Source organism: Cebidichthys violaceus, unplaced genomic scaffold (assembly GCF_023349555.1).
Source record: "Cebidichthys violaceus isolate CVI_PGR_0920_01 unplaced genomic scaffold, fCebVio1.0.p SCAF_8, whole genome shotgun sequence".
In the NCBI taxonomy this organism is placed as follows: Eukaryota; Metazoa; Chordata; class Actinopteri; order Perciformes; family Stichaeidae; genus Cebidichthys; species Cebidichthys violaceus.
The window spans coordinates 490,402-562,490 of record NW_027176964.1 but is presented as its reverse complement, the minus strand read 5'-3'; the positions used below and the strand labels follow the sequence as shown (position 1 = coordinate 562,490).

The 72,089-nt window shown below is 40.5% G+C and overlaps 3 protein-coding genes across 8 annotated transcripts in view; 2 read left to right on the top strand and 1 right to left on the bottom strand.

The window, feature by feature from the left end:
* agap3 (ArfGAP with GTPase domain, ankyrin repeat and PH domain 3) overlaps window positions 1-4,245 on the bottom strand; it is a 113,676-nt gene extending 109,431 nt beyond the window's left edge. The window contains exon 1 of one of the 2 annotated variants that reach the window (XM_068737745.1): window positions 3,343-4,245. In XM_068737745.1, coding sequence (XP_068593846.1) covers window positions 3,343-3,712 — 370 coding nt within the window. In that variant the 5' untranslated portion in view covers window positions 3,713-4,245. The remainder of the gene's footprint in view (window positions 1-3,342) is intronic. The other variant, XM_068737748.1, reaches the window with a different exon arrangement.
* Window positions 4,246-11,417: 7,172 nt separating this feature from the next.
* Window positions 11,418-23,699, top strand: rb1cc1 (RB1-inducible coiled-coil 1). Its single transcript, XM_068737804.1, has 23 exons — window positions 11,418-11,747; window positions 12,626-12,743; window positions 12,837-12,963; window positions 13,062-13,232; window positions 13,396-13,598; window positions 13,821-14,259; window positions 14,363-14,533; window positions 14,613-14,797; window positions 14,963-15,149; window positions 15,280-15,361; window positions 15,474-15,538; window positions 15,638-15,741; window positions 16,202-16,328; window positions 16,495-18,422; window positions 18,612-18,786; window positions 19,578-19,686; window positions 19,967-20,252; window positions 21,218-21,269; window positions 21,365-21,412; window positions 21,841-21,899; window positions 22,063-22,190; window positions 22,468-22,538; window positions 22,790-23,699. Exons 2-23 carry the CDS (start codon window positions 12,673-12,675, stop codon window positions 22,865-22,867), a joined length of 4,866 nt encoding a protein of 1,621 aa, XP_068593905.1. The 5' UTR covers window positions 11,418-11,747; window positions 12,626-12,672; the 3' UTR covers window positions 22,868-23,699.
* Window positions 23,700-30,936: 7,237 nt separating this feature from the next.
* st18 (ST18 C2H2C-type zinc finger transcription factor) lies at window positions 30,937-71,830 on the top strand. Of its 5 annotated transcripts, none has more exons than XM_068701982.1 (23): window positions 30,937-31,001; window positions 32,001-32,175; window positions 50,292-50,407; window positions 53,080-53,131; window positions 53,985-54,015; window positions 54,205-54,392; window positions 58,136-58,849; window positions 59,585-59,719; window positions 60,593-60,683; window positions 60,781-60,873; window positions 61,443-61,651; window positions 61,953-62,152; window positions 64,134-64,379; window positions 65,445-65,557; window positions 66,120-66,182; window positions 66,473-66,541; window positions 66,802-66,864; window positions 67,156-67,236; window positions 68,598-68,819; window positions 68,957-69,045; window positions 69,160-69,263; window positions 69,381-69,527; window positions 69,661-71,830. In XM_068701982.1, the coding sequence occupies exons 1-23, from the start codon at window positions 30,948-30,950 to the stop codon at window positions 69,799-69,801; spliced, it is 3,396 nt and encodes a 1,131-aa protein (XP_068558083.1). In that variant the 5' UTR covers window positions 30,937-30,947; the 3' UTR covers window positions 69,802-71,830. The 5 variants fall into 5 exon arrangements, with proteins under 5 accessions (XP_068558083.1, XP_068558082.1, XP_068558080.1 ...); XM_068701981.1 differs by having other exon boundaries at window positions 32,001-32,181; window positions 69,384-69,527; XM_068701979.1 differs by having other exon boundaries at window positions 32,001-32,181.
* The last annotated feature ends 259 nt before the right edge of the window (window positions 71,831-72,089 follow it).

Genomic DNA, 72,089 nt, shown 5'->3' with positions numbered 1-72,089 from the left:
GAAAGAATGTGAGGCCAAACAAACGCACACAAGAGTCTGAATGGCTTGTCATCATCATACAAAAGGTCTTATTAATCAACAAAACTACAGGGAAACCTTAGTAATAATGGGAATTCATTTTGTGAGGGCTGTGATTTATATTCACTCTTTCTTCAGCATTTTCAGCTAAATGCGCGAGCCACCGGTTCCTTAGCAACAGACTCTGCAAGATTGAGGAGGAACAGCTCTGCAGCGCCACGGTGCAGGTGAAGACAAGTCGGCCAACGTCTCCTGTTGCCGCTCTTCAAAGCCTCTTGGAGTTACAGTTATTAAGGCAACTGCGCCTCATTTAACAGCATGAAGAAAAATGTACATCAAAGCAGATGTTGTTTTTTTTGTGAGGACACCAAAAATCTGTTGAGGCCGCTGACATTCCGTGTATGCTTAGAAATATTAATTCAGCACCAGTCGTCGTGCACTTCTCGTCAAAGTTTTACTCCAAACAGGTTAGCAGTGTGCTTCACAGATTCTTAGATAAACAGTTACAGGGTGTGTGCTTGGCATCTCTGCTGCTGCTTTGTTGTTCAGCGGCGGATTTTTGCTTTTGGGGTTAAACATTTCCCACTGCAACATTTTGTATAAGCCTGCAGGTGTGTACACGGTGCCACAGCAGCAACAGTTTTTTTTTGTTTTTATTCCCAAGGATACCTGGCCAAATACAGATAATGTGACATCCCATTGAGAGGTTTATTATCTCAAACATCAGGTTGAGCATGCGGCGCTCCAGAATCAGAAAGCACGGGCTCTTTTGTAATCTTTGTTGTTGACGCTCCACAATGACACGAGGGGGAACTGGGGACAGGGACGGACAGGGACCCACAGGGACCCACAGGGACCTGTTTCTGCAGCAACAGAAGCTGCAGTCGACATTAATGCTGTCCATATGTCGTGTTTTGAGAACAATACAAAAAAGGCACAGCAGCCTTCAGACATGACCCTAGCTAACTAGCTACCTAGCTAAATACAAACTATTTTTCCTGAGGTTTGTGGAAGGGCATTCTGGGAAAAGAAAAGTCTGCAGCTGAAGTCGACACAAACGCTAGAAGGAGAATGAATCCAGAATAAAAAAGACGTTATTAACACCACAAAATTAAGCCTAGAATGCTTATTCAATTTATGTCCCCTAAAATATTTGCATTAAAAATGATTTGTGAATAGTGCAAGCAATTAACGTTATGTTTTTATTTGCATCTCAGAGATAACTCATAAAAGGCTCCAATGTTGCCCCATCAAGATACAGAATAAAGACGCGCCTTCATCGAGAAGATTATGCAACAATCCTAAAGGCATCAGAAAACAACTGAGGCAGCCCAGGCCAAAACCAGCTGCTCATTTTCACGAGGATGACTTTCTTTTCCATTGATCTGACCTAAATCTATGGACACCACCAGACACATTTAAATCAAAGTAGATCAATATGCAAAACCAAAAGTACAAAAGATGTCCCAGTCTGCTGTGTCATTGACAGGTAGCATCCTGGAATATCCTAAAGCATCAGTGTTGACTGCATATTCAGATTTTTTTCCCAGGTAAATATTGTAAATATTGTCTCTGACAATCTGTTGATTACCTGGAAATGTTGGTAGGTCACCAATCTACATATAAAAACAACATGTCAATATCGTTAAAGTTGCATTAAAGGGACAGTTCACCCAAAAATTGAAGTTAGCTATTCATCGGTCCACATTGTTTCGGGGTGAGTGGCCGTGTTTTGGAGATATTGGACGTCGAGATGTCGGCCTTCTCTCAAATATTGTTTGCTGAAAGTGCCGAAAATATACTTTGGAAAAACTCAACAGCAATGTGTCTTTCTAGAAATCATGACCCGGTTACTCGAGATAATTCACAGACCGTGTTGTGATAGACAGATAATAGAGTGACATCTAGTCCCATTATATAGGAGAGAAGACTACATGTCTGTGGCCGATACCTCCAACACTAAGCAACTCACACCCAAACAATCTAGATTAATAAATAGCGCTAAAGGTAAGAGGGAAAATATGTATTCCTGAATTTGGGATGAACTGTCCCTTTAAATATTTATCTTTTCTTAACATTCAACAACATTTCCCATGAATCTTTGCCATTGGCACACTGTCAACTCATAAGGGCAACAGTAATTGTTTGTTAATGATAACAAAATTGCTATATTTTTGTAAAAATTACAAAAAAGATGCTAAAGTTGTACTGCCCAGTGCAGAAATACTGAACGATAACGCCGTTAAAAAGATTTCCCCACATTTAAAATCTGTCTATTTCACTGTCAACTCATATATTCTGCACATAAACGCTGGTTTCACCTAAACTCCAGACAATTCCTCAGATTATTAAACAACTGCTGGTGCATTCTGAAGGATTGCTGCTTTCAAGATGAACTGCCACTTGATTCCAGTTCTTTGACCCTTTAAATGAGGGCAACGCTACCAAACACAGCCTTGGAAGCAGTGGTGCAAACATGTACATGCAGACAGTTGCTGTAACACTCCTCTGAACCCCCCCCGCCCCCCCGCTGACTTTGATGGACAGTCCGCTGACTGCTGTGTCACACAGCCACTGACTGGATACATGGGCGGGTGAGAGACAGGGAGGAACACACAAGAAACCGCAAACCATCATTTAAGACGTTCAAATCTGACATGTGGATCACCCGCACTTGGGTTTTGACAAGCTGCGGTCGCTGGTTTACAGCCGCTGTCATCCTCCTCCGGTCAGCTCGTCACATTTGGACTTGATTTCCTGCGGGTGTGAAGAATAAACTCGCCGAGTGGCTTCATAACACACCCAGTGATGTCCATCATGCCGTGTCCTCGTGGCACGCTGTGCATGTGTGCCCCTGCATTGTCCAGAGCCACCATTAGTTTCATGCAACATGTGACTTGTGGCTCTGCTACACCGAGGTTCAGAAGGGAAATAAGGTCACACTGTTGTGCATGAGGAGTGAAAACAAGTGGTCCCTTTAGGAGACGGCATTAAGGCAGCAGAAAGGTGTTGTTAGAGCTCATTACACTCGCAGGGTGCTGCCTCTTGTGAGTGCCCTTTATTAACACTGCAGTGTCTGGGGGGGCAATCCACTCCTGGAGCAGGACTGTGAGCTGGGCTACGCCCCCAACCTTCGACCTCACAGTGTGATTGTTGACACTGCTGTGCGCCCATAACAATGTGTACATAAAAGGAAAGGAAAAGTAGACCCCCCTCTTCAAAACAGACACACACCACCACCCCTCCATCCCCCAACCCTCAATGAATGAGCGGCCACAAATCGCCAGAGAACCCCCCCCCAGCATGATTCCCCGACCTACTCACCTTCGATGGAGATTACATGCTCTCGGATCTGGTTCTGCAGGGCCAGGTCGTCGATGCGCTCGATCAGGTCGTAGATGGCGTAAATGTTCGGGTGGACGGACTCGAACCGGTGGATCTCTGCCCGGATGGCCGCCGAGTTGGACAAAACAAACTGCGAGCCCGCCGAGCCGGGTTGGGCAGCCTGGCCCGAAACAGTCCCCGAACCGAACTGGCCGGCCCCTGAGCTCGCGGACGATCCGGATCCGAACTGGGACGGGATGGACTGGGGCACTGGGACGGGAACCGGCGTCGGGACCGTGCCTGGAGTGGGCATGGCCGGCTGAGACTGCTGCGAGATACCGGACCCTGGGACGCTCGACTGGAAATTCATCTTGGGTTTTTTGGGGGGTTTTTTGGGGAGCGACTAACTCTTTTTTCTTTTTCTTTTCTTTTTTTTACAACGGCAACACAAATATGCAGACTACAATTTGGGATTGAAGCGATGCGAACAAAAGAAGTCCGCGCGAACTGATGGTGTGGAAAACGATCGGCGCAGAAGCATCAATAGTTGATCGCCAAATGCAACGAAACGCGGCTCTTGTTCATATTATTAAAACTTGACTGTGATTCATTTTCCGTTATTTGGCCAGATCTGTCCAGGGCCCTTCTTTTCCCTTTCTCTCTGTGGCTTACAAACCCGCAATGCCTACCACTCGGACACTCCTTTATGGGCTGCCCCGCTGCTGTCGGTCTAACCCGTTTTCCTCCGTCGCTCTGTTTTGAAGGAGACAATGGGCTTCAGCACGGCGCCCTGGTCCGCTGCCTTCAATGCGTTGTTTCTGCGCTGCTGAAATGAAATCGCGTTTAGTCCTCTTTGGTCCAAGTGGTCCCTGCCCAGCGCCCTCCTCCGCATGCTGAAACGTCACCCAACACGTAATTGTACTTGAGATGGGGGAGGGTGTGATTGGATTTGGTGGAGGGGAGGGGAGGGGAGGGAGGGGGGGGGGGGGGGGGGGGGGGGGGGGGATCGCAACGTGCACATCATTATAATAACCTACCTGACAGTTATGCAACCGCAAAAAAAAGAAAGAAAAAAACTGGCTACTGCAAGATACACAAGTAGATACAGCGATGCCATTTGGAATATCACCAGTTGTTGTTGTCTCGAGTTAAAACAAAAGCCACATGCAATTCTATCACAATTGGGCCCTTTCACGTGTGTGTGTGTGCATGCGCGCGCACGTGGACGCCCAGGCACGCACAATATTGTCTTCTGAGGGATTTCTTTGCACCATGTGTCAATAATGACGAATGTAGGTCCTCTTACAACTCCGTGTTTATGTGCAACTGTATATCTCTCATGGGTGGATGTCAGATTTGAAACCACAGCTGGCACAACAATGCTGTTTATATTTTGATAGAGCCTCTGTGGTCGCATCTATTTAAACACTCACACATGTGTATTATTCAATAAATAATAGTCACGATAAGTACCAGTGTCTATCATCAGCAGTGATACCGTCCACATACCTGGATGTCACATTAGAGCTTTCTCCACAACGCGCATCATCAAATATCACTGTATGTTTAAAAAAAAAAAAAAAGGCCTTACATTAATGAATCTCATAAGAAGTGGTGTGATATGGATCATAATAGATATTCCTTCTATATAAAAGGCAGACACAGAGACACCTGCTGGTTTGAATGCGCATTACAACAACAGCTGTTTTCAGGCCAGAAGACTGTCCCGATCAGTCAACGTCGTGCTGTTGGTGCAGCAGTGTGTTGATGCAGGTCAGGACCAAACGCAGCTGGAGACAAAAAAGCGCATCATTGTGTGTCTGTAACATGGCAGACTCTCAGGTAGAGGGTCTCGACTCTTTGATGCAGTAAAGAAATCTGTGCCAAGATGAAAACGTTTTATATAATAAAAGTGTTTGAAATAAAATGAAGGGGAGAAAAAGTATTATAGTTCCCGAACCCTTCAGGCAGCTTGAGGCTCAGTCGCTCTTTTCTCCCACATTAATAATACAGCGTGCAATAACCATGTTTTGTTTTATTCTTCTTCTTCTTCTTCTTCTTCTTCTTCTTCTTCTTCTTCTTCTTCTTCTTCTTCTTCTTCCCAGTATTTGGAAACACAGCTTTAATCTAGAGGTTAATGTTGTAGTTGTGTTGTTTTTTTTTAAAGTGTGATTTCCAAGACACATACTTGTAGATAATTCAAAAATCACTCATCTCAGCAATTTTTGTTCTATATTTCCATACGGCGTTATAAAGTGCCAACGGTTTCTATTGCAGTTTTGAATAGTTGCCATGGTTTTAACTTAATTAAAATGCTTGTGAAAGTCAGTTTCTTTTCCCCTTGTGCATGTTTATCTACCTTCTTTTATCTAATTCATTATGTAACCAAACCTGTTGTGACAGCGGAGATGAGAAAGCACATCTCTGAACAGCTGCAATATGACACCTAACATTTTATTCTTGGGTGCAGCAGCATCGTGTCTGAGAAATTATACATTCAGCAGCAAGAACAACCTGCTGTTTTCAGGATTATGATCATAATTTGTGGTGTTTTTTTTGTTTTTTTTTTACAATTTAATGAATGTTTTATGTGCTTCTGCGTGTGATGAGGGAGATCTACTCAAACCTCCGGAGGTCACCGTTACAAAGCTTGTTATTTATAAAGAAAGTCACTGGTAACAATATGGTCAGCATCTGAAGCCAGCTGACATATACGCCTCTCTTTATGTAACAATGAAGCACTTCAGCAACATACTGCACACCTCGTGCCGTGTGTATTATCTTCAGCCTTCTGCCTCCATCTGTTGACCAAATTTGGAACTCCCCCCCCCCCCCCCCCTCCCTTCCCTTGCAAACACATCACCACGCTCATCCTGTTGAGCTCCATCATGGCCTGTAGGTGATCTCTGCTGATGAATAAAAGGCAGCAGGAAGCCACGAGTTGAAATTGGTGGATCTCAAAATAACTTGCAATAACTCGACATATCGGATTATCTTGCAGCTTGTTGGTCTTTACTCAGAGCTCCATGCTCTGTGCAGCTACATGGATTATGCATTAATTCTCAGTATTTACTGGCACATGAGAACGTTGGCACTGCCGTTACGTATTACGTAATGAGGGATGTGACACAAGATGCGCCTGCAGGGCTCTCCCTTTTTGTCTGGCGAACGGCCGACCTAACATGTTATGACAGTAACTAGACCGTAGAACAACATGTAATCCAAGCCGCTTCTCCCACAGTTACACATGTCAGACAATGTAGGATATCCAACATTCATTCAAAGAGAGTAGAGTTCAATGAGGTTCTCAGACATTCTATTTTAATACACAATGTGTCACAAGTAAAGGTGCAAATGAACACTAACAGAAAGAAAAAGAGAGTGAAGACTGTGTGAAATTACAATAAACACTCCATCTTTTTTTTATCTAAAATTACTTACATTTAGGTTTGAGTCTGTTTCAATGAACTGCAAAATGACCTTAGTTATTTGAACTTTATATCTCCCAACTGACTCGTTAAGTATCTTTCTCCAAATGATCTGCGAGGGCTTGTGAGAGCCGCCCCAGGACTCTGGAGTTCTCCATGAATACCAAAGCAGTCGAGTTTCATTGACACCCAGAGAGACAAAATGAGGGAGAGCCAACATTTATGAAACCTGTCTGAATTATTGATTCTCATTTTAGCTTGCAGAGCACTGAACCTGAATTTCTAGCTGTTTTTTTTTTCCCCCTCATTTTACAAACCCTCGTGGCCCAAAGCCGCATGTGAGTCTTTACAAAGGCCCCACTGTTCAACACGCCCGGTCACACAGCTTTACTGAAGACAAGATGGAGCCAGTGTCATTACTGTAAATGTACCCATCAACCACAGAAGACCCCAGAGAAACATCCTCTGGCAATATGCTCCGCACGCGCTGAAGGAAGTCAGGATAAAGTTGCATAAAATGCAGCGATGGAGTCAAAGGAAGAGCTCTAATGACATTAAAACTCCTCGTCCTCCCAGCTTGAGCTTAGTCATCCTAATAATTCACGTGTTTGTGATCAGTGAGAACAAAACCGGCAGTGAGATCATGCCAGCTGACCAGAAAACACACATAAATCACTATAGATATGCAGCTGTGCCTCCCTACCCGTCACTTGACCTCTCTATTGTCATGAAGTGATGCCAACTCTCCCAGTAATCATACATCTATTATCTTTCCTCTCGGCTGTGCCTTATGAATATGATGGAAGTCTTTTAATGCAATGCACCGCCGGAGCGTGACGCAGCTGAATTTGTTGCATAATGACAATAGATTATTATTATTGATTAGAAGTTTAACAATGCTCCCTGTTGGAAACACCACAGACTGACTTTCTCCTCGTTCGTTTCCATGTTTCCTGGCGACACTCGTCTCTCATGCCGTTTGAAGACTGCCACTTGCAGTTTTCTTCAAAGTGAAAATAATTACTCTACTGTGTTTGTAATTGTGTGTTTGAGTTGGATTTGCTTTTACACTTTATGTGTCGTTTCTTGTACGAATGATAAACTGTCACCCTACTTACTTTTGCACTTGTATACACAGCGTATTACAGCCGTGGCTCAATTTCTTTTCATTAAACCTCATTTTTACAGACGGCAGTTCTGTACCTTCTTCTGTTAAATTCGCTCGTTAAAGTCTGGATGAACAAACCCCTGAATATGCACTGTGTCTCTTACTTCCTGTAGGTCTTTCACACAGGGTTTAAAATACATAATTGCAGACAATTACATATTACAAACATCATAACCCTGTCAAACGTTCATTCATGAGAGCAAAGACGGCCTTGGCTGCTGAATAAAAGGACAAAAAATGCGTTGATTTGTCAGGGCAAACTTGCATAAGAGACATCATGTCATGAGCAGACTGAACCAACTGCAGAAGAAAGAGATGAGTCCCGATTAATTCCCTTTTATATTGAGGCCCTCTAGCGTGCCGTCCAGACACCTCGGCTTTAACCACCATCTAAGGATGTCACTGGTGCAGAACAGAGAGCCACAGGCCTCCTCTGAGGTTTCACTTAGCTGTGTCTGGATCAGACCAGCGGCCTCGCCGGCTGCTTTCTGAAGAGCTCCTCTCTCTTTTTCTACTGTTCGGGTTCAAGTTAGTAAACCGTTTCAAACACACTGAACAAATGAACCAGGGTCGCCCTCTTCACCACGCACTTTAATGGAGGTTACCTTCAGCGAGGAAAAGAAGTCTTTTCAGAACTGGTTGCAGATTGCATCTGTGTTTGTCTACAGGATTCTTTTCTTTTTTTTTCACTTCCAAGATGTACAGGCCATTCAGCGTTCGATTAAACCTGGGAACAAGTAACTAATCAATGTTGACTCAACAATGTCACGTTTCTGTTTGTAGGATGAACAAGTTTGGTCAAAGCGCCCTAGAAGCTCAACACAGTTCACAGCTGATTCTAAAACATCAACAATGAGCTGAGAGGAACTATTGGACTATTGGACTCCATAACAAAAGAAGGAGATCCTTATCTAAAACAGCAAATAGAAACAACACATTTAGTAGTGACACATTTACAAAAAGCACGTTCCATACTAACATAAAGTCTCACTTACAGACCACAGAATATTCCTATATGCTTGTTGCAAGGCTTTATTAAAAGGTGTCACCTTTGAAAATCCTGAGATCTTAACCAGGATGTAAAGTTACGCCGAATTGTTTCAGAAAACAAAAGCCTTACTTCTGTTTGTGGAGTTTTATAAGAGTTAAGAGAAGGTTCAGACCTCACCGGGATCAAACTGACAAATCACTATGTAGGATAACGTACTCTTCATTTCTTTGTCTGAGAATTACTTTTTGCCAACCAAAGGAATACATATTTGCAAAGCCCATTTACCATGTAATGTATTAAATGTGTCTTTATTTGGTGTTATAACAACGCCGTATGGGCATTACGGTGTTTAGTCACCTCCATCAAATGTGCACGCTCAGTTTGTAAAGGGTTAAATCAACCCTTTATGGAAGTAATTTCTGTATTTGCACCTCTCAATAGGAGTGTTAGAGAAGAGCACAACGGCAGGGATTTGATCCCTGATCCTCGTAAAGAGCTGTTTCCTATTTACACTGTTGGGACTGCCGCTCATGTTACATCATGAGGCTAGTTTCTAGGGGTTTTAGTGACCTCTCGCACGGTGACTTTGTGTACTGTACAAGAGTTCACTCACTGTCGGTAGCAAATAGGAGACTTCCTGTTGCAAGACGATGGTGTGAGAGGTAATGAGAAGAGAAAGAAAAAGGAAACACTCATTTGATGTGTTTGGGTTATTAGATGATTGCGCTTCACTGGCATCTAGGGGGAGTTTGTATTATAGAATATTACAATAATTAAAGGGTAATTCACCTAAATGACAATTAATAAATAGATACAATTGTGACAGAAATGATCGCGCAGTTAGATTTGTGATTTTAGAGTTTTGCCAAACATGAACCATACCCTCTCAATAAAAGGTTATTCTTCACACTGTACATGACGTACAGGTAGTGGAGCTAAGCATCATTTTAATCATCCCACTCATATGGAATAGATCTGTTTATTTGAATGCATGATGTACATATTTATAATGTACAGAGATCACATTCCCCACAAAGTACACATTAAAACACAGCACTAAAGACATCGGGGAGCAATGACATAAATGATTAATTAATTTATGACTTCAAGACATTTGGAGACTTATTTATCTAATTGGTATTTGGGCGTCTTAAAAGCATACAAGTTGGGATGTAAAAATTGCGATGAATGACAGCAGTCTGTGGATTGCGGCCAGTAATAATAAAGACAAAATAAAAAATAATACTTGTGGATAAAACTGTATTGATTGATTGTTTGGCTTGATGTCAAAGATGTCTGGTTGCATTAATGTCTCTTCCTCTGTGGTTTTTTTAATGTTTAAATGAGTTGCGGTAACTTTGAAAGGGTGTTTTTTTTATATATGTATTTTTTGACAGTTAAGAAAATATTCCCTTTCTTCAGCTTTTGTGTCTTAAACCACAAACATAATGCCTGGTAAATAATATATGTGACAATGAAATGTTTTAGTTTAGTAAAATACCTCTAGGTCAAGCGACAACCCCTAAACTACCTCCTCTCTGCAGCAAAATAGGATCCTCCACACACTGCAGACTTACATTAACCACACCCCTTCTCATGTTGCAGCAAAACACTCGACGTCGTTTTTTTCTGTTATTTTCCCAGAATACACCTGGAAAAGTACAGTGACGAACGAATATACTGATGGGAAATGTGATTTTTTTTAGGAGCTGAATCTTTTGAACCTATTCACTGTGATGGACATTTTGATTTGTTGATCTACTTTATTGATCCCAGTAGGTTTTTTTAGAGCATGCATGCATGCAACAACACATTAAATATATATATATATATATATATATATATATATATATATATATATATATATATATATATATATATATATATATATATATATATATATTTTTTTTTTTTTTTTTTTTTTTTTAATAAATAAATGCACGGAACATGTATAGTATGGATTATATCTGATACTATCTCTGAATTTATTTTGAGAGTCTGTTAATAAGGACTTGATTTAAAACTGGAAGTTGTGTTGTGGCTAACCAAAAGAATAAATTAATTAATAAAGGTCTATCTTTAAAATAAATAAATATCTGCATCCACTAATGTTTACATGTAGCCTCAATGAAGGCATGGAATGAAGCACAGCAGTTAAGATTAACAATTTCTTTATGATAGCTAACGTTACATTACAATCTAAAAATTAAGAAATTAGACACTTGCAGCGTTAGTTGACAAGACTATTTAGATAAGTTAGTTACCTACAGTTTTTATCTTTTATGTAACCTACTAAAATAATGAAATATTGAATAAAGCATTAGCATATGAATCCAGCTGAAAAAGGTACAGTATTAAACTTATAATACATTAATAAAAGCAGTAGCCTATGTTAGCCTAGCTTGCAAAACAACTGCTAAATTAGCTTTCAGTTGGATCTCAGTTTGAACGGATCGTTTACGAACTGCCCATCAGCAGATGACAACAACAAAACAGACTGAGGGTGTTAGCGTAGCTAGCTAACGTTACCTGAGATAAACAACTGGTGGTTTTGTCCGTGTGTTACACCTTCACGGCTGGAGTTTTGCCAAATTAGACATTTCTATTTTTACAGCATTGTGGTTGATCTGTGTAACCAACCATGGTTCTCAGTTATTATAGTCTAGCTAACGTTAGCTAAGTGGCTTTGCTAAGCTAAGCTCTATGTATGCCAAGCTAAAACTGGTTAGCTAGCTAGCTTGGTTGCTAGCTTTTTAGCTAGCCAACTCGCCTATAGTCGAGGTGGAGACCAAGAACAGGGAGATGCGAGCGAAGTGAGGTAAGGCCAATTCAATCGTTTATTTAATCAATTCAATGTGGAACCTCGCCCTTGTACCAATATAAGCCTAAACAGGTGCTGTTGGCTTTTTTTTGATAATCTAATTACGTTTGTCAAATTCATCGACGTTTAGAAATAGCTGTCCTGCGCTAGCCAGACAGCTGTGTTCGCTAATAGCCAGTTAGCGCAGCCAGGGGGTTGTTATTGAACAGTTAACAACTGCCACTGTAACCATGACTAACGGGAGGCCTCGAGATTAACGGTTGGGTGCCAGTGTTCTCAGTTCGTTGAACATACACGGTTGTAGGTTACTCGGGTAACCCGTTAGGTTTCGAGGCCCACAAACAGTTAGAAACGGCAATCAGCTAGCCACCAACATCCTCACAGTCTGTGATGGACACTTAGCTGGTAAACATCAACAGTTGTTAGTGTTTTATTAGCGCTACTCTGTTTGATTATTATACCTTTTAACTTGGTATTTTATCAGAGTAGCTCTCTGCTGCGACGTTCTCCAGATACACGTCCACAAAGGTGAACTGTCCACTTCTTCAGTCCGTTTTCAAAGTTTTCCTTTGTCTTATTACATCATACCGACATATAAGGTGACTCAGCTAGTAAGATAGCTATACAGTAGACAGGACATTGCAAGTGCCTTACATGATGGGGTAGAAGAGGATGAAACCTTTTGTTAAAGCGCATCATGATCTAAAGATACAGACTCTCATAATAATACCCTTTACGTATGAATATACATAAATACAACATAGGTATTCATCAAGTGGCGTTATGGTGTTGTGAACGTATTTCATCATAGTAAGGAAACTCAATCAAATGTAAAGATGATCAACTATCTCATGTTCATGTTTGTTTGTTCACAGGGTGGCCTTGAAGATAGGCAAGCGAGAAGAACTCTGGGAGATTCAACATGAAGTTGTATGTGTTCCAGGTCAACAATGGCAGCACATTGACATTTGACACCGATCTTGCTGTCCAAACGTAAGAAACTGTCCGTATACCAATATTAGTGAGAAATAGTGGACAGAGTATCTTGGTTGTTGTGGTCTAAATAAATTCTTCTTTTTGTTTCAGTGTACTGGAGCTTAAACATGCCATCCAAGCCAAATATAAGATTGCAATTCAACATCAAGTCCTTGTTGTCAATGGAGGGGAATGTATGGCTGCAGAGAGGCGTGTCTGCAGCTACAGTGCTGGCACTGTACGTTTTAATTCATTAGTGTGCGTTTTATGTGGCTTAATGGTATTAATGGTTGCATTTGTGACAAACGTTACTAATGTTTCCCTGTTGATCTTTAGGAAACCAACCCCATATTCCTGTTCAACAAAGAGATGATCTTGTGTGACCGGGATCCAACGATCCCCAAAACCACCTTCTCGATTGAGAGTGAGATTCAGGTTAAAGTAGAGGAGTCTCTGCTGATGCCAGCTGTCTTTCACACTGTTGCCTCTCGAACACAACTTGCTCTGGTAGTTATCTATTTATTATTTTGTTTTTAAAGCTGCTTCTCATTGCTTTGGAAGGTGTGCCTGTCATACGCACCAACCTTTATGAGATGAACTCATCGTACCCAATCCGTTGACTATGGAACGCTCCTAACTTGTCCTGACTGTGCTTTTTTTTCCTCTGCAGGAAATGTTCGAAGTTGCCAAGAAACTTTGCTCTTTCTGTGAACGATTGGTTCATGATGAACACCTGCAACACCAAGGCTGGGCTGCCATTATGGCCAATCTGGACGACTGCACTCTGTCTTATCAAAAGTTGCTCATGAAATTTGACACTTCATACACAACCTATCAACGTGATTTGGAGGAAATTAAGATTAAACTCTCAAAGTAAGTGCAAATGCCAATTCATACTTTCCTAATCTTGTCCAATAATTTTGAAGTAATTACTGCATAATACCTTTGTTGACGTAAAACGTATTTAATCACAGTCTTAGCTCAATTAAATAACTGAAATCACAGTAAATAAATCCAAGTTATAATGTATTTCTTGCTAAGAGGAAATGAGCCTGATGAACTTGACGTCTTAATGACGGTGTCTTATGATTGCAGGTTAGGGACATCGGTTTCCGTGATGGCTAGGATACCTCTGCTGGAGTGTTTGACAAGACACAGTTACAGAGAGAGCATGGAGAAGTCCAGCTCAACCCCAGGAAAGGATTCCGATGAGACGGAAGAAGAAAAGTCCACCGACTCCGTGCTCGGCGCTGATGCACAGAAACCCTCCAAGCCATCAGCCTCCTGCTCCGCTCCGGGGACGGCCACATGTGAGCCACCCGGCGACCAGGAAACAAATGAAATGACTGACAGCGGCGGGCTGAGAGCTGCACTGCTAGATGACGACGACGAAGACGACGACGACGACGACGACGGTCCAGAGTTCACCAACCCGTCCTGCTTCAACGTCACACTGTTAGACTGGATCAATGTGCAAGACCGACCCAATGATGTGGAGTCGGTTGTGAGGAAATGCTTTGACTCCATCAATAGGGTGAGTCACCACGGACGATGAGTGAATAGACGATGTCATAACAGTGTTCTAAATTTACAGTCATAAAGGTCACGAGTCTTCACTGAAATCTTGTTTCTTTCAGCTCGACCCTCGGATTATTCAACCCTTCCTGACAGATTGTCGCGACACAATTGCCAAGCTAGATAATCAAAACATGAAAGCCATCAAGGGGCTTGAGGACCGGTTGTATGCTCTCGACCAAATGATTGCAAGCTGTAACAAGTTGGTGAACGAACAGAAAGAACTTGCTCAGGTACGTAAAGTAAGAGAGGAAACACTGTAACATGACTGCCTCTATGTTTAGTTATGTGCTCACGAACTATCTCTTGCAGGGATTTCTGGCCAATCAGAAGCGGGCTGAAAACCTGAAGGATACATCTGTTCTGCCCGATTTGTGTCTGAGTCACACCAACCAGCTGATGATCATGCTGAACAACCACAGGAAGCTGCTCGACATCAAAAAGAAGTGCACCACTGCCAAACAAGAACTTGCAAACAACCTTCAAGTCAGACTTAAGTAAAAACAGAAAACCACTTCTTCCCCAATTTGTTTGTTAGACTTGTTGAATAGCTCGCCGCTTTCTGCTCACAGTGCTGCTGTTGGCTTGTTCTATTGAATTTAGGCTTAAAGTCAAGAGGATCATGTCTGCAACCGTTAACAGTGCTAATGCTCTCGCTTCAGATGGTGCTGCTACGTGATGCTTCATGCAGACCAGGATGGGGAGAAGCTTCAGGCTCTACTCAGACTTCTGATGGAGCTGATAGAACGAGTGAGGGTGGTGGAGGCCCTCAGCACGGTGCCCCAGATGTACTGCTTGGCCGTGGTGGAAGTCGTCAGGCGGAAAATGTTCATGCGCCACTACAGAGAGGTCAGTGCTCATTCTGTCAGACACGGGGGGGATTCGAAGAGGTGCAACAGGAAGCCGCTCCTGTCGCGTCGACGGTGGACATCGATTATTGCTTTGTTGTAAAAAAATCTTTTAATATCGTTCTTTCCAGTGGGCGTATGCACTTGTGAAGGACGGGAAACGACTGTACGAGGCGGAGAAGTTCAAAAGGGAATCCTTTGGTAAACTCTTCAGTGAGTGTCTGTTGAAAGCTCAGCTGATTGGAGGCGTCACTGTGGAGCACTGTGTGCTTTTGAAATAACAACCAAGATCATCGTTTTGATCTATTTGCTTATTTCTTTTCAGGAAAGTCTTTCCTCAGAAATCGTTTGTTTAGAGGACTCGATTCATGGCCTCCAACATCATTTTGTGTAAGTTACAATTTAACATTTTGACCGAGTTGGTATTCACGTGTATATTTTTGTATTTTAAGGGGTCTCTTCTTTTGCTCTCTTCTTTATTGTTAACAGACACGAAAGCCCAGAAGGTTTGACGACGAACTTCCAGACATCTCACTTGATGACCTGCAGTACTTGAAATCCTGTTGTCCTTTAGAGGTGCAGCCTTTCCTGATGTAAGTCACTGTCCTCAGTTACTGAAATGTTTCAGATATAATCTCCTCAGTTTATGTAACGCGACCAGAACCATCCTACGATGTGGCTGATCAAAACATACATTTGGTAGTTTGTGTCCATTACTAAATCAAATTAACAGAACAGACGGTAATGTGTCAGACTTTTGATTGTTGTTATCACTTGTCTCACTTTGCTGGATGAGGAAGCTGTGCAGGAAACCTTACACCTTACAAGATGCAGGAGATATGCAGGCTGTTTGTTTTTTAAGTTGTTGTTACAGCTCTAAATTAAGTCATGATTTATGAAATGTTATTGATTGTTTTGGAGCCTGATCCTGTGGTGGGGAAATTGCCCTGACTCTTGCAGACCTCTGCCATAGATCTTTAGTACTAAAAGAAAATGTAGTTTTGAATTCTGTCCTTTACGTTAGTCCTAATATTTATATATATTTTTCTGCAGGGTTCCCACAATGTGTGACTTTGAGCCTTTAAATCGGCACGTAGAGACGCTTCACAGGCTGGTCCAAGCTGCACAGAGTGTGGATGAGATGTCTCAAACTATTACTGACCTGCTAAATGAACAAAGGGTAATGACCGCTTGATTAACAACCTTCATTTGTTTTTATTAAGTAGGTACAAATGCAGATACGCTGGTTACTGGTTAAAGATGAATAGTGTGATTTTGCTTTTCTTATTTATTTATGTAGTAAGTATTTCCCTTCTCTCCCTTCATCTGTGTCTCTGTCTTTACAGATATCCTTTAGTCAGAGATCCACCGTGTTCACCCCACAGTCTGGAAGCGTACCCGGGACCACGACGCCGAGGTCCTCCAAAACCCCGTCCTCTCTGAACCTGCAGAGCCCCAGCTGCCAGCCACTCCATGTTCCCATCCCCGCACCGCTGGAGGACCTATCCCCAGACAGCATCGACGCACAAACATTTGACTTTGAAACCATTGGCCACCCAAACATGGATCCGGTCCTGCAGCAGGGCTCCCTGGACTTGGACTCTCTAGCAGAGAGCCCCGAGTCTGACTTCATGTCTGCTGTCAACGAGTTTGTGATCGAAGAGAACTTGACCTCTCCGAACCCCATCAGTGACCCCATTAGCCCCGAAATGATGGTGGAGTCGCTGTACTCTTCAGTCATTAACGCTATTGACAACAAGCGCATGCAGGATACCACCATACTAGAGAGGGAGAACTCCAGGATCACCGTGCTAAAACAAGTGATCGACAAGTACCGATCCGCTGCAGAGGAGTCCCATTCAAACTTCAGAAGTGTGAAGGATGATCTCCATCACTTGAGAGGCATGGTTTTAAAAGAGCAACATGACTTTGGCTTTGTTTTGAGAAATTTGACCACAGAGGTGAGCAACATTGTAGACAACATTTGCCAAACCCAGAAACTGGAACTAAAGGAGGAGCATCAAAGTGAGCTCCTCTCCCTTCGGCAAGAGCTTGAGAAGCAGGTTGAGACACTAACGGAGGAAAACCAAGTAAACCAGAGTATTGTCAGAGACGTCCAGCACGTCATGCTGGAGCTGGAGGGGCGAATGGAGCGCAAAGAGAAAGATCTCACTCAGCTGGAGAACGAGAAAGAGCGATGGGCCCAAACGGGGAGTAACCAGACGGAAAGGATCCAAAACATGGAGCAGATGATGAGCGATCAGACCGAAGAGATCAAGACGCTCTCGGCCTCAAGAGACTCTCTGACCAGCCAGCTGGAGAATCTGCACTTTGAGATTGAACGTGGAGAGCAGAAGATCCGGCAGGAGTTGGAAGTTGTTGAGCAGTCTCACTTAAAAGAGATGGAGGAGAAAATGAAGCAGGAACATGCGGCACAACTGGAGACCCTCACCAAGGACAACCGGGAGGCTCTGGAACATCTGGCCGCCCAAAATAGCGCAAAGTTAAGTGAGGCCGCCGAACACCTCGCCACTGCACTCAAAGAGAAGGAAAGCCACATTAAGGACATGGAGGCTCGTATTGCTGAGCTCGCAGAACTCCGCTGCAAAGTAGAGGTGGAGTTGGCCCTCAAAGAGTCGGAGGCAGAAGAGGTGAGGCTCTTGTTTGAGGAGGCTAAGATGCAGCAGGCCGAGGCGGTGGAGTCCCAGGTAGAGGCCGCCACCAAAGTCCTCAGCGAAGAGCTGGCAGATGTACAGAAACGGCTTCATGTGAAAAACAAGGAGTACGAAGTGGACCTCGCAGAGCTGAGGAGCCTCATGAGGATCGAGAAGGACCACTGCATCTCGGAGCTGGTGGACACGCACGAGGAGGAGGTCATTTTGCTACGGAACGAGCTCGCCTCCCTGCAGCGGCAAACCCAGGACGCCGAGAAGAACCACGGCGAGCAGCGGCAGAAGCTCGAGCAGGCTTTTGAGCAGCAAGCGGCTGCTCTAAAGGAAGAAAAGGAACAGCAGCTCAGGAGTTTCCAGGAAGTGGAGCAGGAATTGAGGACTGTTATCAGCAATTTACAGGCAGACAATGACCTGCTCTCCAAAAAAATAGAGCAGGACAGACAAGCGACCGAGAGAGATTTAGAAAAAGAGGTGGCCTCTGAGGTTGCATCCCCAGATGCTCTTAAAGAGTTGGAGCAGCAGAAGGAGGACATGGAGAAGAGACTTTTAGACAAAATTAGACAGCTTGAGGACGAGCTTCATGGGAGACAATCCTCAAGAAGGTAACTGTTTGATCACACCGGCAGACGCATTACATGTAGAAATCTGGATGTTGTGTTTTCTGATCCTGAATGAAGTTAACCTGATTCTAGTTTGTTTACCTTGAATCCTCTCTTTGTCTTTGAGTGCGCTTGTATGTCCACATGATGCGTTTCTTTCGTCACAATTGAACTTGATCGTGTGCCTCTCAGCGATGAAGGGTTGCCGCTGCATGCCGAGGAGCGAGCAGATGCCGCAGCGCCTCTGTCTCTGGACTCGGCCCTGCAGCAGGAGAGGGCCAGCCTGAAGAACCAGATGGACCTCCTGGAGAAAAGGAAGAACGAGGAGATGCAGAACCTCAAGACGTCACTGATCGCAGAGCAGCAGGTTTGTGTTTTTTGGGTTGCAAGTAGGCGGGGGAAGTTACGTGTCTAGACTATTTATTGACTGAAGATCGCTGCCATGGTTGATGACGTATCGCTCCTAATAACGGCAAACAGTTGACTGCTTGAACATAAGTTCATGTCGTGTATTCTGGATTCTTACCTCAGTGAGTACTTGCTTTGTGAAACCTTACATTTTTAATAGATATTGACACTCTCTGCAACTTCCATTCAATTTCGAGTGAAGCCTCACACAACAGATCAATCTTTCATTTAACTGGCCCCGATGTCGTCCGGTGTCTTTACACCAAAGGCTCCTCGAGGGACAGCAGAACGATTTTATCTACAAATTGCTCACTTGCTGCTTTCAGTCATAAGTTTTGTATTTTTTCATTTATTGTGATGATTTATACTTCTGTTCTGGAGATATTGGACCTCTCCCTGCTGCTCCACCCATCATAGTTTAAGCTAATAAGACTTTTATATTACATATTCAAGCTGAACTTACTGTGATTTGAAACATCAGTTGAGCTCACATTGCATTTGTGTTTTTTTTGTTACTGGGTATTAAAATGATGAAGAGATCAGACATGGAACAATACAAAAAATAAATAAAACGGAACATTCAAAATCAACAAAACAATTGGAACTCCCATGGCTGCAAGCTGATCTGCATTGTTAGAACATAGCAATTAAAAGGCTTCCTCTCCAGTCATTTGTGCTTTGGTATAAATTCCCCGTTGTGACCGAAATGGTTGTTAACCTCGTTGTTTTGGGTTTTTTTGGTTTCTCTAGACGAATTTCAACACTGTTCTAACCCGAGAGAAGCTGAAGAAAGAACAGATCATCAATGAGCTGACAGAGAAGTGGAGGAAAGTTACCCAGCAGCAGGAGAAGGACAAAGGTGAGGGCTGTTCAAAAAAGTATTAGAAAAATCTATTTTTGAAAAGTCAAAAGAAAGAAGCCCTTGACACAAATTGTGTTATTTAACAAGCTGCTCATATAAAAAAACGTTTTTATTAACTAAAAGTTGTTGCCTTAACAGGAAACATGTAATCTAGTTGACAGTGTACTTAAAACACGATCTCTACTACCTGCTGCCGTGTTTTAAGAACAGCCCCTCTGTGAGGTTTCATGTCACAGATCGACATGTTGCGTTTCTTATTCGTCTCGACTCATTGCAGCTCTGATCGAGACGCTCTCCGAGGACCGAGCCAGCGTCATGCAGGAGAAGAAGCACTTGGAAGAAGAGCTGAACCGCCTGCGCAGCGCTGCGCTGGTCTCGTCTGCCTTCTTCGCTCCTCACCCCTCGGCTCAGGAGCTCACGGGAGCTTCAGCTCGAGCGCTGCATGTCGCTGGGGCCTTTTCCTCGGAGCACCTGGCCGAAACCGACAGACTGGCCTCTGTGGCGGCCATTGGAGACGACGAACAGGTCGATTCGGCAGTGGAAGCCAGCATGGTGACGGTCCAGTAAGCATCTAGTCTCCAATGAATATTGGTGTTGATAGTTTGTAAGGTGGTGGTTGTGCTCTCTGCTGATGTAAGTGTTCACACACAGAAGAAATCAGACACATGCCTTTTACCAGCCAGTGTGTTTGTCCCTGCTCCACTCTTCTTATGTTTGAACACAGTCTGAGTATCTGTTGATGAATATGTGACACTGAAGCCAAAAAAAAGTTTATTTTTCGACAGTTCAGAGGAAAACCTGTGTAGACGAGAAGCGCACAATCTTTCTTATGTGTTGGAATTTTACAAATCACCTTTGGACTTTGGTTTTAAATACACACGGCTTTAACCTCCATCAGCTTTAATCAGAGCCGCTGAAAAACAACAACGAGTCCTCATCTTCAGTGCACCTTTCATCTAATACCATGCTGCCTGGTCGTTTAGTCTAACCTACCAACTGTGAAAACATTACTACAGACATACTTTGTCTGTTCAGAGGTTGAGAATATATTTTCTGCATCATAACAATGTTGCTTTTACAAGAAATTAGTTAATTAAGACCAAACTAATACATGTACATAGACAGCCATTACGTTTGACTTTATCCTCATCAGGATAGGTGCTGAGACAGATTCCTGTACTTCATTTATTACTCACTTCATCCTCGAGCACAATTTGTTATGTACGGTATCGAGCCGTTTGTTTTACGATGACACGGAATCGGTTGCCAGCCGCTGACAGAAAGGGACTTTGCATTATTAAAGAAGAATTTAAAAGGACATTGTGTAAAATATTCAAAAAATGGAAGGACAGAAAGGACATTTGACAAGGAAGGAAGGCAGGCTAGGATCAGAGAGTGTACGTTTTCCATTTATCACTATTAAGATCAAGAACTATTAAACAGTTTCAAGACTAAAAATGAGAACCAATGCAGTTTAGCTGACATTTTTCTGGGGATAATAATCAATAATGTGACGTCTCTCTCGTAGTGAAAACATCCTGATGTCGGAGGAGAAACAGCGGATACTCCTACTCGAGAGGGTAAATAGAACCACTGCATTCATCACATTGCTGTTGTGAGAACAAGATGCTGTTTCTGGATGTCTCTTATCTGTTTAATCTGATATATGTTTCAGACTTTACACATGAAGGAAGAAGAAAACAAGCGCCTCAGTCAGAGACTGGTCAGTTATTTAATCTTACCTCTGTGGGCTATGTAACGCCGGCTCCACTGGGTGGCAGTAGCATCAAAGAGTACAATCCTGACCCAGGAGGCCAAAGAGCTCAGTGAAGGAACAGGGTTTTTAAGGAAGGCTGTCATTAGAATGAGAAGACGGATTCAAACAAAAACCTATATTCTAATTAAAAAAGTGTCAAATATACTTTTCTGTTTTTGAAAAAAAATATATATAATCGAGCCTGAATTTTCATGATTTACAAAGAGGATGAAATTAGAAGTATAATGCAGTAAATAGGTTATACATGCTAATACTAGTTACTGAGCTTATTTCTTATGAAAGCCCAATAAGACGAATGTTAGAAGTCATCAAAGTCCAGCGTTGGTAACCCTTCAGTGTGACACGTGTAACGTTCCTCTAATCCTCTTCTTCAGATGTCTCAGAGCATGTCGTCTGTGTCGTCACGGCATTCAGACAAAATCGCCATCAGAGAGTAAGTGGATGAAAAAACAACACACGTCCTCGCTGCACTAGTTTTCAGATAAAACTCTGACCATCATGACATGAAGTGTACCTACACACATTGTTGTGTAATTACATTCATTTGTTTGCAGAAGTCTTTGTAATCTTCTCTTTGTCTCTTTTTTCTTATTCAGTTTCCAGGTAGGCGATTTGGTTCTAATCATCCTGGATGAAAGGCACGACAACTACGTGCTGTTCACCGTCGGCCCCACCCTCTACTTCCTCCACTCAGAGTCTCTCACTGCACTGGACCTCAAACCAGGTCAGCAACCGCAGTGTGGACGTTTGTGTCTTTTATTTTACTGACGAAGTAATTATGTAAAAGTTGATTTCATATGTCAGGCAGGAATGGACTTACAACAGAAACTGTATGTAGACGTGTTGTCAAAAAACGGGTTCATTAATTATTTTTGCTACAATTTTCTTCATAAGCTTTATGTGACACACACACACACACACACACACACACACACACACACACACACACAAGGATTTATTTGTGGTTTCCTGAGTGTGAAACGAGTATTTGTTGTGTTTAGCATCAGGGACCTCAAGACGGCCGTGGGTACTTGGAAAGGTGATGGAGAAGGAATATTGCCAGGCAAAAAAGGTACTGAATTTGCCAAAAGTTCTGAAGTGATTTTTTTATATTTGTGCCCTTTATGAATATGTAGGAACCGATATCCTTACATAACTGAAGTGCGGTCTTTTTTTCGTGATAATTTCCACACATGGTTGGGATTTATGCTTTTGATGCGTTGGCTCGATCCATGTCAGTGAAGCCGTTATAATCACCTATGCACGACTTGAACCATCTTGTCTCACGAAAGCTTTCCTTCCTTGTCTCCTTTCCTTCACCAGGCACAGAACAGGTTCAAGGTTCCTTTAGGAACCAAGTTCTACAGAGTGAAAGCTGTTCCGTGGAACAGAAAAGTATAATGGCCAAGTAATGAGCTAAAAATGTATATTTATATCGCTTGATTTTTTGAACAGGAACTTCACATCATAATTCACAACTTGAAAATCAAAAGACCTTACAAATTTAAAGAATTTACGATAGTCATCATGCGATTTTTTTTGTTTTGGTTTCAGTTCAATACCCCACCTGCTACCACATTTTTGTTTTCTTTTAAACCAGATATGTTATTGTGGACCAAATGCTATTAACTCTATTAGGGCATTGCTCTAAACACTGTGGCATTACGCCATTTGACCTGTGTGTAAAATTGAACAAAATTTGGATGTTACATATTAGTTTTCATTATCAGCATTTGTCCTTTTGTGGAAAATACTGTCATTATCAACATAATTACATAAAAATATACATTTATTATAAATGTTTATGGAGGAATGTTCATGGCATGCATATTGATATATTTTCTTTGATTTACTTATCCAGATAAATGTTGTAGTTGGAAACGTAGTTAATGCTGTTTGTTACTCACAAAGCAGTGTGGCCCTCTGTCAATACTGAAATGTACATTATGGCTGACTTATGGAACCAGTCGTCTTTGCAATCCTTGAAATGCACTTTCAAAAACAATGCTTTTGTTGATTTGAAAAGGGAAGTTAATCGAGCTGTCCGAACTAAGTAAATATATCAGCACAAACTTCTCACTATCATAGAATATTGATCTGTAGAAAGGAATACTTTGTGACTGTGTTTCATTATTGGACGACATTGTACATTACCCATTAAATCACACATGTAACAATAAATGACTGTATTGTAAAAGATAGAGTTTTGAAACAATAAAGGATTGATCCCAAACATACTCTCCTGTTTTTTTTTGTTTTTTTGGCCAATTATAGTCGTTCCATATTTGAGAATTATATGTAATGCTAAAAAAAATTTGTATTAATCATTAAAGGGATGAAAAGTTTTCCCGGTTCATGGACAAAAACTAATTTACTGCTCGCAGACATTTTGCTAATTTTCACCAAGATTCACTCTCCTGCTGAGATTTTCTGCATTAACTAATGAGAAACCATTTTATTAAACATTGTTATTATGAAATAAAATAAACACCGTAGTGACTTTTAGGACGTATATGATTAAAAAAAAAAAGCTTTTTAATGATGCTTTTAAAATCTTCTGGGGGATTCAGGAGTCAATGTGGAATAGCACAGTATAGTGTATTCATTTGATTTAGCGTTTTTGCTTTTGTGGAAACATTAATGTTGGCACGCTGCTGCAGGAAACAGACTTCAAAAAGGCTTCAAATCGGGGCCCAAGAACGATGCGGCCCTCATGGAGAAGGAAGCCCACCAACATCACTTTCCCAGTTCACAGCGGGGAGCATAGCAGCTCTCTGCCGAGCACTCTCTACCATGTGGGTCTAGGGGTGTTTTAACAATGTTTAGCTCTATTTTCTCCATTTAGCATAAGCCTGTTGTCACATTTGGATGGCTCCTTCATAAATTGATGGTGTGATTCCTACAATTTCGGGACAGGCCTGAATGACAAAATATGCAACACAACATTCGATACCGAGGTGGCTGGCAAGCACCAGCCATGTGCACTGGACAGGCTCTTAGTGTAAATGTTTACAACCCCCCACTGAGCTCAGTGCTGCTGGGAGTCACTCTCATCAGGCTGAATGGGATTTAACATTGCCATGTGTAGTCTCTAGCTAGCTCCACCAATAAAACTGCCTTTGACTGGCTGACAAACTTATTTCTGTCACACTTGACTACATATCTTCAGTATCATAAAACTAGCTGTTGTTAAACCGCATAGATAGCAACTTACAATGAGGTCTGAATCTCACTGTGATATTTATTCAAACAGGATTTTATGATATAATTTAACAGGAGAAGCAACAATAGTAAAAAAAATAAAATAAATTGCGATTTAAAAGCTAGATCGCAAAGTGTTTTCCAAGTAAATACAAAAAAAGTATAAAAATACAAACTGAAAATAGTAAGCCACAGAAATTCAGATGGTTATAAATATATATGTTACATATGTATTACATTAGGTTATAGCTTACATATAGACATAGACACACATGGAAACATATTACCCAAATAACATTTTAATACGTTTTTTGATCAAAATGAGTTTTAAAAGGCGATTTAAAGGAGTATTCTGATTTTGTAAGTCTGTAAGTAAGAGTTGAAGCGTCGTAATATTAGAGTTTTAAAACCTGTTCTAATGGACAAGACAGTATTAAATTACACATTAATAAATGGGTAAGACAAGATGTTTCTTTTACACAAAGGTTTTTTACTTAATAGTGAAGTTACATCAGCCCCTGACATTTAACACAACTTCATACTGACTTTATCTTCAACAAAAGTCAATTCAAATGAATCTCTTTTATCACTATCATGCAAAGAGTTCAAAGGTAACCTGAAGTTTCTTATGTAAAAAAAAGCATAAATTCATACTCCAATAATTGCATATAAGGACAGGTATCTGAATGCCGCTTTCAAATGCCATCAGCTGAAATCCAAAGACACATTAGAATGTCTTTTATTTGCTTGTCAACACATGCTGGAGGCACTAAATTAAGGTTTAGATGAGTAAATGTGAAATATCCCAAAAAAAAACGGTGTCAGGGACAACTCACAAAGAGTGTCATACAGTCTCATATCTTGCCCTTTGTCCCGGGTATCCTCTGTATTTGAAGATAATACACAAGTTGTATTTGATTTTCCAATATCTCTGACACTATACTAGATAGACGGAGCTGCAAATAAACAAGCATTATTTGTAGGGTAAATATATGCATGAACTTCAAATGATGGATAAATGAAAAATAAATGGGAAAGCCTTAACATAACATTTATATTTTCGAAATCTAAATGGAACGAGTGTGTTGAAGAAGAGCCAAGAGGCATTAAGGCTGAAACTGCAAACCAAGGAGTAAATCGACTTAATGCCATCACATTTCCACCCTATTCATGCCTAAGAAAAGGGTTATGGAAAGAGATTAGGTTATATATCTGCTGTCAGGGACTGAAGAGACCAAGAAGAGAACTTCACCTAAACAGAATGATGATCAAACAGACATGCTTTAACAGACATGCTTCATAATCTCATCCGGTATTGTCTCCTCTGCCTTGACTACAGGTTCAGAAGGAAATCTTAGACAGGGGCAGATTAAATGTGTGATGAAATGTCTGAGAAATATGTGAGAACGCGCAATATAAGGATGGTTGATTTTCTACCCACATGACGAGCATAATCACTATTAGTAACACATATCCACATAAATATGATAATTCAAATTTTAAACACATTTATTGGGTTCATATTGGAAATCATCACCATCTGATGGCATAGTTTTATGGATAATTACCGCCAAAGAGATAATGCAGCATATGAAAGGGAAGCTTTGAGGCTTCTCCACTCACTGGGAGGAGAGTGCGTAGGTTTAGTTGTGCATCTGAGCTGTACCCAAAAGGCAAATATGGGGAAAGTTGGGTGACAAGCATTCAGGCGTGTGGTTAACAAGATTGCATCTGCCGAGCAGGAAGTGCACGATATAACTAAACTACGTATTTAAAAAGAGGGGAAATTATTTTCACATTAAGTTCAATTCCATCAGTAATCCTTCCAAATATAGATAGAACTATTGCATTTCCAGTAGAAAAATAATTATTCAAATACCCTATAGTGCAAATCCCATTAATATAGTGCATGACAGTTCTTGATTTTCTACCACAGAACAAAACGGATAAGAATCCAGTCAACATTAAAAATCCGTTGTCTTATTTCGCTAATGCTGCTTACTGACAAGTAAATAATCAATACAAATAGTTCTGAAGTGTCTGAAAATAGACGGGCGATTTAAACTGTAACTAACAGCCATGCAGTTTCCAGCTGCAGTGCAGTGTTGAGGAAATGACACCAGCTTTGATGGGTTGTATAGCTTTTGAGATGAGCCTCTTTATGCCGCTTGCAGTTCCATTATGGCTTTGTTCGAAAGCTTGTTTACCTGCTGATAACATACACTGGTGGATTCAGGAGCACCGATCCAAAATCTGCTGCCAAAGTCACTCAAGTCTCATTGTACTGCAGGAGGAGAAGAATTAAATGTTTATGCGGAGGGGAATGCAAATGCTAAATGTGAAATCAAACTATGGGACCAATAAGGGATCAGAATAACTTTGCCAGGTTTTATTTTTAGCCCAGTTGCAATGCTAGCTTTGTGGAACACTCTTCATTTTAGCCTCTGTGCATCTGTGTGCTTAGGTTTTACTCAGTGGAGGAAACGCCGTTCCAATTTTACAGAAATGTTAAAACTGTAGGTTATTATTTTTCCAAATGGGTCGAGCAGAACATAATCTGATTCAATCATGCTGCATATTACTCTAATTAAACTGGAATAACCTGCCTGGTTGAGAAAAAAATACCTGATTGCGGTGCCGTTTGTCTCTGATAATATTCAATATCAAATAACCAGCAGATCAAAAACTGCTCATCAAATCTCGTCGTTGTACATCACTTGAATATTTTTTGGATTTCACTGTTAGAAAAGCTATGGTCTCGGGTCAAAGGAATAGCCCCTTGGTTTGCATATTAAAGAGGATTTGGTAGACCTCTGTTAGCCATGCATCCCCATGCAGGCAGGTCTCCAGGGGGCCAGCAGGGCCCCACAGACGGGCGACTAGGGGGCCAGGTGACCCTGTCTCTGAGGTTAGCAGGAAACACTAAAGAGGGATGGGCAGGGAGCTGAGGAGCCACTGAGTGCGAGTGTGCAAGGCTGGTGATGGCAGCTGTCAATGGTTTGGAAGGAGAAGCAGACAGATTGTGCGTTCTGTTGGTGCAGCCAGTTCGCCACCTGGCAGGCTTTTCCTTGTTAGAACTTCTTGCTGTTTCTGTTCTCATCAGAGAAATGTTTTTCCTCTTATCCTCCGTGTTCAGGGGAAGTTAAATTTGTCAAAATGTTTAAAGATGTTTAGTGAAATGCAAGTGTTTAAAGTGAGCGCTGTGCATTCAACAGAACTGCTGCTGTTGATTTTTATAAAATATAGTACAAAAAAGAAAAAAAAGGGCTATATATTTATGAATGTAAACCTTGCTTTTGGGTGATGGATTAAATAATTAAAATACAAAAAAAATCAACCAAATGCAGAATTAGAAAAATGTAGGGTAATGAAGGTATGAAAGGTGTTGCCTTGTACCCTGTGCGACGTTATTTGACTGTGTTTGTTAGGAAAAGGGGGAGTGTTTAAAGGGGTAGGATTTACTTGTGAAAAATAATCTGTAACTTTCAAATCCCATCATAGCCGTAAATACTGCTCCGTGTTGTTCACTTGTTAAGAAGAAATGCAAACGTAAAGCATGAACAGCTTAAAAGTACATTTAAAAATCAAATTTGGCAGTCAGTCCTTGTTCCAACAGGATTAAAAAAAAGTCTTTCATTTGATATAAATATATGCAAAGAGAGTGGTGTGGTGATCTGGGTGCCAGAGGTGGTGCTTTACTCTGGATATTCTGGCTTGGGCCTGTAAGGGACATAAATTAACATGAATTAACACATGCATGCAATAAGAAAATAATTAATTCAAGTTATCAGTCACCTCTTCCATTCCAGGAATCTGATTGACAAGATAAAGTAATGTGCAAACTGCTTTTCAAAGCTAACAGCCTGGAGCACCCCTCCTATTAGTTAGTCATTCCCTCAGTATCACACCCGGAATCTGTCATTTCACAATTTTCTCCTATAATGCATATGTGCCGCTCTCACCACTCCACTACAGCAACTGCCATCTAACAAGTTGACACAGAGAATGATACAATTCACGTCCAGTATTCAGTTCCATATACCGCAAGCATCTGAGGCAGACGGGTCAAGAATATGGTACATTCTGTTCTCTCTCAAAAATCGCTTTTCCAGGACTCTAGAGAAGCTAGATGAAGCTCCCATGATATCCTTCAAACACCTAGGATGAGCTTTTTTATCATTTAAAACACTCACCAGGTGTAAAATATAGTCTGTATTGATGAAATTATGCAATATTCCAAACCCGTCTACATTTTCTAAATCTTACTGTAATTTGTGACAGTCGTGCGAGTTTTCATTTTAAACCAGCAAGTGTCTTTAGATGCGGTCTTTCTTTCTTACTAGACCTGGCAAAAACTAGTTGACACGTAGTCACATAACACTCACACAATAAATGTGCATTCACATATAGCATGTAGTGTTCACAGTAAGATTGGAACTCAGAGGCATGAACGAGAAAGCTCAACTGTTTGAAACAGTTACATTCCTCGAGAAACATGTTGCAAATGTGGTGCGAATGTTTGCCAATAAAATGTATCTTGTAAATTATGACAAACCCAACGGTATGAAAATGCAGTTCTGCCAAGTTCACATGAGTCTGAATGTATAGGAAACCCTGGAGTGTTTTTGAATCAAACATAATGACATTTAAAAAAAAATGTTTATAAAGAATTTAGTCATTTGAACAGTCAACCCGGACCATCTGTATTCTAAAAATATTTAGATAAATAAGTAAGTTAAACATGTTACTGTTAGCTTGTATAGCCTGTTAGCAATAAAGGAGAACAGGATGTAGGATATATTTGTTAATGAACGTAATGACAAAATATATATATTAAAAATGTTGTACAGTAATTTGAAGTGACTATTCAAAATGTAGTCTATACTTGAACATGTTTTGATAAATAGGTAAATTAGCAAAGCAATGCTATGTTAGCCAGTTTAGCCTGGTGCTAAAGTGTATCCTACCTGTTTTTGTTTTTTTATAATACCTGCATTAACTGTTAAGTTTATGTTAAAACTACCTTTTTCCTGCCCATAGAGCTTCATTTTACTAATTTGGTAAAGTTTGGTTACAAGAGCTCTGGAGCTGACTAAGTCTAGTTGAAGTTAATTAAAGCTAACTAGCTAGCTAGTGCGTTAAGGCAGCTAGAAAGTAAGATAGCTAGTTTGTAAGCCTGAATGAGCTACTTAGCATTAACATGTATGTTAGTGAGCACAGTGTCAGATTCAAATGAGCCTAATTGGCAATTGGCATTTTTGCCAATTTGAATCCTTAATTGAGCTCAAATTTTAATATCTGGGTCTTTGCTGGAATAATGAATTGAATGTTGTGCAAGTAGCTTATTGGTTGGCTAAGTGTTTGGTTTGCTCTGTGCTATGGTTTAATGATAATAATACTGTTTTATGTCTTTAGCTACTGTGACTATTTCCCAGTGAAACTGAATATTTCAGCGGTGCACAGTTAAAGTGGGATTTGAATCAAAACCGTTGCGTTTGATTGGATTGCTAAAAAAGGGGGCGGGCTTAGAATTTAGCCATAGGGAGCTACAGAGGACTGTGGCTCCACACACACACACACACACACACACACACACACACACACCTCCCTTATCGTTTAAAGTTGCGGATTGATTGATTGATGGATGTCATGATATTATTGGTAAGATTGGTTGGTATTAGCTTAAGCGCACATCATATTTTGTTTTAAAGGAGGAAAAGATGATTGAATTTTGAAATTAAAATACGAAGAAATTAATTCTTTTATTGTTTTGCATTTATTGTTAAATAGGAGCACAATATGACCGGGGTTGTGATATTAAAGGCTTAAAAGGGCATTTTTTTTGCCCTTAAAGAGTATCATATTGCTATTAAATTAGTTTGCAGAGCTTATCAAATTTGCCAACAGGTTTATGAATTACGACCAAAGGGGCAGAGGTAAAGCAAGCTTTAAACCAAAAAGCAAACTTGTCCAATTTGGGTAGCGAGGGGAGAAAAAAAACACATCCAGAGGAGGATAGTGTGCACAAAAGTTGTTCTGTTGCCCGTGAGTGTGGTGTCAGCCAGTCCCAGTCCCTGCGGCCCTCACCGAGCACTGTGCAGGCCTGACTGCAGCTCAGGACATGGCCTCGTTTGTTCACGGTCCCCCCCTCTCTGAAAAGAGTTATGCTGTCTGTTTTGAATGGACAGCGTTTTTCTTTGTGTGCTCGATCAAAACAGAGGGCAAAGTTAGTCAGCAAGTTGCATAGCTTCTGCATTCTGATTCTTCAAGCCTCTTTTGTATGAAGTTTAGCACAATGTTTTACACTGTGTTTGACCTGAATGGCACGCTGGAGGTAGGAACACTTTTTCCCCCCAAACTACAAAATAGAAAGGGGTAGAATGTAATTCTGCTATCAAATATTCCTCATTCATGTTTCTGCTGTAGAACTAAACTCGTATACGGGGTTAAAAGCTCAGCTATAATACACAAAATGACAGAGTGCAGTGTTGCTGAAATATTTATATGCTTTTATCTGATCTATTTCCTAACCACAAGGTATTTGCCTGCGAATCCCTGGCACTTTTGATATTACCTGAAGGCAAATGGTATATAGATTTATACAAGTTATTTACAACAACAGCCAAGCCATTCCTCTGGAAACTAGGCTGCAGATCAAAGGATTGTTTTGATCTCTACTTAGCATATTTGTTTAACCTAGCCAGTGATTCTGAAAAGTGCACAAGCTTTTCGGTGATATGCAGAGCACCCTTTATCCGTCTTTTTCTTCTGTTAGCTCTGGATTTAAGTACTTTCTGTATTTAGGAGACAACTGGATTTGCCAGCTTTTGAAATTTAGTTGCCCACTGCTAGCAGTCTTGGCACTCAGAAATAGATAACTAGGTATGTTCCACTGCTAATCCTGATCGGCCTTGTAATAGTATTTGCGGACTGTACAGCACTCAATTAGGGCATAATGTGCTATTTTTATTTCCTTTAAGTTGGATTAAATGTGAAAACGTGTTTATTTTTTTCCAGTTTCCATCTACTGTTTACTGTGTGGGCACTTTGCAAAGTATTGTTTTATACTGTTTCAATCAGTACCACTCTCTCCATACAGGATTGCAAAATGTCAGGAGGAAAACAATGTCCAAACGCTCTCTAAAAAAGATGCCAGGGCAATCAGGAAATTTTCTGGAATGCTTAAGAGAATGCATATGCACACAATGCCCTAATTCTCTCTTACTTTGGGTTTGGGAAAGATGAGCCCAGGTTTATTGAGAGCCAAAAAAGGGGGCAGATGGCTCACAAGAGGGATAAACCTGGGAAGTCATGCTGTAAATGTGTTTTACAGAAAACAATGAAAGGAGCGGACAAAGCGATTGTGGCAAAGTCCTTTGGAAAATGGAAAAGCAGCTCTCTAAGGTCCAGGACCATGGAGAAGCCGGATGAGCCGTCCGAGGAGAGTAAGGAGGAGAGCCTGTCCAACTGCACCTGTGAAGCCCCCCAACTCGGCAAGAAACCAGTTGGTAAAAGTACCGTATCTTCTTATTTGAAGTCCATTCATGCTGCTGTGTCTCCCCGCTTATTTTTCTTGTGGCAATTTTAATTATTACTGTGGTGACTATTTTTTATTTATTTTTTTTTCCCTCTCCATTTGACTCTCTGGCCTGCCATATCCGGTGAACAAACAAACCACATTGTTGGGCAGGAGAATTCCTTTTGAGGCAAAGTGTGTCTCCGATGATACAGTGTTGCCAGAAAAAGACAAAGCAAAAAATAGCAAACACAAAAACAGTCACAGGTGCATGGGAAAAAGAGAGAACCGAGTGAATGGTCACTGCGGTCCCCAGGAGGTCTTTCAGTGTTAGCCAGTGCGGTGGGTGGACTTCTGACAAGGACGTTGGTTAGCAGCCAGGTGGAGTGTGTAACTGAGAATGCCTCTGTTTATTCTTTTCACATGCTAATGTGGCTCCTATGTGACTTTAATGCGGCAAAACTTTTTCTTGGAGTTAACATTTTTGTTGTTTCAATACCTGCTCTTGTATCACAGTGGTGGGCTAATTCAAAGGCTCCACACTCTTTCATACCGGCTTGGGACGGTGCCAGGGAGAGAGATATATTAACTCTGCAGTATGTCGATTTTACACTAGCGGAATATTTTCCTATACAAACGGGTACAGATTTTGCTTTTACAAAACACAAACGGGTCATTTGTGCTGTTGAAATTATAATTACGAGACATGTTTTTGTTTATTACATTTAAAAGCATATACATTGACATCGCTATGGATTCCTGGAGGAGGTGGTTCAGTGTTTATGTGCAGCGAAGCAATATGCTCTGACAAATATGTCTCTCTTTGATAAATTCCATCCATGTTGGCTCTTATCTTATCCGCAGCCCATTTTATATAGTGTAGCGTAAAATGTGGCCGACAGTATTTTATAGATTTTTATCCACAAAATACTGAAATTAGGCTTCTGACGAGCTGTACTGAAAGACTGCACATGGGCCCAAGTCCTGAGCAAATGCACCCCTATGTGGACAAAGTAAGAACAGTGGGGTATTTAGATGAAACAGGCCGTGCAGTCCTTATAGTGCAATTGTCTCTCTTTCCTACAGCGCTATCTAACTTGTTAGTATAATGGACTATCAATATTGCAGTAAACATGCTTTAAAATATATCTTTCATTAGTTTGTGAGCCAGTCTAATGTCTAATCCAGGAGCACAAAAGAGCAATATGGCCTCACACTATGGGTCTTTCCATACCTTGTAGTGTGCGATCTGTAAATAGCTTAAAAGGCATTGCATCTGCCATCTGCACTTCTAGGAACTCTTCTGCATAACCATTAAAACAAGCTGTCTCAGAGGACATCATTCGTATTTCAGCCTCAACCCTGAATTACTGTGTGTTCATTATAATTATAAGGGAGGAGTGTTGCCAGGCTAGCCTGCAGAATGCCAGGTGCACACTTCCATAATCTACCATTTTAAACAACTCAGAGCATTAGCAACAGTATCTACATGCTATTCAGCCATTAGTTCACTTTGGCTTTCATGCTCAAACTCACATCAGTCATCCGAGCATTTTTGTTTGCTGCAGGAAACATACAGGAAGAAAGTGCAATACTTTATAGTGCTCCATTTTCCTAAGCCTGCTTAGGTTATGTGACTGAGCCATGCCGCTGTGTGAAATTTTATCCCGATACTGGCACTGTATCCTTGTGAGGGAGTCTTGTAAAATAGGTTTACTTAGCGCCTTTGCTGGCATTTTCCGAAGATAGCAAATGCACAAACACTGTCCATGATCGGATTAACTGTTCAACAAAATGATGTAACTCTTTGTCTTTCTTGTGTGGCATAGGTTTCTCTGCTTAAGTTTAGTGGTCATCCACGGGAGAATAGAAACATTTGAAATCCAGTCACATCATTATAATCCATATATTATAAATGCAATAGATGACAGCCTTGGTTAGTCATCCTTTGTCACATAAATGTGACACGTGACTACCCAGAGTGAATCACTAAATTCACTAGATTTTACAGATACTGTCTCAAACTGCACAAACACCAGTCCTTAATTAACACAAGTCCTAATTTGTAAGGCGTTTCATTTTGAACTTAGCCTGATGTTGGTCCCCACTGTCGAGGCACAGGATTTAAATTGCATGTGATAAGTGTGAACGATTATTTTTTTTTAAGCATCCATATACAGTATAAAGTACGCTATGCCAAGTACACAGAACATGAATTTGCACCTGAGGACATATAGCTATACATCCAGAGTCACAAGGTGTGTCAAGGCAAAATGTTAATTACACAATTTATGACAGGAATCAGTTGAAATATCTCCATGGATATTGCTTATTTACATTTTAATTACTACTATTACTTATTCTTATTTTTTGGATGTGACCATAGCAAGCCCAATTCCTCCCCTACACTAGAAAGGAGCAAAATGACTGTTTTCCACTGGAGGTTTAGATGCTTGTTTATCACTTTTAAATACCATCATCTTTGCCGAAATCCCCTCTCAAAAGAACCTTTCACTTGCTGGAATAAATTCAAATTAAAATTTAAATCCCTCTTTGCATTTCTTCAGCCCTTTTTAAAATAGCTGCCTCCTTTTAGAAAGCTGTTTATGTAGTGATCTGTTCATAATCCAGTTTGTTTCTCAACAGCGAAAAACACAGAAATCGTATTATCACTATCTTGGAGAGATGATGCGAGAAATCAGGAAGTATAAATGTCTGGATCTGTGCAAGTTTTCAAAGTTGTAAAGCTGAAGGATATGGAAAAAAAAAAAAGCCTTTCAATAGAAGTAGTCTGTAACACTGCAATTTGACTTGCAAATATACAGAAATATAAAGTACATTGTGCCGATAACTCAAAAACATTTCACCAACCTTTAGCAAAGCTAGTGTAGAAATAGACAATGAGTGCTCATTCAACAAACACACACTATTTTGTCATGTTTCAGACGATGTAGACGGTATTTCTCAGTATACTGTCGATAGATGGCTCATCAGAAACGTTGATGCGTATGACATACAGCGTTGGAAGATTAACCCTTGGCTCTGTGGCTGACAAGTCATGCAGATCTCTGTAAACAGCTCTTTTCACTCTGAGGAGGTGCTCACCTTCTAATACACTCAGAGGAACAATATCCAATCAGAAATGTAACAAATGTAAACCAAAAAAAAGCAGACATTTACATGCCATGCCTTTTGATAACAATCCATTTCAGATGTAAAATGACACAGAAGAGGCCATAGGGAAATTTAATTTGCTGAAGCTAGATTGGATTTATTGTTTGGAAACAAATTATAATTGTGTCTCCAGAAAGTTAACCAAGATCTAAACAAAAGGAAATCAATGACCCACCCCCATTAATCACTCAAAGCCAGCTACTTGTGCTGAAGAAACTAACTTCATAATCAATTTCTTTGTTTTGCTAGGGAAGACATTTGCATTTTAGTTCATGTCAGCAAGCTTCCTGTGTCTGGTGCAATCAAAAATTGCAAGCCATCCACATTAATGGAGGTTTTTTTTCCTATTTATTCAAGTGCATATCTCTGAATACTCAAGATGATTTTAGCTTATTATGCAAACTACCCAACAAATATTTTAAAGACGGGGAGGAGGGAAATCCTGTTGAGTGGCAGACTTAACTTTTCTGATGCTTCTCATGCGGTGTCTTGCAAAAAAACAACAACAACAACATTTTAGTCTTTTAGTTTTAATGACTGACCAACCAAATATCTGCGCCTTAGCATCTTGCTATCGAGCACCCACGGGACTTGTGCGACCAGACAGAAATGCCTCCTGTTAGTTGTGTCTAGACATGCTATTACGGCCACCAAGGTCATTATCAAAGCACGCATTTTACACACCTGTTACCATTGTTTGGATGCTCGTTTTTTTGGCTGAACATCCAAGCTCTTATCTGGCCAATTGTAGGCGTGTCTGCTTCATTGTCTGCCCGCCTGAGAGGAAAAGATGGGCAGGGACCCCTAGAGACGCCCAGATCTGGACCTAACCTCTCAATGACACAACACAATGAGTCCACGGCCTCTGAACTACAAAAGCCAGAAATCAACTGACCAGTCATGCATTGATTTCTTAGATGTAAGCAATCAGATGCTCTCATGTGAGGGCAGTAAAAGTAAGGAACCAGCAGTGACCACTAATGGCTTTTAGTTGCTACTGGATCATTCGAACACGCAGTAATAGAAAGAGTATAGATTGAATTGAATCAATATTTTTCTGGATCCACATGGTTTTAAGAATTACGAGTGACCCTTTATTTCCATGCACACAATTTACAGCCTTAATTGTGATTTTTATTTTTTTTTTACACCACAGAATTAGATTTTTGGGCAGTTTGTTGAATTCAGACACCCTCATGAGGGCAGTCAATGTATGGACCCAGTAGTGACCACTAATGACTGATGCTTTTCATTGGTACTGATAAGGTGAATCATTTCGACCCGCAATTATACTTACAATTAAATCTTTAAATCGACAATTCTTCCGGAACCACGTGCATTTACACTTTTAATACCAACACACAGCCTTCATTGTGAGTCCATGTTTGGTCACCTGTCACATCTAGTAAAACTGTATCTTTGGCCACTTAGTGATTCTATTAGTTTTTGAGGACTACCCAAGTATGTTATACCCCGTGAGAGGAACATTCAGCGAATTTGGACCACAAACTCAAACACAACAGAGCCCTAGATCCAAAAGGCGTCAGTTCAAGGCAGAGATAGAAGACATCCTATATTTGTCCATAAAACATTTGAAATGTTATTGAAGTGTCTTCAAAGGACAGTGGATAAACATATTGTAAGGTTGCCCACGGTCACACGCAAATCGCCCCAAAGGGGATTGCTGGGAAGTAATCTAATCATTTCTTTTAACTGAGACACAGTGACATGCAGTGTAGATAATGATCCCCATGAAAAATGTACTGTATTTTCAAAAGAATATTCCCTGTCTGCTGACATTAACATAAAGATAGTTCTACATCCTGGAGCCATATCAACAACATGTACTTATGTTTGGTTCCTCGTATTTGCATATGCAAATATCATTTTTTTTAAACATTTGATTCAGTCCTTTTATGTGACTTTGTGTGATGAACAAGCGGCATCAAGTGGTTGCACAATGAGGTTTCAGTACCACCAAGAAGCATCTGTGTCATTTTAGACCAAGCTTAAAGCATTATAGCTGAAATTAACCACAGTTTAATATAGATTTTTACACATCCATCATATTCAATGGCACAGTGTGAATATGCATTGTTGTTTGGGTGTTCGGGCTGCCATGCGAAATTAGCCGCTTCGCTTTGTCGAAATTACGGGGCGGGGTGTTGAGTGAGGGGGTTTGTTGAAGTTTTACTGCTGACATTTTGATCTCACAGTGCATTAGAAGAATTCAGTTAAACATATTTGTGTAGGTTTCACAGGAGGAAGGTATAGTGCTCGAAACAACGGGGTGCTGTGACCCTTCGCTTTGCTTACGTAATTTGCAGCAGAATGCAAAAAGCTTTTAGACACAGATGTGACCCATTGTAATACCTTTCTAAATGCAATCAAACACTTTCTACAAATATGAGCAGGACTTTTTAAACGTGAACCCTTGTTTGACATGTAATTTTGTCCAACCCACTCCTCTTTCATTTCTCCATCAGCTCTCTCCAGTTATGCCCACATTTTCAGTTGATGAAATAGCTTGACAAAACACTAGTTTGTGTTCGATGCCTGCTCTGAATGAGGTCCCTCTGTCTCTCTCTCTCTCTTTTTTTTTTTTTTTTTTTTTTGGATTCAAACAGATGTTAGGGCCAAAAGAAAATGTTACATTTTGTAATGGCGGTGCAGTGTAGTCCTCAGTATGTTGCTGATTGCTTTACATGGGTTTGATTCTTTTTTCTGTGTGTGTGTTTTCTTCCAGCAATACTGATGTCTAGCTCAGGACATGAAATAATCATCCCTAGAACAAGCTTGTTGTGTCCTCGCAGCGAGATTGTCGGCATAAGCAAACAAAGAACATGTTATTTGATGAGATGCCTAGATAGATGATTCTTTACTTTCATACGATTATCAGGCACAAATGGTGAAAAAAAAAGAGGGGGAAAGCGAGCAGGTCGACTCTCTTTGTACGTCTCTTTCACAGTGTATCATGAATTGGCTCTCGAAGACAGTTAGGAATTAGACTTTCAAATGAGGCATTAAACAAGGTGATGATCAACTGCCAAACCTTAAGTAATGATATTCTCCATCCTCAAGTCCCCAGCCTTGCATAACCAAAAGGCACAAATCACAGAAAAAAAGAGCTTAAAATACATTATTATTACATATTGTGTTCACACGTCAGTCCCCGGGGGACCGGGGGGGACATCACCTACAGATAAGCATGTTTGGGTGGCCCCTACCATCAGCTGGGGAAGAGCTACGCTTGGATCTTGAGGGGGGCCCCCCTCATGGGTATCACTTATTTTAAATCCTGAGCCACACCATCCCCCCCCTCTTTTGCCCCCCCCCCCCCCTCTCTTTTGCCCCCCCACCCTCTCGCCCCAGGCTCCACCCAGAAGTGTGGTTGCCTTTGTCATTGTAATCTGGCCCTGTTTGCTAAACGCTTCCACTGTTTACTCTCTGCTATGGGGGCTTGTATGAACAGGAGTCAGCAGGACGCAGGGGTGACATCACTTTGGCTGGGGGGGGTTGTTTGAAAAGCTGCATTTGTGATTTCTCGGGGCCCCTTTCTTCTTTTATTCTTCCCCGTCTCTATCCAGGCCTGTCGAACGCATGAGCTAACTCAGGAGGCTAACATGGCCTTCAGGGAGGAATTACACCTAATTACTTGAATAACTGCTAGGCAGCAGCCTTCCGTAGTCACCCAAAATCATTTCCAGGTCTCTGCCTTTTACTGATAGCCAGACGTCTTGTCACAGAGAACCCCGGACAAAGCTTTTACATTCAAATGGTCCAGGAGAAATGAAACAGACTGACAGGTACAAACATTAAAAAAGGGGGGGAAATCAAATTAACGGACAAGGATTTCATATCGTCTATTTTTGTTGTTGCCGTAGCGATAAAGTCGCAGACATTGAAACTGGTCTGTTGAGCCATTGTTATCATCCCTGGCCATCTGCTGCTGAGGAGTGACATTCCCTCTCATTTGCATGATGAGTGATGTATGAGGAGCTTGGGAGGGCATATGCCCCGGTCTTATGACAAAGCAAGAGAAAGTTTTTTGTTTTTCTCTGAATAAGGATCGATACATATATACAAATAAAGCTGGAAGGAGCTGAAAAAAAGGAATAAATCACCTACGAGTGTGTACGTGTGTGTGTGTGTGTGTGTGTGTGTGTGCGCGTGTGTTTATTTGCCTGCATGTATGTTGCATCCTCGCTAAGCGCACACAAATCTGTGGTGTCTGTGCGAGAGTGCGCGCGCATGAGCGGAGGCTAGTGCGCGCATCTGCCTTCTTGTGTGCCTGTTTGTGTGTTTTGCGGATGTGGGAGTAGAGCGAGGAAGGGAGGGAGGGGGGGGGGGGGGGGATTGGGGGGGGTTGGTGGCTGTTGATGTGCAAATGTGCATCATGTTGAAGGGCTGTGAATGGGGAGGTGTGACGTAAAAAGGGACCCGAACGCAGGTGCTTATCTCGAGGCTGTCAAAGGCACAGTATGTCATATTCCTGGGGACTACCTTTCAAAGCCACAGCACCAGCTCAGCTATCAAGAGACTGGGAGAAAATCAAACTTTTTGGATCACAGCACTAGGTTGGTGTCAAAGTTCTTTTTTTATTTAAAGATACTGTCAGTTTGGTCAGCATTTATCATCCTTGATACTCTGCATCGCATGTGTGAACGACGAGCTTTTTAGCTCAGGCTGTTAGACGCTGTAATATGAAAACAAGGACTGTTAGAAAACTTAGATTTACACTGAGATTTACTCAGCTGCTAAACTTGTACTCAGTGGATTTTACAAGATTATGTGAAATAGTATTGTGCTGGCAATTGTTTTCCACTGTGTCGGGGTTGTGTGTAGAGAATATTGCGCTGGTGATGAACATTGTTTGCTTGATACAAATCGGTGTTCTTAAAATCTTAGCTGGGGAGCGAGCGCAGCTTCTGTCCAGGTTTCAGACAGTTTGAGAGGAGATTAAATGGCTCAAACTGTTTTTTGAGAGGCATGACCTATTTTTGATCATCCAGATAGCATGAGATACGGTCTATCTAGATTAAAGTCACAGCGTTTGTGTGCAGTATAAGCTTGTCTTAGAAGAGCACATGTTCGTATTGTGTGCAGAGACAAAGCATTGTCAGGTTGCCTGTGGCTTTGACAGTGACAGCTGTACATACAAGACCACTGAGGCTAATGCACTTAAACATTTACTCTGTGCTCCAGCAACGTATTTGAGCAGTCGCTGAAGTCTTTTATTGCATCCTGTTCGGGGCTTGCTGTAATTTGAATTGTAAGTGCGGTAAAGTTTGGAAACTATATGCTAACGTTGTAGAGTGACAGTAATATTGTCTACAAATCAGCTTTAGTGTTTATCTTTGCGGGTCTTAGATTTGGTCCAAATCATCCTGTTCTGATCCTCTGGAATCGTTTGTCTTGTAACTGTGGTAGAAGTGGAATCGTTTAAAAAAAACGATGTGCTAATGCTAAATGTAGTCTGACAGTAACACAGTCTACAGGGTGAACTTCTGCGTTTTACGTTGGTAAATCTTGGCTTTGAACAGATTCAGAGGGACTAAAGCACTCGACAGTCTCCAGAGCGACTATTGATTCAGGAGGACGGATGCTGGTTAGAAAAGTTCATCATTTACTAGTAACGTGTGCCACGCTAATGGCTCAGAATCTGCTTTATGACCTAACTTATTGTTGATCGTTGTTAAACAAGGTAGGATTTTTTTTTTTTTTTTTTAAGCAAGAGCTGACTTTAGGCCTAGGTTGAATTTAAAGCCCTGATATTATCACAACTTCAATGTCTTTTTAGGTTGTGTTCCTTATTCTTTAGAAGAAGTGAAAATAAACAATGTAGTATAGGGTCTATGTGAGAGAGAATATATACATATAAACATCTGCTTTATCTATTTCCAATGTCTCTTCAGAGGCATGATACACCGTGATTAAGGTGTTAAATCATTTTTAGGTTTGAAATTATTTGGAACATTTTCAGTGTTGAAATAAATCGAAATGCCGGTTGTCATTCTGCCTGTTAGCCTCCATTTAAATCACAACTCCATCAGCTTATTTCAGCTCGCATCTCAACTAACAAGAAAAAAAAAAAAAGAGCAACAAAAGACATTAGATAACACAGCGTTGTGTAACTGTGTCACATCTCGATAATCCTTTTGAAAAGTTTGGCAAGTAACAGATACAGGACCTGCGAGCGGGGTTATAAAGTTACACCTCTGCTCCTTGTTTTAATTACAAAAGCAGCACAGGCTGTCGCAGGGATGTGTGGTAAAGCAGTGATAAGTAAGAGGCATTATTCCTCCCTGCTTCAAAGCACAGGGGTGTTAGTTGCTACACAACACATAAATGTAACCCCTGTTCGCCTGCAGGAACTGTCCATGGTACCTGCTGCTGAACAGAACTGGGTTCACAGACTTACCCACACAGCTGTGAAGCACACTGAACTTGGAAAATGATTGATATTTTCTTCCGTTTTATTACGTTTCTGTGGCTTTTTGATTTCTAACAGCTTGTTTTAATTACAAGTCCACTGCCGACGGTGGCACACAATGTAAAAGACAAAATCGAAGGAAAAAGCCCCAGCATACACGTCAGTCTGTTGCATATTGTGTTACCTGTTTTTTTTTTTTTTTTACCCTACTCAAACTTCAGTTAGTTAATCCAGGAAAATGAATTATGTGGATTTAATTCAACAAGGTCTCAGAAATGATCCATCTGCTGTTGAGCAGCTGGTGAAAGGATAAATGTAATTAATTACTTAACTTTTAACAGTATTCCAGAAAAACAGTGCTGTTTGTGTGTCCTACTGGGAACAGAAATGTAAAGCAACAGTGTGATGTATATTTGAAATGTATTCCTTTCTCTTTGGTTCTCAGGAACATGTTCTAAACAGTCTTTCTATGTGGCCCCTAATATTGTTTAAATTGTGAAAACATACACATATTTTCAGGAATTTGTTAAAATGAAAATATATCACTTGAAAATATTACTAGTAATATTGCATAAATTAAATTTCATCCCATTATAAATTAAATATTATAATATGTGGAATTAGATCAAAGTAATCCTCATTTCATAAATTATATAGACTTTGTTTTTTTCGGGTTGTTCCTTTAGAAGTGGACTGATCCTGAGCAGTCACTCTAAAAATAGACATTTTAATGATTATCATATAAATCGTTTAAAAATCTTAATAAAATGTTAGTGTTTTAAAATAACATTCATATTTTCTAGCTTGGTTCTACTTTGCCGCAAAATGATCTAAAAATGTTAACAAGATTAAAACAGGTGGGATTTTCTGGAAATTAAAATAAAACAACACACAAAAAAACAAACCTTTTAGAGGATAGTTATTTGCTTGACAGGGCAAGACTATGAAATGTTCCCAATTAATATTACATGGGATTTTATTCCGCCTTTTCTTGTGTTAAAAATATATTTCAGAATTTACCTTGATTGTAATGTACCTCATTGGCTGTGGTTTTGTTTGTTGGCCTAACTATAAAGGATCTGCTTATACCCTTGTGGGTTGGGAAGAATTAGGATTTATGAATTTATTTCCTCTGTTGTATTGTTTAAACAGCTTTGGTTTAGTTTTGATCCCTTCCTCTTGCCTTTGAGGCTGTTCCACGGTGTCAGCTGTTGACTGATAGTAAGAGAACTGCCTCACAGTGTGAATGAAAGAAAACTAGCGGTTGGTAAACACTGATAAGGGATAAATAGAAAGCGGTCAGGCAGAGATAGTTCTGTGGGAGCCCAGATTGTGTGCGGTCTGTTAAAATGAGATTCTGAGCCTGTCCTTTTTATTCTTCCTCCCCTCCCCTCCCCTGTGCGGCGTTTGTCTGGAAAATCTCCAGTGACCCGGCTCGGCAGTCCCAGGCTGCAGTATTCTTTTTTTGTATTTGTTTTGTTTTCTAACAAGGGTCAAGTTGGCCAATAGACACGTCCCTGATGCTTATAGACAGCTGTCATGACTTCAAGTACTTACAATAGTAACATTTTACATGAATTCATGGTTATGCACAAACAAACGCTGCAGCAAGAGATTTGTTAAAAAAGCTAAATATGTACAGGATTTTGAAACCAGTTTATCGTGAGTCTTTATTACCTATTATATCACCTTTAAGATGTTTTAAAAAGCTGAGTGGGAGCATCCTTTCTTATATCACCCATTGCATATGTGCTCAGAGTATCATTATCAAGTCAAAGTGTATATATCACCATGCTATATTAATTACAGTCACATAATTAGACATTTACACTCTCTTCACCACAGACCCTGAGGAATATAAATCTCATTTCTCAATTAGAATCACTCCAAATTACTGTTTTATTCAATTCTTTTTTAGGAGCAGTCTGTCCTACCCATTGATTTTTTTTCTTCTTCTTCTTCTGGGGTGAATCTATCTTTTATGTGATTAAAAAGACCTTCAGAGGTCTTACCTTGAGGATCACCATGTGGTGTATTTACACAGAAAATAATTCAGCCCATTGTAGCCCAGCAGCTAATGAGATTGGTTGTTAAGTGAATGACACAAAGGCTAAAAAAAAAAAAAAAAAGAAAAAAAAAAAAGAGAAAAGCTTAGCGTTTCGGGTGAATATCACTGTGTCCCTGCGCGCACACACACACACACACACACACACTCTCTCTCACACACACACACACACACACAAACACACTCTTCTCAGCAGCGATGCTCTGGACTACCCTGTACCCCACCTCGATATCCTTCTGCTCCGTCTCCTCCCCGATGTCACTATGAGATGCAAAACAAAGGCTAAAAGGGGCTTGGTAAGTCGAGCTGGCGATTCTGCCCTGTCGGACATGTTGACATGAGTGCGTTTGGATGCAGGAGACAAGTGCTTCTGTTTGTCTGTGTGAGGATGTGCTGTGCTGTGTAAGCCTCAGGCTCAGATAAGTAGATCCATTGAGGGGTCAGTAACAGTGATGCTTGCTTTATGTTACTCAGAGTAAGATCACCACGATGCGCTTCTTGACTTCTTAATTTGCCGCTAAAACTTTTCTCTCCATCTCTCTCTCTGCGAGCCACTTGCACTTGAACTTCATGTTGTTTTATTTTTAAAGAGTAAAACGGCTGTTTTTTCGTGCCTGGGTTTGTTAATGGTGTGGGTTACTCAGACGCAGGTTATTGTTGTTGATCCTTGATTAAAGCTCGACTCGGTGCTGTCCAAGGATTTATCTTTAAAAAAAGCAATGAAAGGCATAATAGAGAGAGGCATGACAGCACAAGAGAGGGTCTTGTTAAGCAGCCAGGCTCAGATTGTATCGATTGCTGAGCTGTTTAGATGTTCACTCGAAAAGTGAATAGGTGTTGTTTCGACACAAACATGCACATTCTGATTGTGATGTTGCACCTTCCTGTTTTTGATCCCTGAAGAGCAGCGCTGGAGCATCAGCAGTGATTGCTGTTAACAAACGTTTAAGTGCATTAGCTTATCATGCTCCACTGTCAGGCTGGAAACTGGGTTAAAGTCCATCGCGTATATTAAACCCTGGACTTAAGTCAAATTTACATTTTGTTAAAGATTACTCCTTTTATTGATGCATATAATCATATTCATGGACCATCTGCTGATTTGGCAAGCATGGATCAAACTCACAAAACAGCCCTGCTAACCTTTTAAGTACAAAATAGTCTGGCTTAACTCTGCTAGCCCAGAAGTGTGCTCGTTTCTGTGTGTGTGTGTGTGTGTGTGTGTGTGTGTGTGTGTGTGTGTGTGTGTGTGTGTGTGTGTGAGAGAGAGAGAGAGAGTGTGAGAGATTGTATGGATATTGGATAATACTTAATTTAGATCCTCCAGGCTGCTCATGCCATATTTTATTTTATCGTGAGCGCTTTGCTAGCCGATCAGGGCTCCTGTTTGAACAACTGAGCAAATAATGTTTTGTCTGACAATGAGCTAAGCAAAATCTTGGTACGAGGAGCCTGATTAAACTCTTGACCACAAGCGCGCCGCTCTGAGTTTATACCCGTCGCCATGGTTACGTGGATTTTTCACAGTGCAGCGCCGCACACTTCCACCTGGTTGTGAACGGCTGCACGGGCCTCGCCTCTGGAGTGTGATAAAACACCGCTCAAGGCTCCTCTAGTTATCCCGACAGCTGATTTAGTGGTGAACTATCTCCCAGTGTGTGTTTCACAGAAATAGGAATTCACCATTGGGCACCCTTACTGCGTGAAATACTTATGTTCGACTCATTCCAAACAAAGCTTACGCAGATTGAGAATTCATATGCCAGAGGTAAATCCGAGTTAACACGGATTTATACTGGCATGAGTTAAAGGACTAGAGTTTGTAATCCAGGTGGCCAAGGGATTTTACCATACAGTGGCAAAAATCACTTAAAACTCTCCCAACATCCTAAGCCACTGAGCTCAGTAAGCAGACAGATTGTTCAGAATTGATGACAGCACAACTATATCAGAGCTGGACTCCGTGTTGGTTTGCGCATGCATGCGAGTGTCTGCGTTCGTGTGTACGGCCCGTGTTTGCGCGTGTGCGCATATGTGAACATGTCTGCTTCCTATATATACACTCAATTAGTACTAAATGGGCTCTTTAGAATAAGACCTTGACAGATTGGTGCTATTTTGCTTCAACATGGTAGGGGAGGTGTATTGGGAATACCGCCTTCTATCTGCATAAACATCAGTAGCATGAATTAAAAAAAAAAAGAAAAGAAACAGCTACCTCCTCTCAGTGGCCTCTGACTGATAAGCAAAGTGATCAAAGTCGCTATAGTATTCAAATAGTCAATGTTTTGATAGCCCTTTGCTTAATCACCATATCCAATACATTAAAAATAATGGAAGGAAGAACAAAGGTGCGTCTTCTTATGTGTGTGTCTGTGTGTGTGTGTGTGTGTGTTACTGTGGGTGTGTGTGTGTGTGTGTGAACACGCACACCCGTGTGCACATGTGTGTGGAGGACAGAGGAGCAGAGATAGAGTGGAGTTGTTTAATGACAGGAACAGCTGACTCATTTAGAGGGAGCAGTGAAAGGTAATTAACCCTGGGAAAACTACAGCTGCCATGCGAGCTGTTCACTTCAGCGCAATCTGATTAGGAATCACTGCTCGAGTCCCTGACTCCTTTCAGACACTGTGTGTTCGAGGTAAACTTTTCCTTTTGCCCCGGAGAGCCCCGGAGCACTGGAGACCTGCCTTTTGTGACGGGGGGGATTAGCTGGAACGGTTACTACGTTTCTCCAAATTGCAGACCACCTGGTAGCATTCATGCAACCCTCCTCCATGAAAGGGCCTCCTTGGGCAGGAACAATGAGCGGGATTACTCCGCTCATTGTTACACCGGGGCTGGAACTTCTTTTTCCCCAAACACCTGTCCCCCAAATTAGACAGGTTTGAAAAAAACATGTTCATGACAGAATTCAAAGATTCAAACTAACATGAGTGTGGTTTGGCAGACTGGAGACTTGCCAATGGATGGATTGTCTGCCACTCCATTTATTATGCTATTGATGCATAAGTGTAGTGCAAGAACATACTAATTCTATTTGCCTCAATATTTTTGGTGTTCTTAATTGGATTGAATTCACAAATAAAATCGCATATCATCCAGGCGCCTTTCATACGATAAGGGAACTAAAAGCACCAGAAATTTGGTCAAAAACAGAAATTGGCTCTTTGATGTCAGAAGAAACAATCTGGACTTGGTGCCTTTGTGTGGTCCGGCTCCAGATGAACTCAATTTAGAGGGAAGGCTTTGGGATGACTTTGGAAAGCGATTACAAGATTCATAAATCACCGCGGCAAAGGTGTCACCATCTGACTCTTTTATGGGACTCTTGCTAACTCCGTCCAATAACAAGTTTCCCCTGTAGTTATGCCATCATAACAAATCATTGAAGCGATAGCGGCTAGCCAGGCTCCTAATTGTCTGTTAAGAATTCTGTGAGCTGTGTTCTTTTATTGAAGCATCTCTGTCTTGGAGAAGTGATAAGATGCCAATACGCTCCTCTATAAAAGTACTCTTTGGCAAAAGGCACAAACACTTTGCTTGGCCGTCAGGGTAGCTGTGAGGCTGTTATATCTGAAATCGCAGTTGACTTCAAGATTTTTGACTGTGTCTGCATGAATCCAGAAACCTCCATCAGACGGAGGAATGCTCAGAAATTGCCGGCAGAATAATTTTCTTTTCAGTATTTTTTTTATTTCACTTTAAAGGTCATATATAAACAGTATGAAGCACAAAAAAATTATATTTTTTGTATTTTTGCAGAATTTTAGATTCTACTAAATAAACTCATCTTAATATTTAAAGCGCTCAATGGGGGTGATTTATATAAGGCTGTTCCCTTGATTCCATTGAGAAAATATATCATTTTCGTATAGAAACAGCTTATTCTGCAGAGCAATTAAGTGTTGATTAACTGTCAATTTTACCATGAAGGTAACCGATAAATAAACATTGCGAAATAAAAAAATTAAAAAAAAGATTTTATGCCAAGTTTTAGACATAAATTAGACATCCTAAACCTCTTTTGTCCCCCTCCCCCCTCCTGAAATATATCTCAGCCATTATTCTAATGTCCAGCTGGTATTTAGGCGCAGGGCGTCTGATGGCTCCCTGGCCACCTCACAAAAAAGACAAAAAAAGAAAAGTTGTTTATCTAAATACTCTCTGAACAGAAGTTGATTTTAATCTCCGAGCAGAGCTTAATTTACTCACCGCGAAGCCATTTGCATCTCGATGAAAAAGCAAACGCAATCGCCAGCTTTCTGTATATAACTCTACCTGCTTTCCACAGAATGGGTGTGAGCACAAGCAGCTCACCTTTTGCTCCATCTGGCTTTATGTTCAGCTGCTTCTCTGCACACCACAAACCTCCTATAGGGTAAATATAAATCATGATCAGCTCGCTATATCCTCAGACATTCATTACAAGGAAATATGAAAGTAAAAGGTGCTATCTCCTTGCCGTTTGCTCTTTATTATACATAAACAGAAAACACTTAGCATGTAAAATTAATGTGAAAATTATTCCCGGGGTAAACTATAAACACAGAAGTTACCCCGCACATTTACCCTTTTTTTCTCCTTCCCCTAGATCAGAGTGTAATTGCCAGTAATCAGGTCTGTTTGCTGCTGATAAAACCACTCTGAATGCGAGGAACCCTCTTTGTGTGATGACTCAATTATGCCAGAAGTGGCTCATCAAACCTGGCCCATCAGCTGCTTTAATAAATAAGGAGGAAAACTTGCTGCAGGCGCATTATAATTCCATTCATTCCATAATTAAATCCATTCCAGTTTTAACCCTTCACTCAGTGTGCTTCTGGAAGAGGAAACAAAAACAAGGAGAGAGAGGGGGGGGGGGGGGGGGGGAGGGTAGGGGAGGGGGATACACACCAGACAGTGACCTTGCACAGAGCACCCATCCGTTCCCTATAATTCAAAATGATACTGTTGAAGAAAAGGTTAAGAGAAAAAGACTCGAGGAGAAAAAAGGCTGGGAATCAGGAGAGATGCGGCTCCTGTGTGTTTTTTCTTTTATGTATGCATTGTTTCCACACACAGCCTTAGACAGTAATTATATTAAAAGAGTAATCTAATCATAACAGTTGGTTGGTTGAGTGTGCAGCACTGACATTTTGAAATCTTATTTTGTGTAATCTCATTTGCCTCTATCATCTCGCCTGTACCCCTCTATCTAAAGGAAATGTAAATAATGTAATTAATTTTATGGTCTCCAGAATCTTACTTTGCCACTGTGGCCTGCTTTATTGGTTTCAGGATGAGGTATCAGCCCAGTGAGTTTTTTTACTCCATCACAATAATGTCTGTGTTAATTACATGAGAGCGTCCCAAGTGCACGGATAAGCTGGGAACAAGGGGACACAAAGACTCAAGGTCAGTGATGAATATCCACAGCAGCTGCACGGCATTAATAAGGCATTATATGAAAATAATAATAATAGCATCACTTACAACAAAAAAAAAAAAAAAAACACGAGAGTGTGGTGAGAGTAATGTCAGGAGCGCCGGGATGTTTTACAGATATTTTCCTCTCCACCGTCTCAGCTTGGATCCTGCCTCCCTGATAATGGTGCGAGGCAATGGTTATTCATGATTGCTGGACTGGGAAGGTCCCTCTCTTTTTTTTTTTCTACCCCCAGTCGCAGCCCATTCTCTCCTCTGTGGTGGGAATGCTAGCAGATGGGGTTAGGGGGGAATGGGCTGGGCTCAAGGACAGCTAGCAGCCAGATTAACACATAGAAAATCTCATAGACACTCAGCATCAGGCTGCCTCCTTTCCCCCTGAGAAATCTGCCCCAGACGCAGGGAAGAAGGTCCTCTGAGAAGCATTATTTGTGTTGGACTTGGGGTTGTGTGTATGAGGAGGGAGGGAGGGAGGGTGGGGTGCATAAATATGATTCAGCAGATGACGAACCAGCTCAAATAGTAGAGAGTCTTTTTTCATATGCTAATGAAACCGAGTGAATAACCCTCACTCCCCCTCCTCTTCTTTTTTCCCCCAGTTTTGTTTTTCCGGGGAAGCGCTCTGTGAGCTATAATTAAGAAGATGTTGCCTTTTTTTTTTTTTTTTTTTTTTTTCAAAAGCTAACAGAAATAAATAATTCCATAATAAGATCTGTGAAGTGAAGAGGCTTAATGTACTCATTGTGTTCATCCTTGTTTTCCCTCTTGGATGTTTTGTATTAATTAGAAGCAAGCAATTTGATCTCTGTCATGCAATCAATTTGCATCGTGTTCCTTATTCCACGTGAGGTATTAATATGCTCTTTCCACCTTTTTCACATCCATGTCTCTACGTTATGAAAATGTAACAAACATGGAGACGTACCATTGATTTAAATACGCGCTGAAAAAGTTGCAGGTTTTTATAAACTTGTCCGTACCCGGTGTGTGTTTTTTTCTTCTGTTACAGATAATGAATTACATGATCACCTCCTGAGAGATTACAAGTGTGAAAGCATCAACCAGCGTGGAGAGTGCGGATCTGGAATCTTATCCTACGGAGCGCTCGGAAAACTACAATCAAAGGTAAATAATCGGACGCAGAAAAGGGATTGAATATGACCTACAGCGTGAAAATAACTTTCGCAGTGATTTGTATAAGTAGCATGCTAAGTGGCGGAGCGTCACTGCTCCTTTGACCACAAACTGAGACTGTTTTTGACTTCTATAGAGCTGTGGGTGGCTGCCACATAATATAAAAAGGTATTGCTGAGTCTGCTTTTTCTGAAGTGATGGCTGATAGTTGTCAGGTTGTCTCAGCTAGTTTTGTACCCAATAAAACTTCCTTTGAAACCATAATACCAAGTTTATATTTCGTCTTTAAAGGACCATACCAGTGTTTTAACAGCATACGCTGCTATAACACACTGCCTAGAGGGCTGGAAAATACAGTAAACATACAGATTAGATCAAATATGAGACGACATATAAAATCCAACGCTTTGGAAAATGCTAAGCAGTGACGTGCAGTGAACATGCTTTGTAGTAAAACATGCTAGAACACCTTAAACATTCTACTCTGTGGCCTTATTTCTGTGGTGCTGACTGTTGGACGAGTGATCAAACAATTGTTTCTGTACAACATTTTTGTAAATAGTTGGCAACTACACCAAGTGTAATGCCAGAGAACACAGAAGGATAGCTGAGGAAACGGCATTAAGATGGAAACGCGCATTGTTTTAATTTTTAGGTAAGAAAAGTACAGTACTTTTCTGTATTTACACCGTCAATCATCAAGTTATGTGAGTTCTTACGCTGGAATGAGACATTTGTTAAGTAAATGTAATTTTATTTTAAATATAACTCCCCTATTTAGCAGATATAATGATGTTTTAAGTGCGTATTAATCTATAGTGTTTGTAAACATTTATTACTTTCCCTATAGAAAGATATTTTACATTATTACAACTGAATACGTCATTGATTATCTTACACACCAGTTTCCACTTATTGCTGCCTGCAGGAGGCGTTAATGTGTTATAAACCATTTATTAAGAGTATACACAGTATGCATGACGGCTGAAAACGGGGTTAAAGTAAATTCTTTTTTATTAATTTACACTAAATATAGCATTCTGTATTTAAATAAAATACTTCACCCAAAAGAACTTTCATACAATAATGATTAAAAAGGTAAATTATTTAAAGGCCTCAGTGATATTGTGCAGGGAACGCCACATAAAATCTCTCATTTGACCCTGAATGCATCTATTTGTTCTGCTTTTGTAAACACACAGCGTCACATGTTTGTCCACGTTGTTGCCATGCCAGGACTACCTGTTAGTACAGCACAGCGTCTACGGAGGCCCTCCTTGTTCTCCGGTTACTTGTCACTTCTTGTTACGTGAATTAGATATACAGTAGCCTCTGCTTTGTCCAAAACCTGCCGGTAGGTTTCATCATAATTATGTCAGAAAGACACACGTGACTCAATTTAAAAGCAAGACTATAATATGTGAAACTGGACACAAGATATGTTGAGCAATAGTCGGACGTACAGTTCAGCGCAGTGGTGTTTCACTGATTAAACTGACCATTATAGGTGATTCCTGTAGCATTGCGTTGTTTTTCAAATTAAATTATCGCATGATGTTTATATTATCATTATTAACATATTTTCTTAATTAATTCAGAGGAATACAAAAATACATAGAAGTAAAAATAAAATGTTTTGTTGTTGTTTAATGATACAATAGTTTTGAACACATTCGCAGGAGGAGGGCACTTCTAAAATGTCAAATGAAGAAAAAACAAAAAACCCACCACCATGGTAATAAACATGTGTGAGTCAGTGTTGATATTTCGGCACGCTGATAACGTCATTTGAACTTTGATTAACGTCCATGTTACAATCTCAGGTTGCGGGACGTAAGAGCAACGTTTTCGCCTTCAAAACAACAAATTCATCCAAAATGTTGAAACATGTCTGTGTGGAAAAGTGTTGCAAACTAATGAGGTACATTCGTTTTTACAGAATGTAATCTATAGTGTTTGGGAGTTGTTTGTCTCAATAGGCTGTAGTAATCAAAAGTAATGAACCTATTATGAGCAGGACCTCTGAGGGCCCGGCGTGGCATTAAGAGTGTGGCACATAAAAGGTTTATTAAAGGAAATTAAGGTCCATCACTGCCACACCTGCTCCCCTATTATAAATGTATGACAGGTCAGTGCCTTCAATCACAACAGCAAACGAGAGAGAGGAGTCATGTTTCCCATTACCAGGGAAAAGTAACAGCATATCCTATGACTCACAGATTTCACTGGCCTGTGACCACTATACGCCACCATCAGCCTGGAATAATTATGTTTAATAGGTTTTATTTGGGACCCACAAGCAACAGCCACCGAGAGTGGATGGATTTTTAGCAACTATTTTTGTCTAAACACACACACACACACACACACACACACACACACACACACACACAGCGAGGTGCTGTCTGCACTTTAATGTCATTATTTAGTGTCATTACATTTTTACTCACCTTTGAAACTTTTTGTTTCCCCCGAACGTTATACTTTGTGTGTTTGCATATTGCTGATGTTTGTTAGGAGCTCTTTGTGACGTTGTCATGCACACCTATTGATTTTAAGGCTCACAGGCTGAGGAAAATCTATGAAGCTTTTTGTTCCATTTCAAATAAAAGAAGTAAATATATTAAAATGTTTAGTGGCTCTTCTGTACTTTTATTTTACAGATGGATTCTGAAGGTGAGGAGCAAACCCTGAGAACATGTAACGGTAGCACAGGTGAGAGCAGGTTTTAGTTTGCTTTCAACTAAAAACACACACACACACACACACACACACACACACACACACACACACACACACACACGTTCCACTTATCGCCATGAGTTAGGGGTATCGGTTCAACAATCCAACTTTATAACTGTCAATTTTATGTATGATCTTACCGGTCTGAAGAGCACTGCACAGCCATTTCATTATTCAGAGGGGAATAACTTCATTAAAATTGGAACACTGGCTCAAATTAGTTAAGGAGTGTGTATATATTGTGTGATTGAAAACCTCTAGACTGGATGTGTCATTATGCAAGTGTTCAGGGCCTCTGAGGCCCGCCTGCTCACGCTGGAGCTATTACTACATCTAGGGGAAAAAAAAAAAAAGAAAAAAAAAATCATGAAAAGTGTTATTATTGGTTGTGCTTCATGGGAGTAGGGCTAGAACTTGTGAATGAGATTCACACCGGGCCCCTGGGAAAATTGATTTAGCCTTTTTAGATCATGTTGTCAAAGGATGAGCTGCCGTTGGTCTCCCAGAGAACGAGCAGACTGAATGAAAACCGTTTCAGATCAATGGCGGGACCACTTCTCCATCCTTGTGCTGATTATACCCGATGGCATTGTAAAAGAGAATAAAAGGTTAAAGCAGTATTAACCCAGGTGGCATCATCCCTAAATCATTAGCTACAGAACAAATATTTACAGAACATTGTAAAAAAATTTCATTAGCAAAATCGCCCAAAAGTAGTGAGTCGGTTTGAACCTTTGATGTAGAATAAGTCGACAGATGCTGCGCTGCTGTAGTGGAAATGTAAACATGACGTTTTATCTGTTCTTTTTTGGCTTTTATTTCACAGGGCTGGCCGACTGCACCGCCGAGACTCACAGGTGAAACTTTATGACGTGAATGTTCTCATCTTCATTCCAAAAAGGAAATATTTTCTGTCCCAGATCATTTATGAGACTCATTTCTTCTTCTTTTTTCATAAAACTTCATAAAAGAAAGTCTCAAATTTTAATGGGTTTTTCCGTTGACCCCTGCTGTACCTTCTTGTCCGTTCCCCTCTACCCCTCCAGCCCATATGGGTCCATGGCGAGGAAGAGGAGTGCTCAGGAAGGGGTGCAGGGCGCCCCCGTCAACAAGAGAAAGTCCCTGCTGATGAAGCCCCGCCACTACAGCCCCAGCGAGGCATGTGAAGAGGAGAGCGAGGACCTGGCACCGCCACAGGACAAAGAAGAGCTGAGGAACATTGACACTCCAGCAGGTAAACAGATGTCCTGTTGTTTTGTCTGTTTTGATGAACAATTGACGCTGAATTTTAAAATCCCATCTGTTGCATTCATATTTCCCTCCCTCTGCCATCAGCCAGCAGCCGCAGTCATTGTGCAGTGGAAGTGAAAGACTACACTGCTGGGTCCACATTAGTTGTGTCTCACGTCCACAAATTGAAGTTTTGACAGCTGATCTGCCATGATATTTTTGGCGTGGCTTTACCCTCTTTTGATGAGGCCAGATTTCAGACCCCTCATCTGTCCTTTTTCAAAAGCCAGTCCAAAACCCATTGAATCCATAGAATGAACCGCTGAATGGGGGAGTGCACCAGTTCACTTTGATTTAAATTAAACTTCCTCCGTTCGTTGAAACTGAATTAACACTGAAGTCGCCTATTGTGAAAAACAAATGAGGCGTCAACATTGCTTGGCGTATGTTTTAATGTTTAACCGTTTTTTTTTTTTTACTAAACCACACACAAAAAAAAAAAACAACAGTTAAAAATTGTTTGCCTTCACTTATGCCACTCTCCTTTTTCCACGAGCGAAAATGTTTTCTTTTTTCCTAATGAATCGAATTTTGTGCATTTTGGCAACAATGTTTGTAGCGTACATGTGCATTCTCGCCCACTATAATCTGCACTGATTTGGTATATTTTTAACGATGTAACTAAGCAACAAACGTAATTGTCCCTTTCAAAAGCTTTTGTTAGGCCCTCTAACACAGTCTAATACATAATTAGGCATAATGTCTACAGCTCATTATAGTACACATGTGTGTAGTTAAATGGACCAGGAGAGTAGCTCACTGAATTGTGTGGATTCATTGGAAATGGAATGTATTTGTTTCCTGGGTTCATATTACATTACAATTATCTAAGTAATTCACTGTGCATCATCGGTTTGTCCTTTTGTTGTGGATTCTAGATACTTTTTCTTTTCATCATCCAGAGTTGATTGACAGCTGTATATTTTCTTTATTTGAACCTGATATTCAGTGGACCAGCTTTAAAACTAAATGCTGGCAGAATAAATAGAAGGAGTCTGAAGAGTGTCAAATGAACATGTGTATTGATAAACAATTTCAGAACATATTTTGCTGTTATTGTCAGATTTGGGGGCTATTTTCTGCGAAAAAACAAAAATTGGACAAGTGGACTGGAGGCAGTAAGATTTTTTTTTTTTTTTTTTAGTGTGTTGCTGTGGGAAGCTGGTTATATCTGCATTTTAACAAAAAGGGAGAAAAATAAGCCTCTCGTTTGGTCGAGCCACACTGCGTTCAACTCCAGCCAACTGCAGCCCTGCTGCAGAGTGCTGGTAATGGCTATTCTGGAGTACAAACTGTTCACCTGTTCCAACACACAAACCACCGGAGGGATCCAAGTTTTTTTCCTCCATCTCTTTCCTTTTTTCACCGCACTTCTGTGTCTCTGCGCTAGTATGTATGTGTGTGTGTGTGTGTGTGTGTGTGTGTATAGGCCTGTGTGCTAGTGTACGCGGCTGTGTCAGGCCGTGGAGTCCATCTGGATGAAAAACAAAACCCTTGTTGCTCGACTCATAAATGTAAATACGTGTAACTGGCTTTAATTTTTCATTCAACAGGGTTTGTCTTTAAACGCCTCTTTTCATATATAATATTTTCACAAAATGCATCAAATCATCAACTTCCACTGCATTTAAATATATATACGTATATATATATATATATATATATATATATATATATACACACATATACATATATACACATATACATATACATATACAAACATATACATACATATATATATATACATAGACAAAAAATAGTTTGTCTATTTGTTATTAGTGCCACATATTTTGTTAAAGCTCTTTTGGCGAGGATTAAGTTCTCGTGCTGCTCCCACTAATAATAATAATAATAATGTATCTGTATCATCCTAAACATTGTGTGATCTGATTCTCACAATCCATCAATCTATCCATCTTCTCAACCTATCGAATATCTCTGGTGTCTGGCCACTTAAGAGGATCTGGGTCCACAGTCCAGCTCTGAAAGTAAAAACCCTCACAGTCCAAAGAGCCTTAATCGAGCATAAGTTTGAATGCTTTTGGAGGATCAAGAGAGATTTTGTTGAATCAATCCAGATGATAGCTTCCCATTGTTAATCACTGACCATGACTTAATATAATCAGTGGTGTTAATAAAGTGTTGTTTCAGATGCACTTAGGATAACCCTAACCCTCTTTGTCCGTTCCACTGATCAGGCTTTCGGCGTCGCACAATCTTGTGGCTTTCTGCACATGTGACCGGGATTTCTGGATTTATGCTAAAAGATAGACGGCAAAAGGTCAAAGGCAAATTAAATATTTGAGAGCACTTAGCAAAATAAGCTAGAGAAAAGAGATTATATGAAATGACCAATTAATGTGAAATTTAAGAATCTATATTTCATTAATCTGCAATAATGCTGCTACATGCATCACATATGTGGCATCTCATCACACCCACAAGGACTTGAAAACTCAGAAGTCAGGAATTTAATGAGTCATCTTCCAAAAATAGATACTTGACATTAGAAAAAAACTCTCTAATTCTCTAGAACAATCAATTAAATGATCTACTAATTATTTCCTGCATCATTATGCATTTTAATGGTCTATTATGGGTTGTTAATATTCTACTCTAAAATAATAAACTATGTGCCAAATTTAGCTGAGCAACATCCACATAACTATTTACTTACTTAAAAACAGAGTTTAAAACATCGATACAAATGATTAATTCATTTTGCACACGGACATATACGTTAAATTGACTCGACATTTCTCTTATTTCTGACATTTAAAGCTATTTTTCAACCACTTCTTTCAAGCTTCTCAGAACTATTTTCTGAAGAAACAGCGGTTGAATTAGAGATACACATTCCTATGTAATTTTATTATCTAATCACTTGTATTTTTCAGCAATTTTGGATCATGTTCACCAAGTAATGCCACTCATTACTGTGGACACTGTTAGCCGTTGTGCCTTTATCGTTTTTTGTAACCAAAATCAATCAGTTTTTAAGGTGTATAGTTGGCTTCCCCTAAACCAAACTGTGCCGCTCAGACAGCAGCAGCTAACAGAGATTTCTCTCTTTTATCTTCGTGTTTGTAGTTTCCTCCATCTGTGTTTTCAGGAATCCTCTTCACTTTCCTTGTTCATATCTCTAGAAACAACTATTTATGTGTTTTTAAAATCCGTTCTCTGTGCAGATGACAACATGTTGCCGTTTGGGTTGCACTTAGAACTACACATACTTAATGAAAAAAATGAGTTCACTGTCCACGGCACCGTCAATCCTTCTGTAATCTTGTCCTAAATCTATATCGGGTTGCTGCTCCGATTGGAGACACAAGAAAACAATTGTGTTTCTCATCTCCAGGTTTCATGTTCAACTAGCAGACAGAAGCGTCATATATATGTTTTCTAAAATATGCTTGAGGAATTGCTTGGAAATCTTGCAACCTTATGATTATCATTTTGCGACATGTGTTCTTCTAAATCCTCTAGGTTATAAAAAAACATGTTTTTCCTCAAGATAATATTTGTAGAAAAGTAACAGAATCTAAAACCTTTAAAAGGATTTAGAGAAGATTATCGTCGACATACAATTCTTATTATGTGTGTGATCGAGGGGTCACCAAAGAACATGTTTGGTCTGTTAAGTCTTGAAAACACATAAAATAATAAAGAATTTCCTTGTTGTTTTAGATGGGAACTTAAGTGCAATCAATGGAGTTGCCTACAACAATGGCTGCCACGACGCGGCTGCAAAGTCCAGCGATTCTCTCGGATGGTCAGAAATCACATCCGATGGCTCTCCGCAGTGTGAGCCGGACGCATCCGAGCCTCTGATGGATGAAGAGGACGAGGAGCTCCTTAACAATGAAAGAGAAGACCAAAGTCAAGACAGGATGAGCGGGACGTCGTCGCCGCAGAGTCCGTACGAAGACATGAGGGAGGCCGAGTGGGAGCCTCTGTCTCTGTCTGCCAACTTAAACGGCTCCCACTGCAGCCCCTCCAGAGCCTCTGAAGACCTCTCGGGCAGGAACGGCCACGTGAAAGAGGAGCCTCACATAGAATTGGGTGGTCCGGTGGGTCGGGCGGGTATTCTTCAGGCTGAGGCGCTGAGATACAGGCCGCTCCCCGCGGAGGAGGACAGTGAGGGGGAGGCGGAGGTGGAGAGGCCGCCTCAGCTGGACGGCTGGGCTCTGGGCCTCCACGAAAGAGGCCTGGAAATGGGCCGAGGGAGGGTGAACTTCAGCCTGTTGGAGCAGGCCATAGCTCTGCAGACGGAGCAGAGGCAGGTCCTGCACCACGCCTACAGGGAGATGGACCGGTTCCTCATGGAGCAGATGACCAACGAGAGGAGGCACCACAGGATGATGGACATGGACAGCAGGCTCAACTATCATGGAGGAAAAGGTAACAATATGGAGGGAAAGACCCGCGATGTAAGATGATCTAAAGACAATCACAAAAGGAGCGATCGGTTTTCACCAATGTACCTCCATCCGGCATAAATCAGACGGACCACTTGTGATTTGGATGATTAGGTGCTCGTAAAAAACAAAAACATTAAAAGGAATAAAAGAAGCAAAACGCATGGGAGGGGGTATATCAGAGAGAGGAAATCCTCTTAAGTACTAAAACATTTTGGCAACAAGTGAAGTAATAAATGACTAAAATAAAGAAGAATAAAATTTTCTGATGGAATTGCTACTACTCAGAATATTGGATTTTGATAGGAATCAACTGGATATTTAACCATGACCATAAGTCTTAAATCCTCCTAAAGTACCTCTCATGTTTCCCTCTGATTCTTCAAATCACTGCAGCTAAATGTGTAATCCGAGATGTAATCTTTCGATGGATGGGCATTAAGAAGTGAATGTTGAACTGCAGCCTTAACTAAAATGGCAGATTAATAGATGCATTTTGTGAAAAAAAGTGTCTAGCTTTGCATGATATTTCAATCTGTTGACCTATGTACAATATGTGCGCAGGAAAGTGCAAGTGCATTATGTGTCTGTTTCACTTATTTCTACATTTCTTGATGGAACACACTTAAAGACAGGAAGGATTTGGTACATTAAGGCAGTAGTACAGTGGTTGTATTATATGTATTTATGGTGAAATCTTGTTTTACTGTGTGCGCAGATTCTCCACGCACAGATAAAAAGGACATAAAGTGTCCGACCCCTGGCTGCGACGGCACTGGTCATGTGACCGGCCTGTACCCACACCACAGGAGTTTGTCTGGGTGTCCTCACAAAGTCAGAGTTCCTCCAGAGAGTAAGTCACACACACACACTTCTGTTTTTAAATAATGGATGATTTATACTTGTAAAAACTGCCAGTTGAAGGATTTATAATCAGTCACAGTAATTGAAATCCTCTTAGCGCGAACCCAAAGACAAGAAAGACCTGCTTATACATTTAGTTCAATTCAAAAGATGTGCACGAAACTTTTCAAATAAACTTAGGATTAAGGATTTCTTCTCCCTCTCTCTTTCTCTTAATGTGCTGTAATGTGTGAATATTGAATTCTTCTTCTCTTTTTTTTTTCTTTTTTTTTTTTACCCCTCACATTGGCGATTGTCAAGTCATTTCAATATAACTCAACAAAACATTCAACATTAAACAGTAATGTTACAAAAGGAACAGAAAAAGTAATTAACTTTTTCAAAAAAGCGCGTGCTCTTAGACTGGAGGCAGTATTCGCAAATCAAAGGGCTAGCTAACGCAGCATTCAAAAATAAATAGACAACTCCAACAAACTAATTGGAGAATATGTACAGAAAAGAAGTTTCTAAGGATACAGAGCGGACCTTTAACGACGCGTTTGTTTTGAAGAATATAATCGGCTGTCTTGTTACGCTCCTCTTTGCACTAAGCTATTTACATTTCAGGCACATTACAGCATTCCTCACAAAGCCTTTTGTTTTTTTTCCCCCGCTCCAGTTTCTGTAGGATCTTTACTCTATAGGCACTAATGTACCAACCAGTTACATAAACCACCATTTAAATATGTGAACATGTTTGTTTTATTTCCAAAATGCTCTGTGTGTATTTTGTATTTAACGTCTTATAATCTTCCAGCTTGATTATGTCTCACATGTTGAATTATTTTGGGCTGATGTCCCCTCTCTGTCCTCGTCCCCTCAGTCCTGGCCATGCATGAGAACGTCCTCAAGTGCCCCACACCCGGGTGCACAGGAAGAGGCCATGTCAACAGCAACCGTAGCACCCACCGGAGGTACGGCCACAGCGGAAAAGCCATTAGAAACCTGCACCCTGTTCATAGACCAGTTACGGTATTAGGCTAATGTGTTTGATTTCCCCCCCCCGACCAGTCTCTCAGGCTGCCCCATCGCCGCCGCCGTCAAAGTCTCCAAACCTCAGGACGAGAGCCTGAAATGCAGACAAACACCTGACCGCTCACCGAGGTACAGCGCACTGCCAGATAACACTGGGGGATTTTTCACTGCTGTCAATGTGGTCACATGTGCAGGACGATAATTACAACAAGCGGCCAGAAATCATATTAAGCTCTGGAGTGGACTGAAGTCGTAAAAGCGGAACTGAGGTTATGCAAAAAAGTGATAAACACTATTATTGTGGAGGGGAGTGTGTGGGATATTTTTATTCACTGATCCCAGCAGAACGCACGGTCTATTTTGAGCTTTCCAAGCAGACATAAGCAATGGTTACTGGTCCTGTGAGTTCCTCTCTATTAGAGATGATAAAAGAGCAGAACTCTTTGTTCCCTGTGGATATATCATGGGCAGGGTGCCCACTCCTACTATATTAATTAGTCTGGCAACCTGGCTGTGGATCTACAACACACATCAGATCCCAGACTATGTACAAAAGCACTGGCATCCCTGAATGGTTCAAAAACAACGTCTTTGCTTAACTGCTTAATATGAGCTTATTGGGCACTTGTTATTTCACAAGGTTTGCACAATAAAATTAAGTCTTTTTTTTCTCCCCCCCCCAATTTGTCTCCTGGTAGAGCCATCGGCTTGATAAAGAAGTTCGAGATGAACCAGTTGAACTACAGGCTCTCTCATCCAGTAGCAGCCTTGAAAACGAGCCTCACAAAAGACATGGACAAGTACAGCAGAATCCGCTTTGATTACGCCAGCTTTGATGCACAGGTCTTCGGCAAACAGCCTCTGATGGGGACCAACCAGGACCAGGAAATGCCACATTTCCCTGATTGTAAGTTTCACGTATTTTATTTGCGGCAAAAAAAAAAAGAAAAAAAGAAGCTATTTGTTAACATATGAGGGTGAATACAATTTTTTTGTCACATCTTTTAGGTATGCAGCCTTTGTTTTATATCACAGATCTACAATGAAATGGGAAGTTTATCCCGTTTTAACGGATTGCATCTATTGCTCTGTATCAGTGGCTGTTATAAATCAACCTGCAGCATTTTTTTCTATGTGCCATCAAGTTTAAATAGTAACACCCGGTGTGTCTCTGTAACTCTAACACTCGCTAATTATTTGTCTTTTAGCACCTCAGCAGTATCATGCCTTCCTCGGCGCTCCAGGTGGCGGCTTGCCCACCTCTGGTCAGCACAGCCCGCCGAGTCAGTTCAGAAAAGAAGACGGCCTCCAGGCCGCGGCAGCGACAGCCGCCATCCTTAACCTCTCCACCCGCTACCGGAAGAACATGGAGGCTGTCGCCGGCCGGCCCTTGGCAACCTCCACAAAGGTAATCAAATTAGACCACTTGGAAAGGTATTTAATGTGGTCATTTTAAAGGAACTCTGATTTGTGTATAAAAAGGGAAGACATCAAAAGGCAGAATTTGGCAAAGGGAGCTTGGCGCTCTGGTGGCAGACACACAAGGAGTTTGCTTCTCCATAAAGCTTTAATGTACACAAATGAATAGTTCTGTAATCACATCAAAAAGAAGAAATACAATCAGCCTTCTTTACCAATTACAACTACCCGTCAATTTTTTTAATAAAACATGTGGTACTGTATTTTGTTTCGACATCAGCTGGCATGTAAAAACCCTGAACTGTTGTCTGAAACTGCTTCTTGCCCGCTGCAGATGGCAGAGGATATTTTGCTTAGTTACATGATCCAGGATAGGCTGTGTGTCTACACCAGATAGCATTTAAAAGCATTTTCATGGATTAAGCCAATCAGCTAAAGGAGTTAACATCTGAAAAGTTTAATTCGCACAAATTCCAAACTCTTCTTGGAAGTGTGCTCGGGTCCAAAATCTCTTCTGCTGTCGCTAAATCTCCGAGGCGCCATTGTGTTCGGCTTTTTCCAAACTTCATGATTAATATTGATCGCATTCTGTGGGTTACATACGTGCACGCTGTACTGTAGATGATTCAAGGTTTCCACACCTACACAGCACAGATCCTTGTCTCCCAGCTTGTTGAGCTGAGAATGTGGCCCCGTACCAGGTACCAGCCCACTGAATGAATAAAACAGTGTTAGCAAGTTAATCATCTGTTCTCATTTACAGCTTAGTTGTCTTGGAGAGACGTAGAAAATAAAGAACAGCTTTCCAGTCTGAAAAAAAAAAGGGGGCCATATTTAGAGTGTTATATGTCGTCGGATGCTTTAACTTATCTGCATATGTATATTATGTGTTGAGATGTATCGCACACAAAAAGCACCACGTAGCTGGCCTTTAAAGTGTGAATACAAGCTGTTTCCTTTTACTTATTTCAAAATGCGAGACGCTTAAATCCTTATTAAATCAATAAAAGAAAAAAATAATAATCCTGGGTTTAAGTTTTTAGTTAAAAACTACATTTGAATCTTCATAAATCATAACAAATGTTGCACATCCTTCAGTTTTACACTGGTGTTATTTTGATTAGGTGCACACATCATCCAATGGCTGGATAATTTAAGTGGACAGCCACATCCAATGTTCATGCAAATCATCCCCTTTAATTAATTTGAAAAGCTCCCTTTTGTTTCAAAAAATAATAAATAATGATGTATAGGGTTTAATGGAACATATGCGTTGAATAATTGGTTTCATTTATGGAAACGGATTTCAGCATTTAATGAGGTAAAACTTTTAATACCATAAAAACAGCCATAAGTCATCATGCTACTGCGTTTCAGCACAAAAACGACAAACACATCTGTCAGCGGGGAAACTTATGCCACATTAAGCTTTTTAATTTTTGCTATAATAACGATGACCTAAAACCAGCAACCCCCCCCCCCCCCACACACACACACACCCCACCCCCCCAGCTGCCATCATGGTTGTGTGTCCTAGAAAACAGATGACACAGCTGTCACTGAAAAACTACACACCAGTGATTATTTTTTTTTTGTGTTCAGCAGAATTAACGCTGGCTTAGTTTGGTACTTTGTCTGGTGTGAGATAACCACTGTATGTATTATTTAAATATGTTTGTTTGCTCTGCGTTCCAAGTCATTTTTAAAGAGAAATGTTGTTGGGTTCAAGTATACCATATCGCTGCTGTCATATTAATTAGACATCGTGCCGTTTTATTTACATTCCCTTTTAGTGTAATTAGAAAATAGGTTCTATTTTTATCCCCTGATTCATTTGTTTTCTTGCGTTACTGTAGCACGCTCTGCAGTGATATGTGAGGCGTGCTTTGTTTATTGTACCCTTCTATACAACATGTTGTTACTGCTATGATGCGATTAAATGTTGAGGGTTAAACCTCTTTGCCCTTTAGGACATGCTCATAGAGGTGGATGAAAATGGCACCCTGGACTTGAGCATGAAGAAGTGCAAGGACAATGTGAAAGCCCCGACAAAACCCCCTTTGGACGACCCGCTGTCCCTTTCTGAGGCCGCTGTGGCCAAAGGCGGGAGCGTGCTCATCAGCCCCGCCTTCTACCAGCCGCTGTGTGAGAGAGACAGCTGGGACGGCCCCATCCCTGTCAACTTCAGCAAAGCTCACGTGTTACAGGACGCAGAGGTACAGGAACAAACACACAACCAGACACTTGGGTTGTGATCTAAAAATGTCAGATATGCAGGAAGTGCATGAGAACAGTGAGTTACCATGTCACCCAGCAAAGATGAGTCAGTTATACAAAGTGCAAATACAGTGATGAGATTAAGCAGCACAGTAACAGACAAGGTGGACAATAAGGTTCATGGTTTTAAGAAGGAGTTTATAAACGCTGAAGCTCTAAATGTTGAAATAATTTGGATTTTTCATTTTCTATCTGTTCAGTTTAACTGTGGAAATGATATATTAGTTTCCTCTAATATCTATCCCTTTACCCCTAAAATTGTTGCCAGATTACATAGTTTGTCGTACTTACATAGTGCTTGCCAACAGCGATTAAAGAAATAGAGTTTTCATTTTATTCATTTACCTTGTTGACCTAAAAGTTGTCGATTTTAGTCTGAAAATAGTAAAAGTAGTCAACTTTAGTCCAAAAATACTTGAATACACCTAAAAAAGTTTTGTAAGTGTCAAATTCCCCATATTTTATATTTTGTGACATTTTCTAAGACAAGGGACAATCTTCTCCTGTCAGATCTCTAAATCTAGAAAACAGATTAAATATGTTTTACACTGAGGACTGGTCTCCACATATTATTCAAGTACCAACATGAATATTAATCTGGGCTTTCCAGTTTTTCCCTTTCTTTATTTCACCTTTGGCACCCATTTGTAGTCGTTATGATAAGGAACAACCACATTTGACCTGCTTTTAGAAATCATAGCCAACATCTGGTGACTGCACAATCTTGTCTGTAGAGGAAAAAAAAAGGAACTCCATACGTCATGGCCATACCTCATGAATACTATGTGGATTAAGAATGACTCTAAATGGATGTATGGTTTACTAGAGTATAAGCATCTTTAAGCATAATCGCACTGTAACCCCCAGGGCTTGTGTTTTAAGAGTATTATACACTGCTTTTCATTAATTATTCACTTTTAGGTCATTGTCGATCAGATCGGTTTTAGTTCAGACAATGAAGGTCACGTTTTTTGTTTTTTCTTTCCTTTTTTCTGTCTCACCAGGAGGATTACGATCACATCTCTGTCCTGGAGGACCAACACTACAATGTAGACGGCAGCATGATGAGCCCCAAAGCCAAGCTGCTATTACGAGACGCAAAGAAAGAGCTTCTGAGGTGCGTCCCGTTAAAGAATGAAACCTCCCCGCTCAGCCGACTGTGCATAACGTGAGCTTCCCTTTTAGCTGGCAGATGGTCAGTATTAACGACACACCATAACTTTGCTTAAGTGGGACAGTTTGATACAAGTGAGCGCTGAGTTACACGTCATTGTAACTGGTGTGTCTGCAGGTTCATGTGGAGCAGAAATGTATCTATTTGAAAGTGAGTTCTCTCCCTGTATATCCCCGTACAAGCTTACAACTCTTGTAGTTAGAGTGCATGCTCTGCTGGGTATTCCTCCTGAGAATCACACCTCGAGAAAAAAAAAAAGTAGGATCCTCTAGTTTCTGCAGCACATCACTCCCCCCCCCCCCCCTTCAGTGACATTCAGAGACACCATTAAACCGAACGTTGAGCAACATAATAATAATTCTTCTACTAAACTTCCCCGCTGTACTAACTTTCCTCGATTTTAAATGCCCGTGAAAGAAAAGGTTCTCGGTGGAAGAGAAAGATTCAGTTGGAGCTGTGGGAACCGGAGTAATCTGTGTATTTAATGCTTTGTGTTCTCCTGCAGCTGTCCGACCCCAGGCTGTGACGGCAGCGGCCACGTGACGGGGAATTATGCATCACATCGGAGGTACCGTAAACAATTACGTCCTCATTAGCAGCAGATATATAGACAAGGGGGAAACAGTGCTGATTGTTTAATCATGTTGACACAGTTGCTGGCAGAGTTAAGGTTTCAAATCATATGTCACTTCCTTAAAAACATGCTGACACGAGAAAGCGTTCTCGTCAAGAGGAGGTGGAATTGTGTTTTCAAATGATCTTGTATGAGAATGCTTTGAGACATTGTATTAAGATTATTTAATTCAGCTGTGATCAAAGAGTGCATTAAAGTGACTGTTAGCTCTTTATCCTCTCCAGTGTGTCTGGATGTCCCCTGGCTGACAAAACACTCAAATCACTGATGGCAGCCAACTCTCAGGAACTAAAGTATGTGTTTGGGAAAACTGTTATTGTTGCTAAAGGATTTTGCACATTAAACTAGGCAGCCTGTTCTGGGTCAATGCTTTTCCCTTCCTTTACTTCCCCCTTCTACTTCAACACTAAGCATGATATTTCTATGCACGCCACATGAATGAAGCATGTTGGCGTTTGTACTACTTCTCTGCATATTAGCATGAACCCACCGCTCTCTGCTCGCAGTCTTTTGCTGTAAAAAGCACCTGGTCTCTGTGTCTCTCAACCTGCAGGTGCCCAACACCTGGTTGTGATGGATCTGGACACGTGACTGGGAACTATGCTTCGCACAGAAGGTAGCAGAGAAAAATCAACGCAACTGAGCATGAAATACATTTGTCAGATGCATGACATTCAGACAGATGGTGAAAGTCTCACTTTATGCCGCAAACATGCTGCACTTTTCGAATTCTTGTTTTTATTGATATTTTTTGGCTGCCGATTTCTCCAGCGACTAGACATTTATTGTGTAGATTTACAGCTTTAGATTTCAGACCTCATAGCGGCCTGTGACTACTTAGCTTTTATTTTTTACTCTTAAATAGATTTCCTCCATGTTAACCCATACTGTCGCCAATCATTTTTAGCTTGTCAGGATGTCCACGTGCCAGAAAGGGAGGTTTGAAGCTCACACCAAACAAGGATGACAAAGATGAGCAAGAGCTTAAGTAAGAGATTTTTTTTCCCCTCATCCCATGCTGTCATTTTTTTTTTTCATTTTTTTTGTTTAAAAAAAATAAATAAAAAGATAAAACATTGTGAAAATGCGTCATGCTTTTGTGCCCGGGGCATTATACCTGGAGGCCATTAAGTTAAACAAAGAAAATAATACTTCTCTTGTCGTAACATTAGTGAATTATTTTCTAAGGATTAGCAGCGTGTTTTTGTGGGATTTTTTTTCAGGGTTTTGTATTTTTCCTATTTTCTGAATGGAATATCTGGCTTATTACTCTCCACTGAGTGCTTTCTTTATAATTATAGTATATTAAGAAAACGTCGAATTGCCCGCTCCGATGGCATTGCACTCATTTGCAGCTTAATCATTGTCTGTGAAAGTGTTATTGGAAAAAAAAATAATGTAATTGATTTGCAGTTTAAATCCAAAGTCAGATATATGAGCCCTTGTTTACTTATACATCTGGACACAGATTTTTTTCTTTTTAATTACTAATGCAAGGGCATGAGCTTAGGAATTAGACTGGAATAGATCTCATACACATTAAGAGAGAAAGGGAGAGAAAAAGGGGAGGGTAGCAAATGTCCCTAGATTATTGTAAACAGTGGGCCATATGGCATGCCTCCATTGTCCCGATGCCTTGCATCAAGCTACCTACCTGTAGTAGATGTAAGTAATGGCACTGGTGTTGTTTTTGTCCTCTAAGTGCTGCTGCTGTCGAGTAACAAAATGCTGAAACAGGCTTTTTGCAGCAGCACTCTGCAGCATGTGTGCCATTTGTATCATCTCAGGTGACCTTTCACCTTTATCAATAAGGGAAAGGGTTCATCACCTCCAAATTACATTCTTTCGCATGAGGGGATACATGACAATTATCTGTAATTCATGTCACTCCATTACTGACCTGCAGGAAAAAAAAAAAAAAAAACAGGCCTGGAAATGCAACTGACAAACTCTTAATGATATTCAGCGTGACTTGTGCTTTTGTTTTCAAGCGCAAACATCAGCAACCTCCGAACGCACACGCTGAACACAGCGTCCGTTCTAACTCAAGTTTTAGTGGATTAGTAACTTATAGTTAATGCGATTATTTTTAGTTTTGGCGACTTCATTTTCAATCAGCATTTGGCTGGATTAATCAACTTAATGGTTAACAAATCTTCCGGTCTAGTTGTTGAAACAGAGGTTTTTTTTTTTTTTTTTTTTTTTTTTTTAATGATGTGGTTGTTATTTTACGAGCAGCTAAATGTCTTTGTTTTCTCTGCAGCACAGAAATGTTATTTAATGCAGGTTACTTACATGTTCCCTGTGTGAGTCAGCAGTGTTTACAACATGTATGGGTTTCTCTGGTAGGTGTCCAGTAATGGGATGTGACGGACAGGGCCATATATCAGGAAAATACACATCCCATCGCAGCGCGGGCAGTTGTCCACTCGCTGCCAAAAGACAGAAGGAGTCGTCCATCAATGGGCTGCCCTTTGCCTGGAAGGCCAATAAACAGGAACTGCCCCATTGTCCCTTGCCTGGCTGCAATGGCCTTGGACATGCCAATAATGTGTTTGCCACTCACAGAAGGTGAGGTCGCCTGTCCTCCATTTTATCTCTAAACAACGCTGCTGGTCGACATGTTGCATTCACAATCTCTCTTGATGCTGAAGTTTTGTGACATTCTCCCACCTAAAAACTGTCCTTTGTGACCTGCTGGACTACAGCTTGTCGGGTTGCCCACTGAACGCACAGAGTATTAAGAAAAAGCACTCGGAGGAGGAGATGATGACCATCAAGCTGAAAACCAGCAGTGGTAAGATACCCTGACATGCCGTGTGGTATTTTGCAGCTACATGTTATCTTGGCATTCAAAATACCAATATTTTCAGTTTGAACATGATAAATCAGATGATGTGCTCCAACTCAGGTGTTGAAAACAAAGAAGATATTCAACATTTGGATCATGAAATTAAGGAACTGAATGAATCCAACATGAAAATAGAAGCAGATATGATGCAACTTCAAACGCAGGTAAATATCTACTCTGACAAGTTTATTAAAAAAAGAAAGAGAGAGAGAGAGATCTTTGCTCGCTGAATTTGACGAATTCTTTATCATTTTATTTGCGTGTGTTTTTGTACCCGAAAGCAGATCTCGTCTATGGAATGTAACCTGAGGACAATTGAAGAGGAGAACAAGATGATCGAACAGCACAACGACAGCCTTCTGAAGGAGCTCGCACGCCTTAGCCAAGCTCTCATTAACAGTCTAACAGACATTCAGCTGCCTCAAATGGTACAGTAAGCCTTGACCACAGACTCCACTACAACTCACTATATCTAACCTGGAAGAAATATCATTTTCTGTGAATTGTCATTTTTTTCTGCTGTGCTGCTTTCACTAATAGTCAAACATGTTTTTGTTGCAGGGACCCATCAGTGAGCATAATTTTGAAGCCTATGTGAACACATTAACTGACATGTACAACAACTCGGAGCATGAATACTCTCCAGAGTGCAAGGCCCTCTTGGATAATATCAAACAGGCTATTAAGGGCATCCATGTTTAAGCTGTACAGCTACCAAGAGGTTTCTCCGACTTGGGATAATGGCACTAGATAGCTCTATTTTACTGAAGAGTGATGGCTTGGCTGCATGTATAAGACGAGGCTTTTGGAAATGTGTTTCCCGGTAAATACACTGCACTGAGAAAAAGTACCAGCCAGATTTGTAATGCTTTTACTGTTTCTGCATTCACTCGATATGTTTATCTTGGTGAGATTTTTACCCCTCTTGCACTTAATTATTTTGTATGGTTTGCTTGATTTTAATCTGTATCTGTTCATGTCATTCTTATATTATCGCTATTTATTATTATTATTATTATTATTATTATTATTATTATTATTATTATTATTATTATTATTATATTTGTTCATCAGTGTATTTATTTCCTCGATTTTTATTTATTCCTTGAATTGTAAATGCTTGATAATTAAGAAATATGTTTGACTTTCTGCACATTGTAAATTTACATAGAAGCACATTCCAATTTCATGGCATACTTTCGCCATCTAGTGTTGAAAAACGTATATTATTATTATTATTATTAAACCATAAGTTGGATCTCCCTTCAAAGTAAAAACCTACCAAAACGACTACGAATCAATATTTTTAAGCATTGCTTTTGCTTTCTTTATTGGAAACTGAATGTATGGTGAGACAAAGTGAACACTGAGATAAAAAAAAAAAAATGCAATGCAACTGTACTGTACCTTCTCCTTCTTAAACCAATAGCAGCTGAATGCAACCAGGAAGTGACACTGAGCAAAAATGCAACATCATTCGGTGAACTGAATGTCAAGATTCTGCTTTGCATAGAAGAAGAGTGCAACACAAATCAAAAATCCACTTTGTCAAGATGTCTTTTTTTAAATATAGATATTAAACTGCCTTCTGTGCACACACTTTGGAGTGTGCATATAGTATGTGCCTAAATGTATATGAATCCATAAAAGTATACGAGTACTATGTTTTGTGGTAGGACAGTATTATGTGGATGGTGTCTAATTTATTATACAGTACAATTATTTTCATAGGAGGAAACGTTCCTGATGACTGTTTAAATACCGTTGTCTCAGTAGCTGTAATCTCAGAGGCAGGTTTTGAAATATCACGACTGAGATTGAAAAGTCTGGTGTTTATTTTACCTTTTGCTAGCATGGAAAGGGAAAAAAAAGGAAGGAATGAATAAAAAAAAATAAAAACATCTATTCCTGTTTGATCTTAAACTGCTTACAAGCCTTAACATTTCAACCAGTCGTACAGTTTGAATATTCTTGTAACGCTTGGGGCAGATTTGAATAGTAGCTATTTCAAAAACCGAGCTGTCTACCACCGCAACTCGCATTTTGGTTTCAATCATTAAATGCAACAACAAAACAAAAAAAGAAGAAAAAAAGAAATGAAAACATAAGACAAATGGTAGTTGTTGGCATCAATTGCACTTTTGTATCTAATTATTTTGTATTTTTAGTTCAACGTACTGCCCTCCACTTCAACAGAAAGAGGGAAATGTGACACAGTCGTCGCATCACTGTTCTATACGGTACGCGTTAATCCCACAAGAAAAATGACCCAGTAATTCATTTGAGCAATACATTTTTCATTTCTGCAAAAAGAAGTCAAAGAAATGTAGCCTAGGACAATTCGAAGAGAAAAAAATGTAACAGCAAAACAGCCAAATTACAGAAAAATAAGACCCGATTTTATCCAAAAACTCATTGTTTTAAAGAGTTTTGATCTTTAAAAAAAAATGGAATCAAATTCTTTAAACCTAGCAATCCTTAATTTATAATTTCGTATATTTAATTCCTATACCACACATTGTTTGCTCAGGAAGTTTTGTGAATAATATTTATTTTTCCCTGTTAGTATTCGATGTTTTGTAATGTGAAATGCTTTTTTTGTGGAACGATATTAGTATGATATGAAATTGTATTGTATTTTCTTTTAAATTAAAATGTAATGCTTTTTTTCAGTTGAAGTAGTTTGTAAATTGAAAACTTCCTATTACTTTTACTATTTCATAATAAACAGATATGCGCTGTGTTGTACAGTTTGTGTATGGTAGAAATAAACTTTTCAAATGGTTGTGTGGTTTTCTCAAAGCCTCTGTAGTCTGAAGTAAGGTCTCACATTTCCTTATGCATTAGCACCACCTCGTGGTGAATGCGGGGTACTACATCTAGAGGGACAGGGAGTGGTCAATGGAGTCCAGATACTAACAGCTGCTGGGGTTAGAAATCATAACAAAGGTTTAAGATGCTGACCGTGTAACGGTAACGTCCCAGTGCAG

Bases quoted from the DNA above. Each gene is read 5' to 3' on its own strand.
- rb1cc1 (XM_068737804.1), top strand. From the start codon at position 12,673: ATGAAGTTGTATGTGTTCCAGGTCAACAATGGCAGCACATTGACATTT. The intron at 16,329-16,494 runs GTAATGACCGCT...CTGTCTTTACAG, and splicing joins ACCTGCTAAATGAACAAAGG to ATATCCTTTAGTCAGAGATC. The intron at 20,253-21,217 runs GTAAGCATCTAG...TCTCTCTCGTAG, and splicing joins GCCAGCATGGTGACGGTCCA to TGAAAACATCCTGATGTCGG.
- st18 (XM_068701979.1), top strand. From the start codon at position 30,948: ATGAAGTTTAGCACAATGTTTTACACTGTGTTTGACCTGAATGGCACG. The intron at 31,002-32,000 runs GTAGGAACACTT...TGTGTTTTACAG, and splicing joins ACCTGAATGGCACGCTGGAG to AAAACAATGAAAGGAGCGGA. The intron at 69,264-69,380 runs GTAAATATCTAC...TGTACCCGAAAG, and splicing joins TGATGCAACTTCAAACGCAG to CAGATCTCGTCTATGGAATG.